This window comes from Glycine max, chromosome 13, assembly GCF_000004515.6.
Source record: "Glycine max cultivar Williams 82 chromosome 13, Glycine_max_v4.0, whole genome shotgun sequence".
NCBI classification, from domain to species: Eukaryota; Viridiplantae; Streptophyta; class Magnoliopsida; order Fabales; family Fabaceae; genus Glycine; species Glycine max.
The window spans coordinates 25,089,964-25,162,052 of record NC_038249.2 but is presented as its reverse complement, the minus strand read 5'-3'; the positions used below and the strand labels follow the sequence as shown (position 1 = coordinate 25,162,052).

The 72,089-nt window shown below is 32.5% G+C and overlaps 5 protein-coding genes and 1 pseudogene across 17 annotated transcripts; 4 read left to right on the top strand and 2 right to left on the bottom strand.

Annotated features, from left to right (window-relative positions):
• Positions 1–859: 859 nt before the first annotated feature.
• Positions 860–6,424, top strand: LOC100780138 (uncharacterized). 11 transcript variants are annotated; one of them, XR_005887842.1, is made up of 6 exons: positions 925–1,258; positions 1,363–1,419; positions 1,488–1,591; positions 1,812–1,940; positions 2,794–2,913; positions 6,142–6,424. XR_005887842.1 is itself a non-coding variant. In XM_014765538.3 (4 exons), exons 1-3 carry the CDS (start codon positions 927–929, stop codon positions 1,498–1,500), a joined length of 402 nt encoding a protein of 133 aa, XP_014621024.1. In that variant the 5' UTR covers positions 860–926; the 3' UTR covers positions 1,501–1,591; positions 2,794–2,925. The 11 variants fall into 11 exon arrangements, 2 of the variants coding, with proteins under 2 accessions (XP_014621024.1, XP_006594171.1); XR_005887840.1 differs by having other exon boundaries at positions 940–1,258; positions 1,812–1,960; positions 5,488–6,424; XR_417585.3 differs by lacking the exon at positions 925–1,258 and adding an exon at positions 5,488–5,637 and having other exon boundaries at positions 1,278–1,419; positions 1,812–1,960.
• A 2,454-nt stretch (positions 6,425–8,878) lies between these two features.
• On the top strand, positions 8,879–17,300 carry LOC100817725 (myosin-11). Of its 2 annotated transcripts, XM_006594107.4 has the most exons (9): positions 8,887–9,525; positions 10,329–10,526; positions 10,651–10,773; positions 11,617–11,654; positions 11,733–11,901; positions 12,436–15,510; positions 15,588–15,707; positions 15,887–16,023; positions 16,734–17,300. In XM_006594107.4, the coding sequence occupies exons 1-9, from the start codon at positions 9,445–9,447 to the stop codon at positions 16,966–16,968; spliced, it is 4,176 nt and encodes a 1,391-aa protein (XP_006594170.1). In that variant the 5' UTR covers positions 8,887–9,444; the 3' UTR covers positions 16,969–17,300. The 2 variants fall into 2 exon arrangements, with proteins under 2 accessions (XP_014621023.1, XP_006594170.1); XM_014765537.3 differs by lacking the exon at positions 16,734–17,300 and having other exon boundaries at positions 8,879–9,525; positions 15,884–16,022.
• A 13,335-nt stretch (positions 17,301–30,635) lies between these two features.
• LOC100816654 (uncharacterized) lies at positions 30,636–41,790 on the top strand. 2 transcript variants are annotated; one of them, XM_041008121.1, is made up of 19 exons: positions 30,636–31,289; positions 32,198–32,275; positions 32,402–32,606; positions 32,760–32,868; positions 36,167–36,271; positions 36,694–36,786; positions 36,902–36,983; positions 37,060–37,119; positions 37,224–37,276; positions 37,405–37,571; positions 38,209–38,419; positions 38,623–38,680; positions 38,901–38,957; positions 39,064–39,309; positions 40,190–40,254; positions 40,348–40,404; positions 40,492–40,585; positions 41,200–41,340; positions 41,528–41,790. In XM_041008121.1, exons 1-19 carry the CDS (start codon positions 30,909–30,911, stop codon positions 41,630–41,632), a joined length of 2,367 nt encoding a protein of 788 aa, XP_040864055.1. In that variant the 5' UTR covers positions 30,636–30,908; the 3' UTR covers positions 41,633–41,790. The 2 variants fall into 2 exon arrangements, 1 of the variants encoding a protein (XP_040864055.1); XR_005887837.1 differs by lacking the exons at positions 40,348–40,404; positions 41,528–41,790 and having other exon boundaries at positions 30,686–31,289; positions 40,458–40,585; positions 41,200–41,255.
• Positions 41,791–44,801: 3,011 nt separating this feature from the next.
• Positions 44,802–45,328, top strand: LOC100779597 (histone H4). The gene has a single exon (XM_003542532.5). The coding sequence runs from the start codon at positions 44,863–44,865 to the stop codon at positions 45,172–45,174; it is 312 nt and encodes a 103-aa protein (XP_003542580.3). The 5' UTR covers positions 44,802–44,862; the 3' UTR covers positions 45,175–45,328.
• A 61-nt stretch (positions 45,329–45,389) lies between these two features.
• LOC102663090 (UDP-glycosyltransferase 73C3-like) lies at positions 45,390–52,931 on the bottom strand (annotated as a pseudogene).
• Positions 52,932–56,776: 3,845 nt separating this feature from the next.
• LOC100800121 (pantothenate kinase 2) lies at positions 56,777–70,479 on the bottom strand. Its single transcript, XM_003542486.5, has 22 exons — positions 69,614–70,479; positions 68,771–68,983; positions 68,543–68,595; positions 68,166–68,282; positions 67,532–67,651; positions 67,067–67,161; positions 66,890–66,983; positions 66,610–66,741; positions 65,619–65,731; positions 65,332–65,524; positions 63,979–64,190; positions 62,794–62,838; positions 62,656–62,704; positions 61,965–62,047; positions 60,589–60,705; positions 60,085–60,148; positions 59,661–59,807; positions 59,421–59,561; positions 58,953–59,036; positions 57,684–57,878; positions 57,520–57,591; positions 56,777–57,026 (listed from the first exon to the last, which is right to left on the bottom strand). The coding sequence occupies exons 1-22, from the start codon at positions 69,915–69,917 to the stop codon at positions 56,937–56,939; spliced, it is 2,733 nt and encodes a 910-aa protein (XP_003542534.3). The 5' UTR covers positions 69,918–70,479; the 3' UTR covers positions 56,777–56,936.
• Between the last annotated feature and the right edge of the window lie 1,610 nt (positions 70,480–72,089).

The following is a 72,089-nucleotide window of genomic DNA, read 5'->3' as shown; positions in this document are numbered from 1 at the left end:
TTTATAAGACTCTTTTCTAATTTTTAGATGTATTAATTGTTTTTTTCCTACATATCCTTACTTAATATTCTCTCTCCAAATATTAATGAAAAATGAGAAACAATTAAGTGAATAGAGAGATACGAAAAAATAATTTTGAAAGGATAATATAATTAATTGACATATTTAAGGTGATAAATTAAATTAACTATTTTTTTTAAGGGACGTGAATTAATTGAAAAAAATCTTATAATTAAAAACATAAGGAGTATGTATGTAGCGAAACATTGGTAGTTTTGGAAAGGATGATAATAGCCAATTTTTAACTTATATTAATTATGTAAGTTTTATTAATACATAAAATTGTTTGAATACTTTTTCTCAAAGTTAAAAATTGATTACATTTAAAAAGAATTTAATTATAATGTATTAATAATATAAATATTCTTTACAGTATCATCTAATTATAAATTATTATGTATAATAAGAATCTTATTTTTTGTAGTAATTACTCTAAAAGATATATTTAAGAAGATTTTAAATTAATTAATAGTACGAAAATATTTACACCGGAAAATCATGAAACTTAAACTCCTAAAAAACCTATCAAAATAATGAATAAATAATACATATTCTTATAGGGTAAATTTTTTTACAGACATCAAATCACAAATCATCATATTTGATAAAATTTTTAAATTTTTATAATAACTAACTTAAATGTATAATTGGCTGGTGATGCAACTTTTTTTACTAATAATCACTACTAAAAAGAGGTCTTTTTACAACACGTTTTCGACGACGGTCACGAGAAAGTCATCTTAGTATATAAGGCGGTAGCATTTTCGTAAATATAAAAAACATTTCAATTACATAACCGCAAAATGATGACAGTTTTCACAAAAAACCGTCGTCAAAATCGAATATTCAAAGACGATTTTTTTTAGATGGAGGACCAATGTTCATTTTTGTTTACACTGTTCGCGCCTCTTTGGCTGCGCTCACTCATTTTTACTTCGAAGGTTCTAGATCGAAGAGTACAAAGGAAAAGCCATACAAAGGTTGAACTTCTTTCTCCGATCCTAAAGCCACCCGCGGAGGAGGAGAAAAAACCCCAAAAGGAAGAAAAGCCCAAATCAGAGGAGAAGAAACTACTCAACAAGGTTTTCACAAAGCTACTTGACAAGGTCCTCCTGGAGCTCCTCGACCGTGTCGTCAAGTCCCTCAACGTCTGTAATCCCGACACCCTTAGCCTCGACGCCGTCAAGAACCCTTGGAGGTGCTCTTGTTCCTACCGAGTCTAAATCACTCTCAACCTCAAAGGTACCTTTTTTTTTCTTTTTTCTCTCATCTCACTTTCACTCACCTTTGCATTGCATCCAGGGCTCAAATAAAAGTACAAGCCCGTCAATCTGTTGAAGGGAGAACAATCTCGCCCTGGTTTGTTTTTTAACCCTAACTTTCCCAATTTGCAAATTATTCATTCATTAACTTTCCAACCATTATAGGCGAGTTGCGTAGAACAACAAGAACACCTGAGGCTGTATTTTCTGAGTGTCTGTTGTCAAGGCTATACCGTTTAAAGCAAACCCATAACAAATATCAGCATATGGTATGAGTTCTTGTCCACAACTATTATTTATTTTTCCCTTACTTTTAGTCCTCTTTCACATCTTAACTTCAATAGTTATTCTTAAACTTAACTATAACTTGTGACACAAAAAAGGAAAATAACCAACTTTAGAATAATATTAATTAAGAAATTGCATTAGGCAAAACTAGATTAGGATTTCTGCTTTGTTTCCATTATTTAATGGCCTTTATGCTTGTAGGACACATTCTTGGGGGAAATTCTAGGCGCAGTTGTCTTGGCTGATGGCCTTTTGGAACTTGTCTTTTTTGGGTGGATTTTACTTGCAATGCAGAGGGTTCAAAATCCACCAAAAGCAACTTGTGACTAGGTTGGCAATGCCCAAATAGTGTGAGGATAACTTGTGATCTTACCAAAAGTTGTAAAAAAAACTATTAAATTAGGGGTTTAATAATTTTGGTTTGAAGAATTGTTTTTCTTCTTATTTCAAAGCCATTTATAATTATACCATGCATATATATTGTGTGCTTTTGGTGCAACTTATAAGCATTTAGTGAATCTATTTTTCCTTGATTACTAACTTGAGCCATTCACAATCATCCTAATTTCTTTGTTTTAGTCATGATATAGTACTAATTTTAAATTTTGCAATAGCTTAAGGGTAGTATTTGTACTTCTGATGCATGATGTATGTAATTTGCCTATTGGTATGATTTCATGTTGTAATTTATTGACAAATTGCACAGCTTTGGCCTCTTGATCTAGCTTAAAAGTAGTTAAAAAATTAGCCCATTTTTTAACATCTGGAGTTTTTTGCATTAATAGAGAGATCCCAAAACTAGTGAACTTGAAGCCCTATCTTTTGATTTTAATCTATGTCAAGTTGTGGCTACATGGGAACATGTAAGCAACTTAGTATGTGTTTTTGTGATTGTGACTAGTTAGAAGTCTATCATTTTTGTCTTGTTATACACATCCAGATGCTCCTGATATCCTATTTGATAGATATTGTTATTAGACAAGATGCTTCTCAATATGAAAGGATAAGTTTTGATATGTAAGGAATAACTAATGAATATTCATTGCTCTTGCTGCTTCTTTGCTTTTTCCATCTCCCCTATGTTCTTATTAAATTTTTTTATAGTTTTGTTTTTGTAATATTCTAATTTACTTACTAATTAACAATATCTTAGTGTGTTGTAATTACTGATTTACTTTTTCAGAGTTGGGATTGATATTCCAACAATTGAAGTTCGATATAAGCACCTAAATGTTGAGGCAGAGGCTTAGTGGGAAGTAGAGCTTTGCCAACTTTTGTAAACTTCCTTACTAATAAAGTGGAGGTATGTTTGGTATATTCTAGCTAAGAATTTTGTGTTTCTTTTGTTCTGGAGTTAATTTCACACTCTTAGAATGTTATTCTATTTGGTCTTCTAGAGTCTCTTTACTTCTCTCCATATTCTCAAAGGAAAAAAAGAAACATGTGACTATCCTTAAAGATGTTAGTGGAATCATCAAACCTCACAAGATGACATTACTTTTGGGTCCTCCAAGTTTAGGAAAAACCATATTCCTTTTGGCCCTATCAAGAAGACTTAATCCAAATCTATAGGTAAAAAGAATATTTCTTTTATTTTGATAAAAAAAAAAGAAGAAGCTATATCATCAATTTTGGTTTAGAAATTGCCCTAAAAAACAAATAAATAATGCTCTGGTTTGTGTTTCTTTTACTGTTTAGCAATTGATCAATTTTATTCCAAAGAAAAATCAAGGAAAAATTGAAGACCAAGATTCCAAAATAGAATTTATGGGTTTGTTTAATGGAAAAAGGACTTACATGTTTTCACTCATGTCTTCGTTGGCATACATTATTTGGCTTTGCAGGAGCTAAAGGATGAGTGAACGGTAAAAATCTTCATATATGTTCTTCCTAAAATTTCATTTTATTTAATAACTTATAAGGAGGATGAGCATAAATGAACACTTAAAGGCTATATCACCCTGCCAATGGGCAAGTAGCCTAGACATTGACTATTTCAGTTTATTTTCATATGCTTTAAAATCTATCCACTTGAATATGTTTATATATGTTATGCCAGCTAGGTTATCTAAGACGTGGCTGCAAATTTTTTCTCACCTATCATCAATTTTTTTGTGCATTTTAGGTAATTAGCATTAGTTTTATTTTCAAACAATGTTTTCCTTCTGGAGGACTACCTAAAAGTTGGGATAATTAATGTAGAAGCAAAGCTTCCAAGATTATTTTGATGATGCCAAAGATTTTTAAAAAAAGATACATTCAAACAAGATTAAAGAAATCAAGAAGATTCAAGTGAAGATTCAAGAAAAGACTCAAGATATACAAGAACCTCAAGAAAAACATCAAGATAAGTATAAAAGAATTTTTCAAAGAAAAGATTGAATAGCACAATTTGTCCAAAAGAATTTTTCAAAGAAAAATCTTTTACCAGAGTTTTTACTCTCTGATAATCGATTACCATAAGACAGTAATCGATTACCAGAAACTCAAAACAATTTTATAATTGTTTTACAAAGAAGTAATCGATTATCATGGGCATGTAATCGATTACCAATATTTTTGAATGTTGAATTTCAAATCTCAAGAGTCACAACTTGTGACAAAATATTTTCAAAATAGTGTAATCGATTACACAATATCTATAATTGATTACCAATGGTTTTGAGCGTTGGATTTCAAACTTCAACATGAAGAGTCACAACCTTTGATAAAATAAACTGTGTAATCGATTACTAATGACTGGTTTTGAAAAATTGCCAAGAGTCATAACTTTTAAAATGACTGATTTTGAAAAATTTCCAAGAGTCACAACTTTTAAAGTGACTGGTTTTAGAAGAAATTGTCAAGAGTCATAACTTTTTTAAAGTGACTGGTTTTGAAAAAATTGCCAAAAGTCACAACTTTTAACATGATTTCTTCAAGAGCCATCAAATGACTATAAATATGTGACCATGACAGGAATTTCAGAATATTGATTAATGCTAATTTCTCAACATCTTTCTAAAAGTTTTTGTTCAACACTTGCTTTGTCAAGAAAAGTTCATTGGATAAAAACTTGTGCTATTCTATTTTCTTCCTCTCCTCCATTCTTACAAAAAGCTTTTCAAGAGACCTACTCTTGGTGACTGTTTTCAAGAAAAGGTCTACTTGGTTGAAACACTGAACACAAGGGACCAATGTTCCTTGGGTTCATTGCAAGAAACATGATTTACTTCTTGGTTGATCATTGGACACAAAAGACCAACGTCTTTTGGGTTCATTGCAAGAAGTAGGTATAACTTCTTAGTTGTTATCACTGGACACAAGGGACCAACGTTCCTTGGGGTTCATTGCAAGAAATGGGAATAACTTCTTGGTTGTAATCACTGAACACAAAGGAGGGAAGTCCTTTGTGGTTCATTGCTTGTAAAGGATTTTACAAGGATAGTGAAAATCTCAAGCGGGTTGCTTGGGGACTGGACATAGGCACGGGTTGTGGCCGAACCAGTATAAATCCGGTTTTGCATTCTCTCTTTCCTTAATCTCTTTTACTTTCTATTGTGTTTATATTTCTTTAAGTTTAGTTCTCCTTATTTGTTATTCAAGTAACTTACAATTAAAGAAATAATTGAATCTAGGGAATATCTAAGAAAGGGAAGCTTTCAATTAGGAATAGTTAACGAAATCTTAATTCAACCTCCCTTCTTAAAATTTCTGAGGCCACTTGTCCAACAATTAGTGTTCAATAATATCTTTTAAGATATTTTTCTTTTACATAATCCAAGGATTCGTTTGAATGTCTTTAGAGTTTTAATGACATAATTCTAGTGCTTATAAAAAAATAAATCAGTTTATTGCTTTTTTATTTATTTTTTTAATATGAAACCATAACTTGTAGTGTCCAACAACCATAGTTCCATTCTTTGGAGATCAGTTCTTTTGGAGAGATAGAATATATGACAAAGAATTGGGACCAGCCCCAATCCCAATATCTCAACTCAATGTTGAGAATTTATCAAATGCCATAAGATTCATGCTCTGACCAGAGGTGATATTAAATTTTATTCATCCATTTTTTGTTTCCTCCTACATACTCTATAAACATAATGTGTAATAGTTAGTGCAATTGTTCTATGCAAACAGAGGCTTGTTCTGTTGTTGTAAAAGAATAATGTTAAAATAATTAAAAATACAAAATATAGTTATTTTGTTGTAAAAGAATGATAGTGGCTTCTTTACTATTTTTGAGATTTGTCAAATAAAAAAGAATCTAGAATTGTGTATGAGAATGACCCATTAGTCAAACTTGTGATATTAAAGGTAAAAGATAAATTATCTTATTATATTGATGGGGAATGACCATATGAAATTAAACATGCAATTTCTTATTTAGTTAAATATTTTATTTTTTGAGCTGATTAATTTTTTTCTTAAATAAACTACTTTTTTTTATTGAATATTGAAGTACCTATTTATGCCTATATGATTGTTTGATTAGTTTCCATTATCATATTAAAGTAGTAAATATCCTCTCTTTTTTGGTGTTAACTAGGGTAATGGAAAAGCTTTTTGTGTCGGTGGTCATGTGGTATCAATGGTTACGTCTTTAGTTGGAGGTACAACTTGTCCAAACCAGCAAAAATCCCTACACTTGAACAATTGAATTAAATAGGGTCCCAAATACTTGTTAGATTTTCTTTTATATAGTTATCTTTTCTGCATATAGTTGTAGGTATATGTAAAGTTAGTTGTTTTTTATAATGATTATATATATTCATGTAATCAAAATTATTTATTTAATTTTTTACCTAGTTGCAGGTATTCCTGAAGCAACATATTATGCATGTTCTGTTGATAATTGGTACTTTTATTTTTCTTTATAATTACAAATATTATCTTATTTTTTAAAATAAAGAAAATATTTTTTTATTTTTTTAGAAAAATGACATTCTAAGACGATTTTTAGGTTAAAATTGTCTAAGAATCTTTAATTTTTTAAAATAATATTTTTTCAAAAAAAAAAACACATTCTAAGACAGTTATATGAAAAAACATCTTAAAAAATCTATCATTCTAAGACGGTTTTTAACTAAAAATTATCTTAAAAAGATATCTTTTTTTTCTAAGACAGCTTTTATGAAACCGTCGTAAAAAAGTGAAGACTTTCTATGACGTTGCCTACGACAACAATTAATAATGACAGTAGAATAACCTTTTTAACCAAAATAGAATAGCCTTTTTGGGGAGTTGTGAACATGTATGTTAAATTTTACAACCATTTTTTTGAGTTTAAATAAATTATAATCCACTGGAGGAGTCAATTTCTTGTACTCTTAAGTAATACGTACTTTTTTTTAGTTAACTTTCTTCTTTTTTATTTTGATAATTTTTTCTTATTTTAATTCAAACAAACTTTTAAATAAGAAAAAAAAACAGGTAAAGATAGTGCTGCTTAGCTTCCATTTTTTTGGTTATATATATATCACAAATATCTTTCCAACGAGATAATCTTATTTGGGTTGTAAATATTTTTTCTCTAAATATTTAACATAATTTTATATCTAGACTCAAATTTAAAACACTAAGTTGAAACAATTTTATACGAGTTCATCCACAAATTTAATATTACAATTAATTCTCAATGTTAAAAGAAAATGTTATGTTATAATTCATAATCAATATGTCTAACCACATTAAACTAATTTTTCGTTGAATGAATCTCATAAGTAGGCAATCAAACTTTCTAAATGCGCATCATTATTTAACGACAAATTAGTTTCCGAGACATTTTCAAAATTAAAAATTGGCTTGAATGAATGACTTGACTATTTGTTAGATCTAAACTAATACTATTTTCTTTTGTTGCCATCAGATCATATTTTTTTCTTCACTCATCACCTCACCAATTCTAAATGCACCCGTCATCCATAATTGTCTTGCGTTTCACTTCATTTTGGCATGTCATGTTCATTTACTGAGTTCGTAGGCCCCCTCTTTCTTCTCCCATGAGTGAAGTAGTGAACATATAATAGTACACTGAATTCAACAAACGTATTTGAAATTTGAAACTGTATTTTAATAATAATTAAAAGTTAGGAGAATAAAAAAGTTCTTCATTATTGACTTGGGAGAAGAGTTGGTGTCTTGGTGATCAGTGACTAGTAAGTGTACCATGGCCAAACTAACAATAGGACCCAATGCAAACCTACCACATAAAATAATCTGGCCAAAACTTACCACAATTAAGACCCTGGTCTTCTATAACGTGTATTGATGGAGAGAGAATGGAAAAATTCTTTTCTTACTGGCAACAACTTTTACACATCCCTTGGGGCCGATTAGTGACGATGATTAGCCTTTTCAAATCGATGCGACCCCCAAGCAAATCTGAAAAGACAAAAACTTACATATACGAAGAGGTAGAATTTTTTTATTTTTTTTCCAATGAAACCAATAATACCTTAATTACTTGTTAAATTAAATTATACTACGGTAGGAGGTGCAAATTGAATTGAATACATCGCCCCAAACCTAACATGAATATTTCATATACTTTGGAGAAAGGTGCAAGGCTGTACGTTTAGGACCTAGGGTTAGGGTATATCCTAAGTTGTATCGAAATATTTTCATAAAACCAACCTCAGTCCAATACTATTGAATAAGGTGTCATTGACATAACATGACGTGACTACCAACAAAAAATCACTCAAAAGATTACTCTACAAGTTTAAACCACAATCAGTTTAAGTTAATTATAGTTATTCAATTAACTCGTGATTAAATAGTCATAGTTACTTAATTTTACTCCTCAATAACTACTCATTCTTAAAAATTAAAAAGCAAAAAGAATTGCACCTGCATTGTATCCATAAAGATGACAAGAGATAATTCTGAAATGCATAATACCACCAAAAATGTCCCAATCCCCATGTATATCACACGCACGAAATCACGATGTGAACGAGGCAAAGTCTCTTTCGGACAATAGTATTCATTCTTCTAGGTTTACTATTTTTGGAAATGATTTTTCAACCATAAACATGATGTGCTATTTTTATTTTTTTTTCTATTGCACTTCCAAGATATACTATTTATGAAGGAAAAAAACTATATACTATGTTAACTTTTATATTCAACCAATAGACCAGAACAATATTTGATATACATGTAATCTTCTGGATTGAGTAAGGAATCTTGAAATCAAATTATTCTATTCCCATCCTTGGGAAACAGGCTGTTCATTTTTGTTTGTTATTGCTTTGCCTCGGGTGGTTGCAGCAGTAGTAATATAATAAGTTGCAACCTCTCCCATTGTGAAAGCAATTGCTTCTGGTTCTTGGCCAACCACCGTGCGGCACGTCAGCAAACTGAACTTTTCGCTGACTTTCCCTTCCCATTAAAGAGGAAAAAAAAGAAAAGAAAAAACGGGGATTGTGTCATAACCGTTTCTTTCTGTTTCGCTACACAACACTGCATATGCACAGTTGCACACACACACACGCATAAATTAAAATACCAATAGCGCTTTTTTTAAAAATTATTTTTTCTTTCGTTGTTGGTTTCGTGGTTGCCTTGCGCCTTTTTCCATTTCTCTCTATGAGCGATGGTTTGTTACTTTGTTTGAAGGAACAATAAAATAACACCCTTCGCAACAATGACCACTGAGCTAACGCTCTCTCTCTCTCTCTCTTCGTCTCTGTCGCAGGTTGGTGATGGTGGTTGCGGAGAAGCTCATGAAAAATCATGAATAACGTGATTTTTAGTAATTGCTGAGAAATGAGTGATTGAGAAAGAGAAAGAACGCGCCACAACATAACACACTCGCACACAGTGAGAAGAGAGAGAGAGAGAGAGAATGTTTAGGTTGCATAAGCACAGGATTGCGAAGTCAGGGGACAAAATTGAGTTCAGAATTTCTCATCTCAAGGCGCTTCAGGTTCATTTCTTCTTCACTCTTTATCATCTTCCGTTTCTCGTGTTGTTCACTTACGTTGATCAATGTGACTAGTGTAGTTGTATCTGTATGTGTTTCCGTGTTTGCTTAATCTGCTTCGTCTTCGGAATTGGTGATCCGCAATGATAATTCGTTTGTGCAATGCAGCTGAAAATGTTAGATCCTAATTTGGAAATGAATTAACAAACATTGATATAGTGAGGTTGTTTTATTTTAAATTAGAAATTTATTATACCAAGTGCTTCGTATTTTGGAAAGAGAAACGTTGAGCGGACTCAGAGAACATGTTTGTGATGCTTTGTTACGAGAGGAGTGATAGCTAAATACTCCTAGCATATTCTCTACATTGGTTAAAATTTGTTACATACTAAAAAATTATGAGTAAAACTCATTAAATAAAAAATGAGATTCATATCATTTTGTGATTTTCAATTAATTTTAGCTAATGACAAAGAGTATAGTAGAGATTCTCTTACTAGCATTTGTCTTGTTATGAATAGCTTAGCTGCAATAGCTCTGTGGCTTCTGTTCTCGTGGAATGCAGAACAACTATACGTGTATGTTTTAATAAAGAGCCAAATCATAAAATTATTTGCGTTTAAGAGTTAAAGACCATAGGGTACTGTTATAACTTATAACATTCCAATAATTCGTGAATCGTGGAAAAAATTTCTTTTCAGAATTCCATATGAAAATGCTTTGAATTTTCTAATGTTGTTTCAGTATAAGGCCATAAAAGAAACTCAGGTTCTGTCAAAAATGAATGCTGATTCAAATGTTTGTAGGTACCCAAGGGGTGGGACAAGCTGTTTGTTTCTGTTGTCTCGGTAGAAACTGGTAAAACAATTGCAAAGTCGAGCAAAGTGTCAGTGCGTAATGGAGGTTGTCAATGGTCAGATACATTTTCAGAATCTATATTGGTTTCGAGAGATAATTCTTCAAAGGAGATTGATGATTATGTCCTCAAGCTTATTGTTGCCATGGTATTATCACTGATTCACTGTTGCTGCTATGCACATCATTTTGTTATTCTTCTGTTCCTTTATCTTTATCAGCTTGAAATTTCTCTGTTTGGATTAATAAATAATAATCAGCATCACTTAACAGGGGTCATCAAGATCTGGCATCCTGGGAGAGGCCACTGTTAGTTTGACTAGCTATAGGAGTTCAGGTGCTGCTATTCCACTTTCAATCCCACTGAATAAGTGCAACCATGGGACAGTTTTACATGTGAGTCATACAACTGAAGAAGCTGAGAAGGGATTGCTATTTTGATTTCATGGATGTCATGTGTCATTTTGGATTATATTCAAAGTTCTTTTTTCTCAAATTGAGGGAAAATATAGATAGCACTGTATATCTGGAATATTTTGCTGACTGGAATTGAATTAACAAATATATGTTTTGATGCTTTAAAATATATATAATTGTCTTTCTCACAGATTTGCTTTTCTTATGATGATTGATGTTACCATTTCACTTAATAATAATCTTGGACAAACAGTAATTCAGCCAGAAAGTTGTAATTTAGCATTCGCATATTTTTATCCATCAATATATATCACAACGAAATAACTTCTTTCCTTCTTGCAAATGCATTATTCCTTTGTGACAGATCTCTTTTTCGTTAACTTCACACACGATGATGGTACTGTCTTTTGAGTCTTTTTTCAACTTAATTGTTATTCAACTTTTCTTTATCGGCTGATTGTTGCATGAGACTTGAATCTTATTCATGGAGATTATGACCCCATAAGCATACTACTATTACATGATATGATATGGTTTTTCGCTTCTTTCACTTACAAGACAATCGCCAGGTTCTTCACTTTGAAGGCACGTGGTTTACTCTTCCATTGCAATAATCAGTATGAAAAATTGTTTGTTACCCATTACCCTACCTTGTTGAGAAGCCCTTTTTCTTTGGTTCATCTTTGCTCATTGAAGCAGTACTCACTGTGATTCTCCTCTCCGAATATAGAGACAAACTATGGGCTATTATTACAATAATGCTATTGCAGAAAAATATAATTGAATTTAGAGTTGGGAATTCAGTGGTTATGCATTTTGCAGGTAACTGTGCAGTGCCTTACACCAAGAACGAAACTCAGGTTTGTATTGGAGGGTAGTCTTTTTGTATTATAATGTCAATTATTCTAGTAAGTATTTATCTCCTACACTTTTTCCAGGGATCAAGAATCAAGTGAGACAAAGTTCCATTTGAAGGCCATCAATGAAAGTGATTATGATCTGGCTGTCAAGTCCAATGAATCAGATTGTTCAAATGTACAGAGTATTGAATCTTCCTCTGTTGAAGATTTCGACTCTATCTTATCTCCCGGAGAAATTGAGACAATGGTAAAATTACAACATTTTCCCGACTATAATCATATTCATATCTATTCTGTTGCATAAATGGTTACAGAATTCTTCCCACGTATGCATATTGGTAAATAATAATTCTCTGTGTGCGCCTAATAATCAATTATCAGGATGAGCTTTCTAAACTCAAATAATTCTCTAGCTTAACTGTTTGTTTAGATTTAGGGTCTTCTGGTGCATCAGGAACATACTCATAAGGTTTATATATGGCATTTGCACAGAAGATATTGCATCATCTCCACCAATTCCAATTTTAACTGGCCTTTTCTGTCCCTTAAGTTTGCAAAAAATAGTACTACTATTTTAGAGAAATTTTTGCAAGATAGTAACTGCTTTCCATCCTAGTCATTCATGGTACAGAGTTGTCTTCTATCACTGTCCAGGAAGCAAAAGAATTTCTTTACGCAGTAGAGCCATTAGCTTGCTTATGTTCGAGTTGTGTCGTAATTTACTGTTGGCCTGCCTTTATCATGAAACTAATGACACGCTGCACTTGCACCTTGGCTGCAGGCAACAAGCTTCTCCGGATCTGTATCAAACTGCAGCCATAACTCAACTGAGGGTTCCACAGGAAGGGGAAATATCTCCCCATCTATCAGTGACGGGCAGAGCCCGACTGCAAGACAAGATTCAACCAGTTCCCAGAAAAGTGTATCCCATCACGATTACCCTGTGAATGATTCTTCTCAGTCAAATAATTCATCATTTAATTCCCAGAATATGCAAGACATTAGTACATTATCTTCTAAGAAGACCAATGCTTCTAATAACCATCTGGAAGCTGCAGAGGACACAAGTGAAGAGCTGCGGGCAGAAGCAAAGATGTGGGAGATGAACGCCCGGAAGCTAATGGGTGATTTAGACATGTTGAGGACAGAATTCTCAGATCAATCCAAAAAAATGGCTGGTATGGAAATGGACCTTTCAGCAGCACAGGTAGAGCGTGATAGTTTGAAAAAAGAAGCGGAACAGTTAAAATTGTCGTTTGAGGATCCAATAGTGAGACAGAAAGCATTGGAAGATTCAATGTCTCAAGTTGAAGGTATTCCAGAAATTGAAAATGCACTAAAAGAGGAATTGAAGTTTGAAAAAGAATTCAATGCCAACTTATCTTTGCAACTGAAGAGGAGCCAAGAAGCAAATATAGAGCTTGTTTCTGTTCTCCAGGAGCTGGAAGACACCATAGAACAACAGAAAGTTGAGATAGAAAATCTTTCATCATTACCCTCAAAATTCAGTGATCTTGAGAAATCTTTCCAACAAAGTATAGAAGGAAACAAGCACTTAATGCAACAACTAGAACAATTAGAGGAATCGAAGAAAAATCTGCTGATCAAGGTGCAAGAGCTGGAAGGGACCTTGGAGGACAAAATGCGAGGCGCTGAACATGCAAAGATTCAAAACAACAAAACACTTTCAGATATTGAAATGGAGTCTGAAAGCAAAATATATTCTAAAGATAAAGAAATTTTAAGTTTGAAAGCAAAGCTACTTGAATCTATCCCAGAAAGTTATAATAATGCGGAGACTGTGTCCAGAAACTTAGACGATGCAGATCTTTTGAGAGAAATCAAAGTACTGAAACAGAAAGTTCAGGAACTTGAGATGGACTGCAATGAGCTGACAGAGGAAAACCTTGAGCTCGTATTCAAGCTAAAAGAAGCAAAGAAAAATTCGAAAGATGGTGGTGCATCTGAAGACCTTTTGTCAGACAAGCTTAAAGATCAAACTTCTACTAGCTTTGGGTCTGAGGTAAGAAACAATTTATTTCGAATATTCCATTCAGAAGACATGCTCCAGGGGAAAAAGGACATCAAGATTTGTAATGATGATCATTTTTCAATTCAAGAGCTTGAGACTTCAAAGTTAGCTCTAGAAGTTCGAATCACAGATTTGAATAAGGAACTGACTAATAAAACATCTGTGATAGGAAATCTTGAGGCTAATTTATCAGGTAAAGAAAAGGAGATTGGGGTTCTGCAGAAGCTGCTGAGTGAGTTGGAAGCCAATGTTTATCATCTTGAACAGGAAAAAAGTCAACTAGAGAAACACATGGAGGCCTTGATAAAAGAAAATAAGCATGAACTGGAGCTTCACATATTAGACATAGAACAGGAAAAACAACAATTGTCAATTCGTGTTTCTGTTTTAGAAGCTCAGTTAAGAGATTTGACAAATGAACAAGAGTTCCGTTTATCAGAACTAGAGAGCTCTAGATCTCAAGCTGCAAGACTTCAAGAGAAGATTACGGAGCTGCAGTCTGAGACAGATTCTTCAACAGAAGACTTGAAACAAAAATTAAGGGTGGCACAAATTCACTGGTCAGAAGCACAAGAAGAATGTGAATATCTAAGAGGAGCAAATCAGAAGTTACAAATTACCGTTGAGAATCTTGCAGAAGAATGCAGTTATTTCGAGAAGCTAAATGGAGATTTGAAGCAGCAAAACTTGAAGCTAGAGGAATATTGCTCCCATATGGAAGCCAGGTTGAGGGAATCAGATGAAAGATTTGCCAAGTGCTCTGAAGGAGTGGAACTCTTGGAAAAGAAATTTGATTTAAAGCTAGAAGATATTGCATCAAAAGAAAAGCATCTAACTTCAGATTTTGATGGTATTTTTTATGAAAATAGGAAACATATGGAGCAGGCTCATTTCTTATTGAATCAGATGCAAATGGAGATGATGGTAGAAACTCAGAACCTTGAATTAGAAGTTGAGAAACTTTCAGCAGCGTATGATGAGAAAGAAAGAATAGCTTCCAATGCCATGCTTGAAGTATCCACATTACGTGCTGATAAAGCCAAACTGGAATCTGCTTTTGAAGAAGCTCAATCTAAAGTGATTTTGGCTAAGAACGAGGTTGATATGATGCAGTCTCAATATGAACAAAAGCTGAAAGACCTAACAACGCAGCTTTCCAAATACAAAATTAAAATAGAAATGCTGATGACTGAACATGAAAAGTTGTTGAAGCTGGTGGAGGACTACAAATCAAGAGAGCTAAAATTCAAAAGTACTATAAATGCCCTTGAATTAAAGCTAACAGTCACTGAATATGAAAGACAGCAAGTCATGGATGAATCTGGAAATTTAAAGGTTCAGTTGCAGCAGACCCAGCAATTTGAAAATGAGATTATAGCTCTAAAGAATGAGCTCAATGCTTCTAATTCTAAGAAAGAGAGACTGGAAGCCTCATTGCGCCTAACATCTGAACTATGTGAAGATCTGAAGGAAGAGAAGACATCATCTGAACTAAAGATATTAGCCTTGGAGACGGCTGAGTCTGAATTGGAGGACTGCAAGAGAACTAGAACTTCCCTGGAAGAAAAACTTCTTCTGTTGGAGAATGACTTGAAGGCAAGAGAATCAAGATGTGTCCAGGATACTGAGCTCAGTCACAGCAAGAGAATAAACAGGCAGCATCAACAGACCATACAACTGCTTGAACAAGAAAAAGCTGAGTTCCAGACAAAAGCCCAAGTCCTTGAAGAAGAATTGAAGCTGATTAAGGAACAAAGGAGAAATCAAGTTTCGAAGTTAAACAGGAAAAGTTTAACTGTTCACGATGATATGAAGGCCTCAAAAGTTAGTGCTCCTTTTCATTAATGGCATGGTAACATTGTGATGACAGTACTAGTAATTTTCTTTCTATGATTTAGCAGAACCCTGTGGTGAAAAATACCAATCAACATCGCAGTAATAGGAAAAAGTCGTTAAAGAATGACAGAGAAATCATGAAAGATCAACAAGACCCTGGTTACAGCATCAAACATCAGAGTGAGGTAATATGTTTTGAATATGGAGTATATTGTAATTTACCTTCATGTCAAATGTTACAAAGTATATTTAATAATTACAATTTGTGTGGTGCAAAGTGATAATATCAAATAAATGTAGTCTCACTGGAAATGACAACTTACTTTACAATGTTTCTGTTTCATGTCTCCTTTTTCTTAAGTAGGTAGAAACTGAACTTGGACTTCTTGATGAAAATGTTCATGCTGTTGAAGTAGATCCACTACCAAAGACTCAATTGCTTGAGAATGAACTAGCAAAAGAAAAAGAAGTCAAGAACATTTATGAAGTTCAACTTGACAGGTTAGAGGAACATACTGTACCTTCAAAGCTAAAAGGAAAAGGCTTTTAATCTGTTTATATGACCCCCTTATGCTGATCCTTTTATTAATTTGAAGCTTTTTCTTCTATTTTGAACAATCCAATAACATCAAAAGTTGTTTCCCACTCTGTGGGTTATTTTAAATCATTCAAACAGGATAATTCCAATGTCTTAAAAGACACTGTTTCAAAATTGAATATATTCATCACATTGATTGTTGTACTGATTAGGATCAATTTATGAGTATGAAATTGTTTGAAAACTTTGGCTGGTGACAAAATTAGAATTTCTTATCTGACTGTTCATCTATTTAGGATTAAGCGATTGAAGGTGTATTTGGCACACTAAAGTTATTATCAGGTGAAAACACTACATAAAGTTTTCGAGAAATAAAAGAAAATTTAAGTTACAGAAGATGATGCCAACTTTCTTTTGGTTTCAATGGATTGCCTATTGAGGCTCCATATTGTATACCTTTTGGTTAAAACCAAGTTTAAAACAGTTAATGTCAACATGCAGTAATCCATTTAGGGATGCCAGAAGACTGACTTATTGTTTCAAAGATGTCGTAGACTCGTAGTTACTCTGCTGCTAATTTTGGAACCTTCTGTTTTTGTTTTTTGAGCGCTTGACTAATTGCTCATATGAAGTATTTACTGTTATATAATTCCTTGTATCTTTATCCTGCAAGGTCACCATCTCAAGACCGAAACAACCAAGCAAATGGCCCAGTAAAATCAATGGCTGAAGAACTAGTGACTAAAGAAAAATTTGAACGTACAAAATCAATGCTAGAGGCAGAGTTAAGAGATATTCAGGAGCGCTACTTCCACATGAGCCTTAAATATGCTGAGGTTGAAGCTATGCGTGAAGAACTTGTGATGAAGCTCAAGGCGACCAGGAAACAAAAAGGATGGCTTTCATAGAATTATGATCAGTTTGATGGCCCTTTATTGGATTTGAGGCTGCTAATCTCGGGTAACTTTTCTCATGAATTGTAAGTGTCACAGTTTTCAATCTACTATAGGATGTATCTTTTGGAAATGACTCATTCATTGAATAGGAGAATAGTAATAAAACTATAATGGTCGTTTGTACTTGTAAATATAGAAACTTTGAAGGTAGAATTACACTTAGCAAGTGATATTGTGATTGTCTTGGGCTGTCAATACTTGCTCTCCTTGTATCCCAAGGGTTTACATAGTTTCAAAAGCAGCATTCATTATTTTGGCTGTTATATGTGCTGCTATTGAGAAAATAAACTATGCCATTACATATAAAACAATTTTATCCTATTATCTAATTATACTCGGTCTCTAATTATAAGATATAATTGACTAATTTATGCTTATTAAGAAAGTTAATTTATTATCATTAAATTTGTCTATAATTATAATATTTTTTTAAAATTTATCCTTAACTTTATTGAAAATCTATTCATCTTCTCCAATCTCCATAGAAGAGAGAAAGAGACAATTCATGGTGAAAATTTTTCATATCTATACTATTTCTCTCCAAATAATTCCCAATGTATACTAGTTCTCAATTTAATTCCTGAACTACACTATCCTTTGAGAAGTTTTGTTTTCAGGACCCGACTTCCCACCTTCATTTTTTTTAATGTTATTTTATTAAATTTAAAAATGTTATAATTAATTATCTTAAAATAAATTAAAAAAAAAGACAAAGTGATTAAAAAATATATTGATTAAAACAGTGAATATATAGTTATCATATCTTAGTTATATTATATGAAGAAATTAAAACACTCAAATAACGAAAAATACTAACAATTAGAGAGACAAACATAATAAACTAAACATACTAACAATAACACGAAAATGACAAAACTAATCATAGTTTGAAAGATGTTGTACAACGGACATGTCTTATTCCTTTTGAATCATTCTAGCGAGTTGTTCATCATGCGCAACATTTGCATCGATTATTGCAACATGTTGATCGATTATTGGGGCTAGTTGGGTTATTGGTTTGCTAATAATAACTAAAATTTATATTGGACAAAAACACTTCCAATGGTTGAATTTTGCTAACACCTTTAACACGTCTTCATTATTTTTCAACTCTGTTATTTTATATTTGAATTTTTTTTTTAATATTTTATATGGTATGGATATTGAAAGAACAATTGTCTGATCACATATACTTTGTGAATTTCATAAAGGGGAACCCCTAGAGGGATAACTTGCTTGATGACATCCTTCAATATTTTGGTGTTGCATCCCGAAAGAATTTCAAATCTTATTGGGTTTGCTCTAGTGAAGGAGTAACCAAAAAATGTCTTGTCATGGTATCTTCTGCTTGCCATTGTAATACAACATTACATCATGAGTAAGAGTGATGGTGAATCGAAGTAGGTTAAGTATACCATCGGGTATTCTATTGATGATACATAATAATTTTATAGGGACAACAAGTGGATATTGCTCATTGCACATTCACATTATGCAAACATCATCATCATTTTTCAATTGCGGAAAATGAAAAAAAAAATTGTTGACCTGCATCTATGGATGACGGTCGGTAGTAGGTTTTATGCACAAATTGATCATTGGTTAGATGAAGGGTGTTGTGCATTCTACTCTTTAGTGTCTCGAAAGAACACTTATTAGGAACTCGCATGGGTATTGGAGTAGGACATTGATAATAAACATCAATTTGGTTGTGTTTGATTGATCCATTTGGAAAAATGAATGTTAATTTCGAGTTACCAAAGGTTTGAATGCTTGTTTTCCCCAAGAATGCCATAATATTGAGATTGAGTTTCGTTTGTGAAGGTATATTGTGTGGAAATGTGTGGTTGTATTAAGGGTGTTTGGTGTTGTTTATAGTTGTTTGAATATTTGCCCCATTGATGTATATTGAATTCTCATAAGGTTAGAATTGTCTTTTTGATAAAGACTTGTATGGAATTCAATGTTGATTGAGACATGTCATTATTCTAATTTCGCTTTTATTGATATAGTACATAATATTGTCAATTTTGATTGTGATTTTATCCTACTACCTAGTGTACCAGTCCATTACTATTTTCAGACTTTAAATTTAAATTGTGAGTTGTCAATTCAATGTTAGTTTTGTCAGTGAAACATCTATTATTTTTTCAGAGGTTTGGGTAAATTGCAAAATGTTATCAATTTTAAATGTTATTTTACTTTGTTACACGATGCACCAAACGTTCATTATTACTTTCAGATTTTAAATTTAAAATTGTGAGTTATCAATTTTATAAATTGCATAACATGACCACTTAAACATAATATAACATGACATGACCACTTTAACATAATTTTGAAAACTACATTAGAAGGGTACTTAAACATAGTTGATCTCATTATCATTACATTTTATACTTTAATGACCAAGACGATGACCAGTCTTACAGGACGGTGGATGTCGATTAGATCGCGAATTTCTTTTCTCTTATATCACTAGTTCTTCCTCATGATGATGATGTTGTTGTTTTGTCTCGGAATTTTCATTGTGGGTTGCTACAGCTAAAGAACTTTATCTTTGCTCTCCAAACGAATATGGTGCATCGAACTACAAAGAAGCTAAATATGATGCTACAAAATTTGGTGTATTTAAATCAACACCAAATAAATTGATCATCCATTTAGGGTTAGTTGCATTGACTGACTTTCGAATCTAGCCAAAAGGTTGATGAACATGTGATGGAGTACAAAACATTGATTGAAGACGTGGAACTGAAAAATGTGTTTCTTCAATGGTTGTCAATGTAACATTATAGGTAATTGTTGTACGTGAATCATTTAGTTGTTGTGCAACAAACAAGAACAGAATAGTGTTTTACCTTCATTCCATATACTTCGGTGTATGTGCCAATGACCCTTCAGTCCATTATCCAGTTAAAACATCATTGCATTTATTTTTTTAGATATTAATTCATCTCGCATGATATTTCATTCAGTCACTATAATAATTGTCTCGTAATCATCATAATAAAATAACATTTAAAAGAAATCAATATAATAGTCAGATTGATCCAACTTGAATTCTTAACTAAAAAATAAGAAACAAAAATGAAAAGTCGAGTCCTAAAAATATGATTTCTTAAAAATCATGTTAACTATGATTTCAGATTAATCGAGAACATAAAACTTTTTATACTAACAATAAATTCATTATTTTTTTCTCTATGGAAACAATTAACTAAATCTAGAGAAAAGGAACACACAAAATAAAAAATGTTACTTCCATAGTGCCACGTGACCAACTGACCGTCCCACTAGTAACGGAGAGCATGCAATTAGAATTTAGAAATACCTCGTATATGTCTGCATTGCCCCGACCCACTTTAAAAGCACCTGATACGATTGTAAACTATACGCATGAAATAAAAAACACATAATTGTCGCCAAAGATAGATAAATTTTCATTAGCATCTTTGGAAGAGAAACAAATAATACAAAAATAAGAGTTAACCCAAGCAATCATCTGAAACCTAGGCAGTTGCAAAGAGGGAAATACTGATCAAAAGGAGGCATAACCAAGCTGAACCATAAATTACAACTTCCTAACATTGTTGGTGATTACTGAATAACGCTGTCACTGACCAAGTCTTATACACCATTTGAACTTGTTGGTTTCCTCCGTAACGCTTAATGTACCTAATTAATTTATTTGACTAACAAGTCAAAATCAAATAATTGTCAAACTTATTTCAATCAAAACATTACAGAAGAAATATTTTCTGCGGCATTCACTTGTCATTGTTACATTTTTATTCTGCATAGCAAACAACAATAGAAACCTTATATTTTGTCCATGATGTCTCCCACTGACTACATTGGTGGGATGTCTAGGCCCTCATTTCCAAGATATTCTATGCTTTCAAACTACTTTTCCTATCAATCGGATCCCAAAACTAGAAAAAGAAAAATCCAACAGCAATTCAGATAGAAGAATCATTCTGTTTCACTTTGGCATCAAATAATATTCTTCTCTTTTGGTTGTTCAACGCATCCACTGATGCTAACCGGCGCATATGCTTTTTCCCAATTCCTACTATTGTGTTTCTTTTTGAAAAAACTGTTTTTGATTTACGAAAAATTCCATCATTGTTCAAAACATCTTTTTCTTCTACCCTTTCTTTACCTCGATGAATGGAACCAACAAAATGAAGGTAAAAAAGGCAATAGTTGGGAAACAAAAAATGAGACTAGCTTAATGCTCTATGGGTGTTATACTGTTATTCGTTTGTTGCAGATCAGGTACTGATTTATGATTAATAAAAAGTTATTCTAAATTACCATAGATGTCTCTAAAGTGCATAAACAAAGATAAGGATGCGTTACCGAGCGCCATAGTTAAAAAATTATAAATATTTTTTGTTAAGTTAAAATTCTATGTATTAAGAGGTCAGATAATGGTTTGAATTATTTTAAGATTATTATTTTAAAAATTAATAAATTTATTATATATTATAAATTATGATTAAATAATTATGTAAAACTTGTAAGGTGTCAGTATATATATATTAGAAATTCCAATCGATGAGATGCATTGACAATATTTTTTTTCTTAAAAGCTTTTTACTCTTGATTCTTCTGTATTATAAGGACACTTTTAGTATTTTTCATAAAAGTATTAAATATTAATTTGATGTAAAATAATTGTGATCACTAAAATTTATGAATCAATACACCCTTACACTGATAAACTTTCTTCAAAAGATGTTTTTCATCTTCTAAAACTTGCCGTGAGGATATCTATTTTAACCCCCAAATTAATTACATAAAAAGACTGGTCTCAAAATGCTCTTCAAAAGACCAAATTCTCTAGCGAAGGGAAACATTACGCAAGTAAATAAACTATCAAACTTTTGAACTAAAAGAGGGCAACGCAAATAATAATGATGATAATGCTGTTGTCACTAAGAATGTGAAATCTATGACAATAAGAATAGCTAAAAGTCTGACTCGGAACGGCTTAAAGCGAAATATATCTGCCCAAATTAATGGTAAAATATTCAGAGGCACACGGCCCTAGCATATGTCTCTCAGCTTAACTACACCTTACTCATCGCATGCCAAACAAATTTACAATGGTTGGTGTGTGTTTATTTTTACCATAGCATTGGTAAACTATCTCCTAATTTTACATACGTCTAATTTAGTGGTTGATTATTTTTTTAGAATTTTTCTTTTGATTTTGAGATCTTATTTAAGAAATCGAATAAATGAACATTTTGATCAACAACAATTTTTGTGAAACAAATTTTTGTTAACAATCTAATTTAAAGGAAATTATTTAGCAAATTAGCACAATAATCTGTGTTTGATTTTGTTCATATCTAAAATTTCATTAAACCAACAACAGTCACATACAATAGATTAAAAGACACGTGTGATCACCAACGAAAAAAAAAATAAAACTATTAGTAATATTTGAAAAAAGTAAAAGTGTGTCTCATTAATATTAGGAATAAATTTGAAAAAATAAAATAATTTTAAAAAAATTTAATGCTACTAATTAAATTAATTAATTGAGGCTTATGAATACGTTCATATTTCATAACAAAATCATGGTTTAAAAAAGTAACTAAACATAATAAAAAAAATCTCGTGTAAAGGTCCAAAATCCCTATATAAACATATCAATAGTTGTTTTTCTCTTCAGTAAGAAAAGTAGTTGTTTTTTCTATTTTTAGTTAGGGAAAGGGGGAAAGTGCGAAGTTATATATAGGAAGCATATTAAATTATGATAAAAATGAAAAAAAAAATATCAAACATATTAAGATTTTAAAAGGGGGAAATGTGTGACTTTTACAAGCTATTTTGCACATTTGTATTCAGATACATGGTAAAAATAATCAACCTTTCAAAAGTCTCACTGTCCTCCATAAAATTGTCTACCACAAATTAATATTTATTAAACAGCAATTAACAAAATAAATAATAGTAAATGTGAAAGTCACTTTTCTTTTGGGCTTTCACTTCCATTAAGCAAATGAAAAATTAACACAAAACAATAGAAAAAAGAAATAAAATAATGAAATGAAATAAGCCATCTTACTGTGTGTGTATTTCTAGATGAATCAGCCAACCCATCCAGCCCTCCAAGAATGAAGTCATTTCTCTGGAAACTGTATTTGCATTTTGTAGTCAGAAATTGAAGATTTCAAAACCAAATATCCAGTGAGTGGTGATCCAATCAGAAGCATGATATAAAAATAGTGGGTCGATTTTGTTAGCCCATAGTTCTCCTGCTGCTTCAATTCAAAGACCTCCTAATAACAAAAACCACATTTGCTACTTCCCCTTCTGAAATTGAGTGAGCAGTGAGGAGATATCACTCTTTTTCAAGCCACATTTAGATGGAGAATTTTGATCACGGCTATAATAAATCCCAAGGGTAGCAAAAAAGAAGACACGTGAGGGGGAAAATCGAAAGGTGCTTGTCATATGTGGAACAAAGGAGGGTGTGCAAGGGCATATGCTTTGGAAGATGCTATATTAGGAACCTCCATTTCACTCTTTATTACTTTAATTTATAGTCCCTTTAACAAAAAGTCACCCCCCAACACCACACAAGGTACTTAAGTCATCTCACTCCTTTATTGCTATTATGACCAAAGAAGGAGCAAAATCCTATAACACCCAATCCTAGCTACAACTCCAAACCCTCTCTTAACTGCACCACCCCATCATCCCAAATATGTAACACCCCTTTTGAAAGCTTTCTCATTAGCCACCCCCCCCTTGCCCCATGCCACCAAACTTCCTTAACCAATTTGGCATGTGGGGGTGGTGGACATGTTGTGGATGGTGTGTTTTGGTGTGGCTATAATGGTATCCTCCTTATCTTTCCATGCTCCTTTTCTTTCAAGGCTATGCTAAAACGCTCCTTCTTGAGGGCGGTTTCTCTTGGAAAGGGCAACTTCAATCCTTTGGCATTTTTCAACTCCTCCACCTCACTTCACACACTGTGATTTGGGCTCTTGAGGGACCTCTCAGAATGGCAACACCCCTTTTATGTGTACCGTACTCTCTTCTAGTTCTTTTCTTGTACAACAAAATTTAGATGCAGTTTCTTAGATGTTGGTGTTGCTTTCTAATCAAAATTGGAGTTTTACCTTGGTGGCACCCAGATTATCGAGGTAAAACTCTGATTTTGATAGAAAAATGACACCAAAAACACTATAAGAACTGTATGTAAGTTTTGTCGTGTTTTGTAATCCTTGTTTGTGATGTGATGATTTCAGCTGCAAACTATCTCTACGAGTCTGATCATGGTTACTATAGACTACATATGTTATCTAATAAATGTACGTTTGAATAGGCCTTTGGCCATAGTGTATTGTTGTTGTTGTCGGTTATAGGTAAATTTGACTCTAGTCATGTTTTTTTGCTAGAGTCTTCGCATCTTACATCATTATTCATTTACTCCATAGCACGAGATTTGTTGTTTTATTTTTTAGTTCTTTGGTATAAATTAATATCATATGATTTTATTGGACATATGGCACAAACTACTGCCATGTGCTTATCACATGGAGCATATAAAGAAGGCCCCCACTATGTAGTGTTGTAAACGTGTTCTGCAATACATCTTAGCAAACAAGGAGCATATATTATCCCTTCGTACGGAGAGATAGATTAGTGTTTTAGTGCTTCATGTTTTCTAACTTCATTTTCCTTGCTCAGCAGAAGATAACTCGCATATTTGCTTTTCTATTTTTATTTTTAAGGTTGGACCATTTGTTTGTCCTTTTCTTTTCTTTTTCCTATTTTTTTCCTCTTCAATAATATATCTTCAAAAAATTATTATCGTGTAAGGTTTCAGTGTTCGTTAGTAAGCGACATGCTAGCTGATGATATTCAATTCATACGTCAGTGATATCAACGACAACGTTAATTACAAATTTCTACACTAGCTATTGGTTGAAACTGATTCAGAACACGAACCATATTCGTTACTAGTTATTAGTCAATTACAAGGGAAAGCGGGTCCCAAAGTAATTTCAGCTTCTTTTCAGTTACGTTCAAATTTTGATCTTGTACCCTACGGATCCAATCTTATTTCGATCTCTGTACATAACCCCTCCCAACCAAGGCCAATCGTTGTTTTGTTCGGTTAAAGCCCAATCCAACTACCAGACATGCCTAGAAACTATCATCCACACAATTACATTTCGAGATTTTCCGAATATGGTAAAACATTCCAATACATCATTAACAACTCAATGGATGAATGACAGGTTGGCATGGACATAATTACATACTAAAATCTTTGGAATACTTTAGAACATTTTCACATGCCATAAATGTCTTAGCCCGTAGGGGGATATGCACGGTAGATTAGGACAAATAGTCTTCTTTTTTATATAACTGAGATGTGTGTATACTTCACTTGAATATTTTGAATTAGCTCATTTTCATTAGGAGAAAGTATTTTCTGAATCAAATCTAGTCTAAGTTTCTTTAATATAAAGTCGTAATTAATTATATGATATTTTTTCAACAATTTTGCATGCACTTGGCAGAAATCACCTGTGATTTTCAGACTATGTTGTGGGTGTATCTATATACATTAAATTAAGTACAACTGATTTTGATCAAAATAATTTTATCCTAAACTGAGATGCATGTGTGTACAAAATTAGTCTCAATCATAAATTCTACTAACTTTTTTTTCTAAGTGGAGCCAAATAGGCACTAAACTAATTGAGAGTAATTCACCAAAAAGAAAAATCAATTGAGAGGAAAACATGAAATATCAGTTGTTCCGGTCACTTGAGGTAATCCAAGAGTATCTTTAACCCTCACTGCTGAGTTGTTTATTTTTAGATATTGTTGATTAATTTTTTTTAATATGGGAAATGATCTACGTGTCATGTTGGATGACTTAAAACTAAGTTATGATTATTTATATAAGCAACAGTTATTTATGAGTAAAAAAAAATATTTTCTTATCATTTCAAAAATTATTTAAGGAGATAATTTAAGAGTTATTTAAACTATATTATTGAAACAAAATATATATGAGTTGTTTAATTATGATATGACATTATAAGAACCAATTAACATAAGATAAACTGATATATATAATATGTAGAGGATTGTTAACCTCCACACTTCGTATGAAAGTAATTAACAACCTCCACATTAAGTTGTAGATGAAAAAACCTAAATTTTATACTTTAATTTTTCTCTTATTAAAAACTCTACTTTTAAAAAGATTTTGGATAATAAGAGAAGTGATAACTTACGTTTTCATCACTTTTTAATTTTTTTCTTTCTTTCTTATTTTATGTTCAAAAGACGTAAAATTAAAAAAAAAACTACATATTTAATATTAAAAAGAATAAAATTTATATATATATATATATATATATATATATATATATTTTAAAATCTTGACTTTTTAAAAGACTCTATATGACAAGAAAAAGTAATAACTTAAATAAGAGAAATGATAACTCATGTTTTCATTATTTTTTAATTTATCTTTCTTATTTTATGCTTAAAAGACATAATGTTAAAAAAGATAAAAAAATTATATATTTAATATTAAAAAGAATAAAATTTACATATATTTTTTAACATCATGACTTTTTAGAACACTCTAACTAAATGACAAAAGAAAGCAATAACTTACTTTCATTTTGTTACTTCTTCATTTGTCTTCCTCTTTTCGCAATTTCAAACACAACTTTAAAGTGATGTGAAAAAATATTTAATGTGTAACTAATATTAAAAATAAATAAATTTAAGTATACTTATTAAAATCTCCATTTTAAAAAAAATGGATAATCAAATAAATGACGACTCACATTTTTGTCTTTCTTATTTCATGCTTAAAAAATTTAATGTTAAAAAAGATTTAAAAAAACAATATATATTTAATATAAAAAAACCTACTAATATTCTTTAAAATCTTGACTTTTCATTTGTCTTCCTCTTTTCACATATGGGAACAAATATTCAATGTATAGTTGGTATTAAAAAGAATAAATTTAAGTATATTTATTAAGATATCTACTTTTTAAACAATTATAGCTAATAAGAGAAACCATAACTCATGTTTTCATCACTTTTTAACTTGTCTTCTTTATTTTATGTTTAAAAGATGTAACATTAAAAAAGATAAAAAAAAATCAATATATTTAATATTAAAAAAAATTACATATATTTTTTAACATCTTGACTTTTTAGAAGACTCTAGATAACAAGAGAAAACAATAACTTAGTTTCATTTTGTTACTTCTTCATTTGTTTTCTTCTTTTCATGATTTCAAACAAAAACGTCAAAATGATGTGAAAGATATTTAATGCATGTAAAACTAATATTAAGAATAAATAAATTTAAGTATACCTATTAAAATCTTCACTTTTAAAAAAAATCCGGATAATTAGAGAAATGATAACTCACCTTTTTGTCACTTCTTAATTTGTCTTCCTTATTTCATGCTTAAAAATCGTCATGTTAAAAAAAATTAAAAAATGCATATTTAATATAAAAAAATAAAATCTACAAATATTCTTTAAAATCTTCACTTTTCATTTGTCTTCCTCTTTTCATGATGGTAGACTAACATTAAATAGATGTGAAAAAAATATTAATGTATAACTAATATTAAAAAGAATAAATTTAAGTATATTTATTAATATCTCCACTTTTTAAATGATTTTAAATATTAAGAGAAACCATAACTCCTATTTTCACCACTTCTTAATTTATTTTTCTTGTTTCATGTTTAAAAGATGTAACATTAAAAAAGAAAAAAAAATCAACATATATTCAATATAAAAAAAAATAAAATTTAGAAGACTCTAGAGGACAAGAGAAAGCAATAACTTGCTTTTTTTTAATACTTCTTCATTTGTCTTTCTCTTTTCTCAGTTCATGCAATGTTAAAGAGATGTAAAAAAATATTTAATGAATAATTAATATTAAAAAAGAATAAATTTAAGAATATTTATTAAAATTTTGATTTTTTTATGAGACTTTCAATGAATAATAGTAACAATAACTCACGTTTTTGCTTCTTCATTTGTCTTCCTTATTTTATACTTTCAAATTATATCCCCAAATAGATAAAAAAAATCAATATAAAATTAATATTAAAAAGAATAAAATTTAATTTTAAATTTTATAATAAAAATTAACATTGTAAGATGCCCTACTTCCTAAAATAAGATTTTAATTGTACAAAAAAAGCTTAAACATATGGACCTAAAAAACTTTTCTTATTGGTTAAACAAAATGATTATATACAAGAAAAGATTGATCTACATTTAAAAAAAAAGATGGCAAATAATTAGTTAAAGTGGATTGGATAGGTACTAAGAAAGAAGAAAGTCGCAGGAAGCACATTATTTATACTTATAAAAAGGAGAAGAGGGAGATAAAAAGGGACTTTGGATGAAAGTTGCCATGGGAGATATCATGATAGCTAGGTAAATGATATTTTTGAAACTTTACCGAATGATTTGTATAATATATATAGTCAACTCACTTTAAGCCTTTGTTGTGTGTGCAGGTGGGTGAGGGTAACAGATAAAGCATTGTATGATCCATACCAAACTTCTATAGTTTCATTTAAATGATAAACATAAAAATTATCTAGTTACGCTTGACATGTTTAATTCTTTTACTCCTATTAATTATCTATGTTGGGGTGCTTCTTTTTGCGCCTTTTTCTTTCTCATCACACCTTAATATTTTTTTCATAAAATTTTATTTTAAAAATACCCTTCACCCTATTTAAAAAAGAAATAAAAAAAAAGTTTTTTCCTCCCCTTGGAGTTCCCCTCTTAGCATCACTTTTCTTTTTCACTTTGCACCCCTCCTAGTTCTCCATCCCTCTTCTATATGTTCCCCCCCTCCCCCTTTTTAACTTTTAGCACCTTGTGTTCGCCTTTGTTGTTGTTTTGCCCTTCAAACTCTCACTCTCCTCTCTATCCCCGTTAGTGAGTGTCATAATTTTTTTCTTCTAGTTTCACAAATTTACTATAAAACTAATTCCTGAAGTATTGTTAATTAAATGTTCTGAAAACTACTTTTCGTAAAATACATGTTGTGTAAATGGTATATATATGTTCATATATATATGAAAAGTGTGAAAATTCCCAAGCATGGCATGTACTACATTGGTGTTGATCGCCAATTGCCTCTACTTCAACTCAAAGACGTGTTGTGCCGCAAGATCTTCCTATTGTAGTGTTGGAGTTAATATAGGATGAGAAGGCCCCTCCACAAGTTTCTATTTATGTGGGTCCCGTATAACCTATTAAGTCATTTCGAGATCCTCAAGACTCATCTATCCTTAACGGACAATGTTGTCACTCTCTTATGGATAGAAGTAATAAAGTTTCAAATTATTATGATATTTGTTACATTTTACATTTATATTATTTTAAAAACATTCTTATATTTATGTGAGAGTGTCATGATCAGTCAAAGGTAGTGGATGCAACGTGATGGAGTTGGCCTTGGACAATGAACACGATTTTTTTTTAATCGATAAAAGAATTTATTATATATAAGAATAGAAGGGTACCATAAGTACCAAGAATTTACAATAGAGCACCCAGCACCTGGTCAACCCAACACATGTTATATGGTTACTGCACATTACAAGGTAGTAATATGCTCAAGGAATGCAAAAAGTAACCACATGCACTCGCAAACAAGAAAAGGCTAGCCACCCCATCTAAGATATATTGGAGTGAGAAAATTAAGTAAGTGAAGAAAAAATTTAAAATTTGACTCTTAAGATTTTAAATTAAAATTTATTTATATGATTATTTATGGCCTATTATATAAATATTTATCTCTTGAATTTCCCAACAAGACCTATCCAAGTAAACAAAGTATAACAACCCATCAGCTAACAAAAGTATGTATGTTCCCTACATGCTATGGACCAACATAGTTATGGCTAAGAAAATGGTTGATTGGATCAGCATGCATGCTGCGCCACCAGAACACCAAGCCAAGAATATATCCTGTTCCAAACCCCAGCAGCAAACGGACAAAAAAAGAGAGCATGATTAAGGGACAACGAGCAAATATAAAAACCATACTTCAGACATCTAGGTTGGTTCCCCTTCTATGTGAGATATGATGGTTTGAAGGCATGTTGGAAGAAATAAGAGTTTTGATGAAGCCCTTAATGCACTTGTTGTGAAGGGTTGTGTGAAGCTTTTTAGTTTGTGGTTATGTTTGTTGCCCTTAATAAGTTTTGATGAAGCCCTTAATACATCAATCTGTAACTTCTTAACGGTGCTGAACATGGACCAAACAAACAAAACATACCATAAAAGTTGACAAAAAATTAAAAAGAAAATAAAATTATAAAACGAGTAACTTATTTAAAAAAAAACAGAAACATATTTAAAACCAATAAGTAAACATTTTATTTTTTATATAACAAAGTAAAAAAATCATCATACACCTAAATCAACTCATATCCTCTCATATATAATTATGTTAAATTCTTAAAAAAAATATTTTATGGTCCATACTAATTTTGTTAGACTTAGATTGGATAAGAATAGATAAAAAAAAAATAATAATAAAATGAAAAAACTGAAGAAGACCTGGCCGAGGCTATCACCAAAACACATGATCCGCACCTATTTTTGATCTGGTCAGTTACTCACTCACTTACTTAGGAGAGTAGTGAGTCGAGTCAGTGAGTCAAACTCGTGGACCCCACTCGTCTCCAACCTCAACCTCAACCCCATTCCCCTTTCCCCTTCTCCTTCTCAGTCAACATCGTCACTCCAAAACCCTACCTCTCTCTCCGATTCCCATGTCTTCTTCCTCCTAATCTCCCTTCTCTCACCCCTCCTATTTCAATTCGCACCCCCCCATGGAATCCTCCGCCACCACCGTTTCCCCCGATTCCGAAAACGACACCACCAACACGCGAGTGAACGGCTACGTCGTTTACACTCGCCGCAAGCGGACCCTCACCCTCCATTCCAGTAATGACGCCGCCAAGTGGCTCAGAACAGCTGATATCAAAGTCGAAGCTCGCCACGGCGGCGGCGGCGGCGGCGACGACGACGTCGTTTTCAAGCGCCGCCCCAAGCTCGAGTCTGAATTAACGGAGGTGGAATTGAAAACGGCGACGTCGTTGAAGACGACGAAGAAGATCATTGTCGTCCACAAGAAGCCCGTCACCGTCAAGGAGCTATTCCAAACGGGCTTGCTCGATGGGGTTCCGGTCGTTTACGTCGGTTGCAAAAAGGTTCCTTTCGCCATTCCATTTTTATTCTCTTCATGATGCCGTAGATTGTGGCGTGCTACGTGTCCTAACCTTGACCGATCTTAATTTTAGATATGATTTTTTCACGATGATTCTCAACTCATTAGATCAGAAGACTAATCAACTCGTGATGCGTAATTGTTATTTATCTAAGAAAATTTTACACACAGTTTGACACATTCTAAACTTAGCCAAGTACATTTTCTGAAACAAAATCTCCCAATATCTGATCTGGTTCGGCACGCCAAGGACACTTTAGAAAATGCTTGCATTTGGTTGGTTAGTTTTTTTTAATCAGCAAAATACTTGGTTGGTTAGTGAGTAGTGACTCTACTTGTTGACTGAAAAATATCCTGACCCGTTGGGGAGTGCGTTGATAAAGGTTAATATTATCAATGCAATTTAAGTTTGAGAAATTATAGATGTAAATTGTTATTTTTTGTAAGTTAGAGACAAATACGAAAGAGCAATGAAATAAGATGAATGATGTGATGGAATGACAGGGAGAACAGATTAATTAGAAATTGTGTTGCTGTAATAATTTCTTATAAGAAGAATAAATAATCCATGATAATGTAAATTTTTTTATACGGACAAGGTTTGGAAATTAACCTCTTGTAACAATAATACGAATCTTCAAATTTTATCCTTTTCTAAAAGGGTTCTAATCCAATCATAGCTTAGCAATTACGGCTTGATTAATTAATACTACAATGTCAACTTGTTTTTAATATAAAAAGTTTTAGATTGACACATTAGGTCCTCTTATAAATCTTTTAGTTTTTTGGCCGGGTGGGTCACGAGTGGTCTATTTTGAAGTGTGGCTTTCATGATGAAATATAGTGCCACTGAGTTGAATTAAATGTTGGTATGGTGCGTTGGGATTGCAGGATTCAACTACGGAATTGCGAGGTGAAATTAAAGATGGGGGGATCTTGTGCTCATGCCGTCTGTGCAATGGACGCAGGGTGAGTTATCATTGTCGTTTTATCTTTGGGTCATGCTGTCATGGGTACCCACTACACTACCCAGTGGTTCCTTTGGTTCGAGACTACCCTTTCATTTGTTCTTCGTTCTTCCTTATGCCCTTGTAGGTTATTCCACCTTCCCAATTCGAAATTCATGCGTGCAACATATATAAGAGGGCAGCACAATATATTTGCCTTGAAAATGGGAAGAGCCTGCTTGACCTAATGAGAGCATGCAGGGCAGCTCCGCTACATACATTGGAGGCGACCATTCAAAATTTTATTAATTCTCCGCCCGAGGAGAAATATTTTACTTGCAAAAGTTGCAGAGGTGAGAGCTTTGCTTTTGTTATGCTTGTTGTTCAGTTATCACTCTGATCATAGTTTTTGTGTTAAAATCATTAAACTAAACAGGAAACTTAAGATTATCTAGTGTTTATTTTATTTTGTTGGATACTTATTGGTACTATTATTAATTGTATAGGGTGTTTCCCTTCTTCCAATGTGGAAAGAGTGGGGCTTTTATGTCTATCTTGCGTGGAATCAAGGAAATCTGAAAAAAGTTCTATTCATGCCGTGGGTAAAAGAATAAGGTATTCATTTCTTTTGCCTGCTTAGTTTGATAGTTAACTTGCTGCCTTTGCTGAGATTTTGAAAAACCATGCCCTATGATTATTTGTTTACTTGTGTTGTAAAGTTAGTAATAATCTGTGACTCACTAGAACAATGGCTTTTGAAGGATAGAAGTTAGTGTTTATTGAAAGTTGAAATGCCACATAGGATCTTGATTCTTGAATCTTGATCCTTGATATTTGTTTTAAGAGTAGTACACAAAATATTCGGCAAGTTACAAATTCAAGAATCAAGTGATGGCAGCTCAAGGGTGAAAAACACTTGTCTTTAAAGAAGAAATTATTGGAGGAAGGTAATTGAGCATCACAAGGTAGCGTTAACCTCATTTGAGATGAGGTTTCTAAGAAGGATAGAATGGTTGGTAAAGTAGTCTTCAGTGAATCAAGAAGTTTTGGACTGAGATAAGGAATCTTGGTGGTGGAAGGAAAGTATTCAAGAAATGGTAAGAAACAAGAGGGAATGTTTTAAAGCTTACACATGCAATAAAGTTAAAAAATTGGGAAAGGTATTGGAAGTTTAGAAATGAAACAAGTAAAGTTGTGAGTGAAACATGATCCAAAGCTTTTGAGGAGTTTTTACCGAGATCTTGAAACATAGAATGAAAAATGCAATATATATAAGCTTACCAAAAATAGGGAAAGGAAATCAAGAGATTTGAACCAAAATGTTTAAAGATGAAGGAAAAGTTTTGGTTATAGATCAAGATATCAAAGACAGATGGGAGAATTATTTTTATAAGTTTTTTCATAAGTGTAAGAATCAAACTATAATATGGAGGGATTAAAAATCCAAGTGGACAAATAAAATTTTATTTACTACTGTAGAATCTGAGTCAGAGACATTAAAGAAGCCCTTAAGAGTGTGGATAATGGTAAAGTTGTTGGTCTTGGAGATATTCTTATGAAGTTTGGAAATGTGTAGAATGATAGGGTATTATTTGGCTTACTAATTAATTTAAAGAGATTTTGAGACCTAAGAAAATGACTGATGAGTAAAGGAGAAGCATTTTGGTTCCTGTATATAAGAGCAAAGAAGATTCAAAATTGTATAAATTACAGAGGGATAAAACCTATGAGTCACACTATGAAATCATAGGAAAAAGTGATTGAGCATAAATCAAGAGAAACTTGGATTTTAAAGAATTATTATAAATTTATGCCCGAAAGATCTCCTATCTTTTATGGGGGCTGATGGTACTGAAATAAAAAAGAGAGACATACATATGTCCGTCTGTCTTAGTGTCTTATATCTAGGCTAGTTTGAGAATTTCTAGAGATGAGACCAAGGACTTTCCTATAAGGATAGGTTTACATCAAGGCTTAACCTTGAGTCTTTACATGTTTAATCTAGTCTTGAATATGCTTATTAGAAACATACAAAACATTATCCTTAATTGCATGTCATTTGCAAATGATATAGTTTTGATTTTGATTAAGGAATCAAGAGAAGATATTGACTCCAAACTTGAGCTTTAGAGACAAACATTGGAATCAAAGGGTTTTCACTTGAATAGGGATAAGACAAAGTATATTGGATTACTATTTTAACAAGAAACAAGGGAAAGGACATGGAGGTAAAAATTGGAGATGATGTTAACATAGGTTTCTCAATTTAAGTATTTGGGATCAATAAGATGATGGAGAAATTAATGAACATGTTACAAGCAAGATACAAGCTGGGTTGTTAAAATTGAGAAAGAGTCAAGGGTTAGGTATGACTGCAAATTACCTATCAACCTCAAAGGGAAGTTTTATCCTTTCGTTATCTTAGTGAATGTTGGAATTTAAAGGGATGAGAGAAAAAGTGGGAGTACCAAATATGAATTCATTTAGATGAATGTATGGCCACACAAGATTAGAAATAACAAGATATGAAATGATTGTGTATATATTGGGGAGATATTGGTATGTCATCTGTCGAGGAAAAGATGACAAAAAAAATTGGTTAGGTGATTTAGACACGAGAAATAGGTCTCTGGAAGCATTGATGAGGAGAGTAGATTACATGGTTTTTAGTCTTATGAAAAGAAGTAAAGGGAAACCGGGAAGAACATTTGAGGAAATTATTAATAAATGGGATCTCACGGTGAATAATATTTCTGAGAATTTATTGTTCAATTAAGCTCAATGACATTGTTTGGTCCATGTAGCTAATCTCACCTACTAGGATATGACTATTGTTGTAGTTATGAATGTTCATTTTACATTTTGCTTACAAATACAGCTGCTGTCTATCTGATATAGCCATTGTAGGAATTATAAAAGAAAATGCAGCAGGTAACATTTACAACAGAATAATAAAGAAAAGACAATGCTCTTAATTTGGTCCTCCAATGTGAGATGTGTCACCACAGTGCTCTAAAGTTAAGATTACTAAATACTAAATTGTTCCCCTAAGATTTAAATAAATCATCACTAATCCTCCAAAGATTTAATTTGACATTGAGTTGGTTGCTCAAAATTATAAACTATCACTGAATTCGTCTTTATGGAGAGTTAAAGGGGTGATGAAAAGAAAATCTGAGACTAATTTGGTTACAAATTAAATCTTGGAGGGACTAATTTGGTGACAAAATCTTTTGGTGACTAAATTGTTGATTGAAAAGAAATTTGAGGGACTAGTTTGGCAACCAATTTTTTTTAAGGATTAATGTGGTAATACATACTTTCAGATTCAGAAGACTAAGTTGAGTGTTTTCTCAAAGGAAAAATGAACTTCCTTACTAATTAAAAGATGGAAGTTTTTTATTCTAGCTTTTCTTGAATGGATATGGTTTTATGAAATTGCTTATTTTACTGCTTATCAACGTGCTGAATAATAATTGCTTTACTAGAAGGCTTCTCATAAAATAGTTCCTTATCATAAAACAAAAAGTCATTCATTTTCTTGATTTTTGAAAGATATGTTATAATTTTGACATCCTGAAAAAATGGACACAAATTGGGATGGCTCAGAAACTTCAGTCATTTCAAAGTCACTGGTAGTGGTTGACTACCAATTTGTGTGGTTGATCCACAGATCTTATAAAAATTTAATATAAAGCAAACAATATCTTAATCTTAAGGCAATGCAATAACATATATTACATGAACAAAATAAGATCTGATCATCTGACTAGATATATCTTTCTTCTAGTTTAAAATGAAAGCAAAATATGTGCAAAATGTTGAAACCATGTTTATGGTGCTATGAAAAGATTTTGAGCCCCTTTCGCTCTCTGACATTCTTTTCTTTCATCATTGCATTACATTATTTCAGGTCCCCTCGGCCAGTATTATTCTCCCATTCATGTTCATGTTGTACTACTGAATCTGAACTCTGTATCTCTCCTCAAACTAAGAAACAGTGGAAGACAAGAACAAAGTTGGTATTTATATCTATTTCATTTATACTGTATATGATGCAAATTTGAAAAGTTTTTGCATAACAATTTTGCACCAACTAAGAAACTGTATGGTTAAATAGTTTTGAACTTGATGGATTTCATAGAAGATATTTCTTATTATTTGATCATCTGCTTTCTTGTTGCTATCGAACAAATTATATATTTTTTAACTTACATGCTCTTGAACAAATTATATGTTCATCAAAACTGGTTAGAAGCTCAAATTCTTCCAAGATTGTTTCCGAGCCTATTCTCTTTCCCAAGAAAAGCTTGTTCAACATGGAGACAGTTTTTCTAATATCATTCTTGATATTATTAGAGGATAACATAATTGCACATTAAATTGTTTATAACCAAGTATCCTTGCCTCCCTTTTATTGTAATCACTTGTTATTACTAGGTCATCCAAACTGTCGGTAAAATTGAAGACTGTACCAATTACTTCAAAGTGTTTATCTCCACAAAACAAAAGTCAGTGGAGGATCTCTAAAAGGTTAGTTCCTTTCTGCCCCTTGTCTTGTGTGTATATATATCTGCCTGTAATTCTTTTTACAAATCTTCTTTAGTGATGATAGTAATTATTTTTCACCCAACATATTCTTCTTTAGGTATCAACGATTACATAAATTAATTTTTGAAGAGGATGGATTGCCTAATGGAGCTGAAGTAGCTTATTATGCACGTGGACAGGTAGTTCATGTGTGAATTGCACGTACAAATAATTGTGTGTTGGTTACCCTGCTAATTGTTTCATTCTGGTTGGCAGAAATTGCTTGAGGGTATCAAAACACGCTGTGGAATTGTCTGTCGATGCTGCAACACTGAGGTATTTTTTCTTACTTTCATCTCGTATGGTTTTTGGCACACCTCAGAAATTTCTATGTTGTATTAGATAATGTTTTCAAATTTCATTTGTTAAATGTTATGCAGGTCAGCCCCTCACAGTTTGAGGTCCATGCAGGCTGGGCTTCTCGCAGGAAACCGTGAGTTTTCTTCTTGTCAAGTTTCCGGCGGGGGGGTGATGTGGATTATGGTTGTATGGGATGAATATTCAGAAGCTTTTGAATTGCTTGTACCTATGAATTTCATGGCAGTATAATGTTTGTGGCAGTTATGCATACATCTACACGTCAAATGGGGTGTCACTCCATGAGTTAGCAATATTTCTCTCAAAAGATCACAAATGCACTACAAAGCAGAATGACTATGTATGTGTTGTTTGTTGGGATGGTGGAAACCTGTTGCTTTGTGATGGATGTCCAAGGGCATTTCATAAAGGTCAGATTTAAATGACAAAAAAAGACAAATTATCTAGTTTTTATTGTGTGTGGAATCATCCCCCCCCCCCCCCCCCAAATTTCTATTCTCTGGCATTGTGCCAAGTTCTATATCACCTACATTGAAGTCAAGATATCTGAGATGCAGGACTTTCTATACAACTATATTCCCTAGGGTGCTAACATAAGAAAAAATTAAGTTACTTGAAGAAGGAGCAAGAGAAAAATGCTTGTTTATATATTCTTTGCTTTCTATAATACTTTTTTACTTCCTATGCTAAATACCTTATTAATAGTTATGCTCCACTAGATTTGATTTCAAAATGCTTACAACTTAGCATAATCTCATTTGTCTAATATTATTGATGGATGGAATCATTTTATCCCGTAGAATTTGTACTTTGGCCATGGTTTGAGGCATTTTGATTATAAACCTCTATAATTCTAAGACATTGCTTTCTACAGGTATTAAATTAAAGAACTAGATGAAGAATTTATTTCATACTGCCTAATTTTTTGTTTCACTGTTTACTTAATTGGAAGCAGCAGTTATGAAGAATATTATCTTTGATAAATTACAACACAGTCGTCATGTAAGTGGATTTATATGTTGTGTCACTGTGTTTGGAAATGTACAGAATGTGCATCTGTATCAAGTATTCCTCGGGGTGAGTGGTACTGTCAAATTTGTCAACACACATTCCTCAGAGAAAGGCCTGTGTTATACAATGCCGATGCTGTGGCAGCTGGAAGGGTAGAAGGTGTTGATCCTATTGAGCAGATCGCCAAGAGATGCATTCGCATAGTAAAAGACATAGGAGCTGAGATGGGTGGATGTGTTTTATGCAGGTGATAATTCTATTGTATTGTATTGAATTAGAACATAGAAGCCAATGTATGGACTTCATTTGGCTCTCATCTAACATTGTACTTCTTGAAATTAGCAAGGGTCATCATGCTTTTACTTTGGTATTCAAGTTTAATCATAGATTGATGTAATAGATTCGTGATTTTTCACCTTTATATATTTGAAAAAGAAATTGTGCATGTAGGAGTTCTGACTTCAGCAGATCAGGATTTGGTCCTCGTACAATTATAATTTGTGATCAGGTGTGCATTATAGTACATTTTTATTTTTTGGCAACATATAGATAGCCCTGGTAACATGTTAAGTCATGTTCTCTTGTTTGAAGAAGTGTATGATCAACATCGATTTATGCTTGGTTCTTGATGATGCTAGTATCTAACTCAAGGGATTGATTTGATTATACTGAACTAACTTCATGTTGTTTTTCATAAACCCCCTTTCCCCCCTACTTGTTTGTTGTAGTGCGAAAAGGAATATCATGTTGGCTGCTTGAGGGATCATAAGAAGGCATATTTGAAGGTACTCACCATATTGTTGTCTTTATATGCGGATACATTAGTTTGGGCACCGACTTTGCTCTTCACTTTTAGCCCATTGGACATATTATGTGTGGAAACAATGACAGGAGTTGCCGGAAGGGGATTGGTTTTGTTGCAATGATTGCACAATAATACATTCTACTTTGGAGAATCTCTTGATTAGGGTGGCTGAGAGACTCCCTGAAGCTCTTTTGGATGTTATAAAGAAGAAGCAAGTGGAAAGATGTTTAGAACCCCTTAATGAGATTGATGTACGATGGAAACTTCTTAATGGAAAAATTGCATCTCCTGAAACTAGGCCATTGCTTTTGGAGGCAGTGTCCATGTTTCATGTAAGTTCTGTCTGTCCATATGAGTTGCTTCATCATCATCATTACTATCATTCATCATCATCCTATCGTTTTATTGTTTATCATTACTACCATCATCCTTGTTTGTTCCCAATGAATGGTAGAGCTGCTTTGCATTTTTATTAATGGCGTTATTCTTCGTTTATTAGATTGAATATTCTTCATCACATGACTTCAGCGTGTGATTTAATAGTTGTTGAAACAATTATGTATAAATCCATTTTTAGGCAAGTATTGAAAAGTTTTGCCTTCAGCAAAAATGCATGTTCATGGATTTATGATTTTATAGTCATTTTCTTCCTGCTTTATGTCAGTGTAAGACCTACACCATTCAATCACTTCATCTAAAAGGTGATTTTGATCAATTAAACAATTGAATCATAAGTATATATTATCTTAATTGTTTGTGTTAAATATTTTGTAAAAATTGAGCAACAATTAAAATATAATCAAAATCTTCTTATTCCCATATTTAAAAAAGGATATATTGTGTTAAATTTGATCAATAAGGTATCAAATAATATTGGATTAATATAAGATTTTATAGATGAGAAATATATGATTAAACATTTCACTAATACCAAAAAACAAAACAAAAAAATAACTCACTCCAATGGTAGGTTTTAAAACAAATTTATCCAATTATAAGCATAGTTGTCAATAATGGTGCTATTGCAGTGCTTGGGCACAACAGAGGAGTGATAATGGAACATTTCTCCATGTTCACTATCTCACTCTTCATGAGAAAGCCCAAATCAGTGCATATCTATTGGGGAAACCCTTTGAGTTATTCATAAGATTATTAAAAAAATTTAATGCAATTGTTGGACTTTGACCTTTAGACATATCTTGCATGTTTCAGGAATGCTTTGATCCTATAGTTGATCCAGCTGCTGGACGTGACCTTATTCCTGCCATGGTTTATGGGTAAAAATTATATTAGAACATTTGTTTGCTTTTCAATTTTCTCTTCAATTTCTTTCTTCCCTCTGTCTCAACTAACATATCATTCACATGCAGAAGGAATTTGCAGACTCAGGATTTTGGAGGAATGTATTGTGCATTATTGATTGTCAAGTAAGAAGTAGTTTTCTGTATCTAACTTCAATTATTTCATACCTTTCTTTCAGTGCTGTTCACTTTTTGTTCCCTTTGACATTGAAGTTCATCTGTGGTATCCGCGGGCATGGTTCGAATTTTTGGTAGAGATATTGCTGAACTCCCTTTAGTTGCAACAAGATATAAGAACCGTGGAAAGGTGCGAGACTGCGTTACCAAATTGATTAGCATTTCTTGGGATATCATTGTCTCACCTGCCCCCAACCTCATTTTGTTTCAAAATATTCCCTTAGGGATTTAAAGTTCAGGTTGGGGAAGGTGTAAGTGACCTGTATAAACATATCTAATAAGCTACTAGCTCTGCAAATGTTTGATTTGCAAAATCTCCAATTAATGCTTCATAAAGTTAGCTATATCTCACAAGTTTCCTTCTAATGTGTTTATTGACAATAATAGATTTAAGGCCTCTTTGGATTCAAGTCACAAGTGCTTTTGAGATCTTTTCTACTGGAAATATAGAGTTTTTTTCAGTAGAGAAGCTCTTAAAAGAGCTTCTAGCCTTGTATCCAAACAGGCTCTTAGTTATGTGATCCCCACTACTGCTCTTTTATGTATTTAAAATGGTTTCTGTCTTGCTTGCTTCATAATTTCATCTGATTGAAGTTTTCTGTCTGGAATTGATATATTGCTCTGTAATGATGGTTTGAATAGCAGGATATGACTAGATAAAACTTGGGTTTTGTTATGTTATAATCACTTTTTCCTTCGTCTTTATAATGCACTATTTATATTTATATTGATATACCCTTACAGGGCTACTTCCAAACACTTTTCGCATGCATTGAGAGGCTGCTGGCTTTTTTGAATGTGAAAAATCTTGTGCTACCAGCTGCTGAAGAAGCAGAATCAATATGGACAGAAAAATTCGGGTTTAGCAAGATGAAACTTGACCAGGTATATGTTTTGCTCAACTTCTTGCAAGTTAGGATCTAGGTTAACGATTCACCACTTCATTCTTGCATTCTGTTTTACGTTGATATACAATTAGGTTTCTGTGGTTTTGATAATTTAGCTAGCTGCATTATTTGTCACAAAGACTCACCCCAGCTCAAAAAATGATCGGAGTTTAATTGTGTTGCAGCTCACCAACTATAGAATGAACTGCCATCAAATCATGGCATTCAAAGGGACAAACATGCTTCATAAAACGGTGCCTCGATGTCGGGTCACCAATTCTCAAGCATGAGAAATCTGTATACTAGAAAATCAATCGTGAAAGGGGAAAACCCTAGCTTTCTCGTTGCTTACATGTCCATGTGGGGTCCACTTGTGTGCATTGTTGACATGTTGACCTGACGGCTTCAATGAATTAATAAATTACTTGGTCCTTATATTTTGCCAAAATTTTGTGTTTTAGTTCTTATACCCGGAAACTCTAAACTCTGTATTTGTCTTTGTTGTGAATGGTCAAGTAATTGTTAACTTTTAGTGCTTTAACACCCGCACAAAAATTTAAGGTCCCGTTCGGGGTAAATCCAGTTTCTGTTTTCTGTTTTTAATTTCAACTTTGATTTTGAAACTATTGGGTTTGTGGTGTCTCCTTCTCTGGGTTCTCCCTCTCCCAAACTCCCCAAGCTAGAGATACTAATCATAGACAAAGACTATGCTCCCAAACCTCACCGTCTCAGCCTCTCCTTGTCGCCTCTGCCGCATAAGTTCGTTCACCTCATTCCTCTTCGACTCATCACACCAAGTCACTACCTAAACAAACTCAATGCACCAAAACATGAAACTAGAATTAATCAAAAAGAACCCACTTTCATAAATCATAGAAACCAAAAAAAAATTCTCTTTCAGAAATCATAGAAACAAAAAGCTCCCTATCCTCATTCCTCGCCATGCCTATGGCAGTGGATTCAACGTGAAATGGGAAGGGAAGGGAAAGTGAGTGTTACGGTAAAGAGCAAAATCAGAAACAATAAACATATTTTTATTGTTTTTCAAATGGGATTAAAACTGTTTTAAAAAATGGAAAAAACCAACTCAATTCATTTTTTGTCGAACAGATTTCCATTTTAAAATACATTTTAATCTCTAGGAATTTTTTGGTGGTTGTTAAATAGACAGAAATTTGAAAATGAAGATGGTTTCATGATGCACTACTCTTAACCGGATCAATCTTAATTGTCTCAAACAACGAAGCATTATGTTTAGCTTTACAGTAAACACTGACTTCCAACCATCTTGTAGTGATCGTTGTTAGGAAAGCTAGATGAGGAAACTACGTTAAAGTTAGGTTGCCATAGAACTTGGTCTAACAATTAGACTCGTCAGATGCATAAGTGGAAATCCTATATGATTTTGGTGATTAAGTAGAAATTTGGTTTCCCATATTGGGTCATACAAAAAGATAGTCAACCAATCAGAATCCAAAAACTAAACTAATATTATTTAACTATAAAGAAAAAGAAATTGACAAAATTACATCATAAGGTAATGTTTGGTTGCTGGGAAGAAAAGGAAAAGAAAGATAGAGAATAGGTAAAAAAAAGAAACATGCTAGAAAAATAAATTGTTTGGTTGATGATAAATATAATGAAATAGAAGAGAAATATTTGAATTAAAGAGGATTGATAGGTAAAGAAAAAAGAAAAAAAATGTTATACTGAAATCTTCTAGTCCCCTCCTTGAACTTCTTGCTAGTTGATTAATTAGGTTATATTGAAATCTTCTAGTCCCCTCCTTGAACTTCTTGCTAGTTTATTAATTAGGTTATATTGAAATCTTCTAGTCCCCTCCTTGAACTTGAAATGCTTGTTTTAATATTGAAGGGGACGTGAAGATGACGCTAGTTATTATATTTCTATAATTGATGAGGTACAAGTGGTTAATGTTAAAGTTAGTTACAGTTATATTGTTTGAATAATATTCAAGTTCGATACTTGACCATATTAATTCTTAATAAAATTTTATTTATCTTTCGACCGAACTCAGAATTAGTTAGAATTTTATTCTTTTTTCTTGATGAATCGAAGGTTAATACAAAAAAAGTTATTAAATTCTTACTTCTTAGTTAAGTTTCGAAATAATTTACTAAGCATTTTAGATAACATTTTTCAAATAATAGTCTAAATTAATATATGTTTCGTGTCAAATTTCTTATATTTTATATGGCTAATCACGACAGTGACAGTTACATGTTATTGAAATATTTTAAAATCTTCAAAAAAAATTAATTGGACTTAAAAACTTATTTTGCATTCCGGTTAAAAAAAACTCTAGCCCATCTTAAATATTTTTCTTCTTTCTTTTTCTATTGTTCTTACTTGAAATTTCAGGATATTTTCACCTCGTTAATGCATTTAGTTAATCGGTATCGTTAAATAAGATTAAATAACTCATGTTTAACATTTGAGTTGTTCAATCTCCATCTAATAGTTCAAATTTTCTAATTACATGCATGTATACTATTCTTACTAGATTCTAAAGTGCTCTTCAGATTGATTTTCACCAGCAATACAATCTCCTACTTGGTATGCCGAGCTCCTCTGGACAGTGGAGGTGGTAGATGTAAAGATACTTTGACACTCAAATTATTGAGTGAATCATAGATTTATATGGAGTTAGAAAATATCTATACCTACATGTACCCCTTTATTTATAATGGTAGAATTTGTTAGTTAGTAGGACAAAAGATTACCTATTTATGAGTTAGTGGGATAGGTGATTGAGTGGTTATTATTCACTAATATTTCTTATAACTCATATACTTTTTTAACATTACTGTTTTTTTTAATTTACAAAAATGGAAAACTTTTTAAAAAATTGCATAAATAGGAGTCAAATTTGCCAAACATGACTTTGAATGTGGAAATTGTGTTTTGAAACACAATTTTATTTTATTTTACCAAAAATGTGTATATAAACATGCTTTTTATTATATAAAATAACTAAAATTGTATATCAAAACAAGACTTCTTAATAATAAAAAATCATGAACAATTAAAAATCATTTTCGAAATATCAAATGCGAATTACAATAACAAAAAACTTATACACTTCTAGATTGCTCATTCTAGAATTATTTAACAACCGTGATGGAGGAAAAGGGAGCAACTGTGGTGGCAGAGGCTTTGAGATGGAGGTACAATGTAGTAGAGGTTAAAATTATGGAGGTGCAGGTAGTAAAACATAGAGTTTAGGAAGCAACAAAAGTTTTCCTACAATGGAAGGTGGGCTTAACGAAGGAGCACCTTATGCACCAAACACAAGAGCGCCAGTGTGGCGATCCCCGTGACATACACAATGTCCAATCCAACGGTTCACATCCTCAAATACTTCCTTGACGCGGATCGCGAAACAATCCAACGGCAAAGAACCCTCCCCCTCATCCTATATAATCAGAAACCTCAACAGCACGAAGTCCAAAACAAGTGTACAAGAGTACAACCTTTTCAACTCCGAAGGCGAGCCACGATGTCAGGAAGAGGAAAGGGAGGCAAGGGTTTGGGAAAGGGAGGAGCGAAGAGGCACCGTAAGGTTCTGAGGGACAACATCCAGGGGATCACCAAGCCTGCGATTCGGCGCTTGGCGAGGCGTGGCGGCGTCAAGCGTATCAGCGGTCTCATCTACGAAGAGACACGTGGCGTTCTCAAGATCTTCCTCGAAAACGTCATTCGCGACGCTGTTACTTACACCGAGCACGCTCGCCGCAAAACCGTCACTGCCATGGACGTTGTTTATGCCCTCAAAAGACAGGGCAGGACCCTTTACGGTTTCGGTGGTTAGTTAGGACATTATGGTAGGCTCTTACTCTTATTAGTATCGAATCATATGTTGCTAGATGGATCTTCACATTGTAATGGCTGTTGTTGTTTAATTTCTGTTCCCAGCTTATTTTTCTTTTAGCCGCGCTTATTAACTGATCACTTCTTTTGAGTGATAATGTGACTAGAGATTTTTATTTATTTATTTATTTCTGGGTATTGCGAACTTGAGGGTGGAAACATTATTATAAAATGAAAAGGAAGTGCGTCGCCGTTTGCATTGAATCATATAATCTTTTTATAAGCTATAAATCTTTTCCCATCCAAGTGCAATGAGATTCAAAACTTAGGCCCCTACTGATTTTGTGTTACTCATTCAAAGGGATGTTGCATAATAATTGTCTTAATATTTAATTGTAATTTAATTTTAAAAAATCATATAAATAGTATTATTTCAAAGGAACAACAAATAGATAACAGTTTGGAAAGGAACATAGAAGAATGTTATATTTAACATTCCTTTAGGCATATACAACCATAATTAGAAATTAAAAAATTGCTTTTTTTAAAGGTGAATCAAAAGTTGCTAGAAAATATTATCTCAAACATTAACAGACACCAACTTAAAATAAAATTAAAAGACACAAGGATTCCATATTTATTACAAACAAAGCCACAAAAAAGGAATCATTTCATCAGTTTCTAGAAAAGCTTCCAATACCAAATACATTCATTCTCCATTGTGGCTTAGTTTTGATTCAGCAATTGGGCATGTATTATGTCATCAATCAGCATAGACATGTTGCGGTAAGAACCACCTTCTATGGCTTTCGTTGCCATGTCTGCGTACTTTTTAGCTTTGTCTTCTTTTGTACCTTCACGCATCACTTTCTCTATAACCTCTTTAAAACACTGTCCATATTCATCAACACATTCTCCATACTCATCCTCTCCACAATGCATAGCAATTTCAGCTCTCATCGCCACACCAATCTCAGCCACATGAGCAAGAAGCTTTTCATTGTAAAGCATTTCAACAACAGACACAGGTAATGCCACCAAAGGCACAGCAGCACAAATGGCATCCAATGTGGACATCCATCCACCGTGTGTGAAGAACGCTCCAACTTCTTTATGTGAAAATATCGACACTTGTGGCACCCAGTAATCTCGATTCAAAATCCCTCTATCTTTGACCCGCTCTTCAAATCTTCTAACAACCACCTTTCCATTTCATCTCTCCCATATATTCCTTCAAGATTCCAAATGAATGGTCTTTATGTTGCTTCCAATCCTAAACCAATCTCAAATGCTTAGGTTCTACTAGACAAAGGGTACCAACATAAATTTCCGAGCTTTGAGGCCATGAGTTTAGCCACTTCACATATTGGTTGGTTTCTATTTCACTAGCATTTATGTTTTTGCTAACTCTCCAAGCTTTGTCCCAATCATCCTTGTTTGACAGTGATAAAGGGCCAACACACCATACGTTATGCCCTGTAACCCTATAGTACTCTTCAACATATTCTGCTTCCAACTCTTAAAAACTATTCACCACTATCCCATATGCTTCTGCTTCAGATACTCATGTTCTCACGTATAACATTCAAGTTTCGGCTTGGGCCAAACTTGAATATTGTGGGCAACTTAGATTTCCTAATTTCAATTCTGTGGGGGTAATCCATGGATAATAAACTGTTCTGAATCAGTTTCATGGACCTTATAAGCATGCAAGTTGTAATTGCACAAGAGATTGAAACAATTTATCCAATCAAATATTATTCTCGGGGCTTTTAACTTGGTTGCAATATCAACAACACAAAGAATGTACTTATCATATATAATGCAACATGGAAAAGGGTTTAACTTTTCAAGAAGCTCTTCTAGCTGCGGTTGCAAGATATTTGAAGTTGTGAAAAAGTTCTCCCTGTAATCTATTGAAGGCAGTTCTATGATTTCAAACCTCTCTGGTAGTTTTCATTATGTAATGTAACTAGTTGAGTTTGGATTGGTGACTTAGATTGGATATCTCTATCGATGATGGCTCTGAATTGGGTTTCGCCGCGGGGTGTGGTGACTATGGTCACTTTCACATTACGACGTGCTATCAACTTGGTCATGTCTACCATTGGAGGAATGTGACATGGAACCATCAAGGGGATGAACACAAAGTGAAGGCTGCATCCTGGTGTTTTCTCCATTGGAAGTTCTTGTGTCGTGTCACAGGAAGACTGAAATTTGAAGGGAAATAAGTTGAGTTTCGTGAAACTTGTTACGTATTTGGATTTAAATGGAGGCTGCTAGACAAAATATTAAAAATATCTTAATCTTATGAAACTTGTCTTACATATCATGTGCTTAAGGTTGCGGCTACAGGCAAAGAATAGTACATGTAAGAGTTTCAATTTTGTCATTAGAGTAAAATTGATATATTCTCCAACAATATATTTTTTATGTACTAATCTTCCTAATATTATATGAAAAGTATTAAATGCAAAAATAAATACACCTTTTTGAGGAAAAAATTATTTCACTTCATATATCCTAGAAATATTACAATATTTGATTCTTTCTTCATCTAATAAAGTAGAAAGATTAATAAAAAAAGATTCTATAAATCATATACACTTAATTTCCTTTAAGCAATATACACTTAAGTAAACACTAATTCACGCCAGATAGTGAACTGCAAATCTAGTCATAAATGGCATGCCTTTTTTATTTATTTTATCGCCAGTAAAAAGTGGCAAATGCCTTATAACTCTTTCTAAAAATAGAAAATATTTATTATGTAAAAAATATAAAAATAATTGACTTAAATATGTTTTTTTTTCCTGAATATAATCTTATTTTGCTTTTAATCCCTAAAATAATTTTATTTGACTTTTGGTTCTTGTGATTTTTTTTGGTTTTAGTCTTGCCATTTTATTTTAATCTTTATAGTATTTTTTATTTATTTTATTCCTTATAAAATTTATATCATCATTTGGTTTTAGTTCCCATCAAATATTTTTTAAAGGGACTGATTCAAAATTAACAAAATACTATAGGGACTAATAAAAAAGTAGATATATTAAAAAAGGACTAAAATAAAATAAGTTGAAATATATTTTTGGTGCCTGCGAGTTATTGTCTTTTTATATTTGGTCCCTATAAGTTTATTTTATAATTTTAGTTCTTGTAGTTGACGTTTTTTCAATTATGATCTTTATAAGTTTTTTTTTTTTTAGTCCTTGGAAGTTTATTTTTCAATTTTAATTGCTTTAAGATTTTAATTTTTTTTATTTATAATCCTGATAAGGTTATACTTACAAGGAACAAAATTGAAAGAACCTAACCTTACATGAACAATATATTTAAGCTAATAAAATAAAAAGTACAACAAATGTTACATGGACTGAAAATCAAGTTTTTTTTTTTAATCTTGAAGACAAAGCAAAATACAACTATACTTGACGTATCAAAAACATATATATGTCAAAAGCATTTAATAATCATATTTTAAAGTAAGAATTTAATGACTATGCATTAGTATAAATTTTTTAACACATTCAACAATAAGCAATCATTATTCATATGATTTTTAAGGTAATTTTTATAAAAAAAATTAAATTTATAATATATGATAGTTTGTGATTAGAAAATAGGATAAATTATATTGCTTTACATTGTCAATTTTTGTATAGGAAAAATGAAATATATTAAACGAAATGAATTTGATGAGCTCACAAGTAATGCCTCGGCCAGACCATTAAAGTATTAAAAAGGGTTGGGAAAAAGAAACAGGTTGTGAAAATGCCACAAACAAAAAGCATGGTTCCCGCCAAGATCCATAACTCCTACTATATCCTACTTTGCTAACCACACATCTTGCACAAACTAAAATGACGTGTTGGTGGACAATCCTCAAACATGACCCATTTTCAGGAATTGATCAGTGCAACATCAGAAGAAACCCCATCATAGACCAACAATACACTTCCAGCACACCACTATGTTCCCCATTAAAGGGCTTTGGAGAAAAATTTCATCATGTTTTTGGTATTGTAATAAGCATTCTTTATCCCTGGTGGCCATTCAGATTCGTCAAACACAGGCCCGGAGAATTACACCATTCGAAGAATGAGTAATTGAATCCTCTTTTACCTTATAATGCATCCAATTCCACGTGTAAAACATGATATCACCCATCATATATTCATACGACAGGCTGCCTTTATTGAAAGTCATTTCTTGTTTTCCAAATGCACCACATAATAGCGACCCATACGAATCTCCAAGCCTTCGATCCTATCTTCCCTTCAATGCACCACATAATTTTGTGATTGTTCAGCTATCCATAGCACCACTTCCAAATTCTGTCTGCAACATAACATATCACCAAAATATGTAGGGTTGTTTCCTCTACCTTACCACAAAAAGGGCAAAGGTAATTATTATCATTGAACACAATGCCTTGTCGTCTCAGATTCTCTCTTGTTGGCAACCTATTATGAGCCACCCTTAAAAAAAATGCAGTGCGGATAGAGGTCCTTTTATCTGCCATAAATTCTTGTAGAAAATACTGTCATCAGATTGTGTCTCTTGCTGTATGGACCTATAAGCTGATGAAACCGAGTATTGACCTAATGCTTGTGACCTCCAAGTCTACGAATCCTTTGTGTTTTTCTTCAAATTTACCCTGTTAACAGTATCCCAAAACTCACCCAACATGTCCTTCTCCCACTCAAACCACCTCCAATTCTCCCCGTGAAATCCCAAAACCAATCATCCCCCTCCCACGAGCCTAAACTTCCCACCAACTCCTTTGTTGCAATAAATTTAGTAGCAAACTTTTCCTCTCCTCACCAACAATCCGACCAAAAGTTAAAGATATTGCCATCACCAACATTCCATGCAGTGGTGGAGCTTGAACTAAAAATTTTGGGGAGAAACTGATGATGACAAAATTAATTTTAAATAAAATTAAATTTACATAATTAATTATTATAGAATTATTTTTGGTCAAAGTAAAAAACTCTACCATAATTTTTTATCATAATTGATTCTACTGTAATTTTAGAAACAACAATTCAAACATACTTTGATTAAAATCAAGATTCATCGTGGCCTACCATATAATCCTATCTAAACACACACTAAAAACGATGACTCCAATGAGATAAGGCCACGGATTCAAATAGAGTAAGTTAAACACACTCTAGAACTAGAAGTGGAAGACTACTTTGTAGAGAAAAGTCTTCACGTGCATAAATGTGTTTAAAGACATAAAGTCTCCTCCTTATATATATAAACCATTTTTGGCTTGGGTAGCATCATCTACATTTATCTATTTTATGAAATTAAAATATGTTATTAATATACTTTAACACCTAGTACTTTTTACTATTGTTTTTTCTAGTGATGTAAAAAGTATTTTTTTTAGTAGTACAATGTACAATGTGTATATAACTTATTCTCAAACACGAGGTTTACAAAATGATCAATAGAAAGATGATAGATTTATCCTTTCTTCATCTTATATTTTCATATTTAAGACCGAAGAAAGAAATTTTTCAAGAATGTTCGGTGCGGAAGCATTTGCGATGGAAGCCATGTCAATGTCCTCCAGACAAACGTTCGGTTGGACAAACAGATCGTCTCAAGCGTGGTCCCTTGAAGGCTTGAAGCAGTGGCCCAGAGACTCACAAATTTAATTAATGAGCATCATTCTTAATTTAATAAATTTCATTTTCCATGTAAAATGTGTTTTGTTCTACACCATAGAAGTGATTTTTTAATATTTATAATTAGAAAGTTATAATATATAGTCATAGTTTGTAGGTCATAAACATAATTTCTCTGCAGATTTCCTACCTAAATTTCACCTAAAATACACAAAATGTTAAAAATGATGCGTCTAAAAAATGTGTTAGCATATACTCCTCCAATGTACTTTGGCATGCAGAGATTTATTTTCTCGCCGTAAATTAAAGTCTGACTGCAGTAACATAGCGTTCAGACTTCCAGTTCCGTGTTAACGACTCCATGCACAATTAATTTCATCATGAAAGAAAGACTATAGTTTCAGTTCGGATGGAGTCAAGTTGAAGATTTCAAAGTTTAAACTAGATTGCGACAAGGTTGAGTTCCTGCTAAAATAAGTTTTTTTTTTTGGAATATATGGGATCAAAGACTCCCTTTGACGGGTTACAGTTAGTATGAGAAACGTTGTCTTGAAAGCTTCGAGTTAGCAATAAAATGTGTATTTAAATAAATACGCTTCGATTTGATTAATTATCATTAAGTGGAGATGAAAAAATAATAATAAAGGAGGTAGAGGGATCTACTAGGAAGACATTGGAGCAACTGTCTCCAATAACTTTTAAAAAATTATTAATATAATATGCATGTGTAATTATGAATTGTGTCCATAATATTTTTTTATTTATATGAATCAAAATCAAGTATAAACTTATGCACATTCTTTAATCGATCGACTTAGTTAGGTTTTTTAATATTATGTCTATATATAGTATGAAATGCAATATAAAATATCAATCTAGCCATAATATAAGTATTTGCTTCCTCAAATTTATGCACATGAACATTGTCCCCGCACAATATACATTTTTCTGGTAAAGGCAATGATTTTAAAAGAACATATAGGATAAAGAAAAATGAGTATATTATTTGATGATAAAGTATAATTAGATGAATTACTTTTTAAAGTGCAACATAGATGTACTTATAAACCTAGCTCACAGTCAAAAATATTTTAAAACCATTAAAATTTTTTATTTCTTCCACAATTGGCTTCGCTGTATAATGGATGTACTCCTTTATTTTAGTTGTTGTACTACTTAATTTCTTATTTTATTTGGAGTCAAAACAAATATTTAAACAATTATTAATAATTAATAAAGAAATTTTAATGGATTTAATAATTTTGTAGGATTAACTTTGTATTTCTTATGCAAGTAATATTTTTTGTATGGTCAATTAGTCTAAAGTCATAAACTATTTTGAATAAATGAAAGATTAAAAACATATTTCATCCAGAAGAAATTATTTGTTATTGTCTCATTAGACTCATTGATGATGTGACAAGTTTTTGGACAACAAACATCTTTCATAAACAAAAAAATTTGTAGAATGTTTCATAAATTATTATAATAAAATATAATTTATTTTAAACTTATTTTTTGAATTATTAAAAACATTTGACAAAATATATTTAATTCTCTTTGATTATAAAAAACATAGTACTTGTTTGATGACCTAGTAAGGATAGGAAACTATGTTATCATATTGTAATATATTATTGTTTGTGCATCAATATATGATTTGTTTATCTTATTGTCTATTTTATCATATGTGTGTAGCGATTTTTTTTATCTTGAGGGGAGAGTTGGGTTTAGAAAACAATAAGATAAGATAAATACTCTCTCTCCCTCCCTTTTACCACCCCAGCCCTTCCACAAATTGTAATTTTATTGTAATTGTTGTGACCATCATCATTATTATCATCATCAATTATCACAACTATTGTCATTGTTGTCATCATCATCATTGCTTTCACCATCACCACAACTGTCACCGCATTAACATCGTCATTACAACTGCTATTGCCGTCACCACTACCAATAATTCCTTGCAACCATCATTGTTCTTACTACTATCGTCATTGTCATCAACACAAACACCATCACCATCGTTGTTAACACTAGTACCATCATTATTGTCAGCCACCACTATCACTAAAGTTGGGTATATGAATAAGGCCTTTGGGCCAACCATTTAACCCACAGCCTGCCATCAGCCTAAAAAAATTGTCATATTTATGATTGTGGGAAAATAAAGTTGAGTCCAAGTACAAAAAGTAGAAAAAGATACAAAGGTTTATCCATAAAAATTAAAAACCAAAGTTTTGTATCACACAAATATTTTTTTAAGGGATAAATTTCAAAATGGGACTTTTAAAATAAGTCAATATCTACAAACTACAATTTAATTATTTATTTATTGCATTTTTTTGTTTAGTTTTGGGGGTCGGGGGTTGACCAATTACCATGCAAGTTACACGGTGCAAAAGCGGACTAGTTAAATGCTAACTTGTTGATTTCGTGATCTTATACGAATGGGGTGCACTATGCAACTGTTGTGCTTCAAACATAATAGAAAAGTGAGCCTGGTCTAATCAGTGAATTTTTACACTAATTCGCTGTAGTGAGTTGTCAATTTTTGTGGCAAATGTGTTCAATTTCACTTTTTAAAAAATAAATATTTCACTGTAGTGAGGTGTCAATTTGCTATGATAAAATTAAACTACTTTTAGTTTTAAACAAAATTTTTGGAGAAAAAATGAAATCAAACAGAGAAAAATATTGTTAACATAAAATTCATATAATTCTTCATATGAAATTCATTACTAATCAATCTCCTAATTTAATGAAATCAAGATTCAAACTATAATAACTAATCCTAATTACTTGGAAATTAATCCTTAGTTCCAAGCCAAATCCCTAATCCCTTAGGTGATTTAGACCTAGAAACTCATAGCTTATTCAATGAATCTCTACAAATGCAAGCGTTTGATCCATTCCTATCATCAAATCCTTGTATAATTTCAATTCAGATATAGGATTTGAACTTGTTTCCACACAATCCAAATCCCTAAAAGTTATGTTGATCACTCCTAACATGCATCTAAGCATAGGATTGAAAAAGGATCACATTAATTACGAGAATTTATTAGAAAACAAAGATTACAAACTTGAATTCTATTTCAATCACTTAGCAACCATGAATTTTAGCTCATTTGGATCATGAAAGATTCAAATAGAACCTCATGAGAGTAACAATGGAGGAAGAGAGAGAAGTCATAAATTGTTATTTGACTGTTCTTAAGCCTTGGTTTTTGTCCCAATTTATCTTGTTTTTATCTTATTTTATTAGCAGAAGTCATAGGTATTTGTTAAGTGTGAACAGTTGGGCAGAAAAGCTGAAAAGTTAAGAAAAAGGGCCAAAAGATAAAGAAAAGAATAAATTATGGAAGTCTTCAAAGGGCACAACCTATGTTCATTGTAGCACGGCCCAGGCAGAACCCGAGGCCGTGCTGTTTCAAAATGGTCATGGTGAAATTCTGCGAAAAACTCCTTTCAACATCACATATCCTAGAACGGTCATGCTACTGATAGCACGACCTGTCCTGCTCCATGTCCAAAGTTCAAAATCAATGTCAATTCCTCTCAAGAATGGTCATGCTGCCTTCGACTTCACGTTGTTATTTTAATTGCCTTTAGTATAAATAGAAAATGGGAGGTGTTTTAGATTATCTTTTACTCATTTTCGAACAAGAAGAGATCTTGAGCTTAGGAGTGCACAAGGAACAATTGGGGTCATAATATGTAAGGGTTTTCGATCTCTTTCGTTCTTTATGCTATTTCATACATTGTTTGGTCGTATTATAATCATGTTTGGCTTAACCCTTAAGAGTTCAAATTATGATGTAGTGATACTCATGTACTCTTATTCTAGATTTTAATTGAGCTCTTTGATGTTATTCATTTTACCATCTTAACTTTTATGGTGGAATTGATCACTCTAAGTTATAATTGTTTATGTGCTAGTGATCATCTACTCATGATTAACTGATCTATAAAATGATAGGATTCTTAAAACTTGCATGTTCAAACTGATGGCATGAGTTCTTTTTTTACGCACTGCAAAATTTGATTATTTAGAGTACTTTTTTTCAATTAGATAGCGAGTTTTAAGCACTATAGGTGTAGGCGGTATATATTTATACATAGCGCTGACAAAAAGTGTTGTATATATGAAACTGATATACAATGCTTATCTAAACAAACGTTATACATATGGGGATAACAATGGGTAAGGTCTAGGCAAGGTCCTATAGTACTTGTCCTCATTCCCACGTTTAAAAATGACTGTAATAATCATTCAACATAACAATTTAGAATTTTGCACTCTTTGATAGTGATAATGTTAGAGATTAGAGACTTAGAGTATTAGTCATAAAAATTATAATTATTTTTTACAGAAAATTGTGTGTGCATGTGTGTGCGTGTGTGCATGTGTGTGGGATAGTTATTATAGTACCCATACTGCACCAATATTCATGTAAATTTGAGGATATATATCCGTCCCATACTCAACCCCCAATATTACAAATAATTATCCGTTCCCCTTATGAATATTTTTGTAGGTACCCATAAATTTTGGATACATTTTGTCATCCCTAGACACAAATATGGGTATATGCTCTCAATGGCAGGGAGTTCTTTGGTACTCAGTCTACCGTTGTGCTAAGGAGATTATCATATATCAATGCAAAAGGAATGCATTCACATTGTGTATTTTAAATAAAGTCTCGGATCATATATCTTAAAATGCTTTAGCAAATGTTTGGAACCACTTTTTTCTAATGAAATAATTGCTATTTTATTTTTAGTTAAAGTTCTCTTAAGAAGTTGACTAATAACACTTATTTCAATAAAAATAAGTTGAACGAAGAGGTTTTAATTATATTTGATAGTGATTTTTTTCCCAAGAAAAAAAGACTTCATATATCATTGTTAGATGAAAATATTGATCAAGAAGTGTCAATCTGTAATACTTAATTAGTTTTGATTTCCTCAATGATGGTCTCTTATAATTTTTCACTGGACTTATTTCATCCAAACCTTAAAGGACTATTAGTGTCATTTATTTAAAGGGAATTATAAAATGAGTTGAATAATTAAAAGAGGAGAAAAGGTTGCGGCATCGATCCTCTCTCTTCTAATAAAACTAACATTTCTAACATTTAACATTTTTCTTTTTAAAAAAAACATTTCTTTAAATTAAGAAGAGACCCATTTAGCTACAAATGAGGTCTAGCATTTGCATTAGTTTGCTTCAATCTTCTTATATTAGATTGTGATGAATTGTTGAATTATTCTCTTGCATTCTTAGGTTATGATACCATGATCACTTTTCTGTCTTTTCGGGAGGGTCTAACCTAACATAGCCGACTTCAATCTCCCTGGGATGACAAAATGCATGCGTAATTTGAAGTCTTGCAAGAATCTTGTGGAGTATACACGTATTGGTGAGTGGTATGCAATGATGGAGAAAGCTATTGGAGTCTTCCCAGATTAAAGCCTAAATTGGGATCTAGAGTCCAGACTATTGACAATTTTTTGGATTTTTATCACACTATACTTTGGACTTTTACCTACACTGATTATGCTCTTTGAACAACTAGATTTAGAGAGAGTGTGGCATATGCATTTGATCAACTAAATTCTATTTAGTAAAATATATTATATATTATTTAAAGATGTGGGATTTTTGCGAGATTTGAAATTTTGTCAACATTATTAGAGAAATTAACGAAAATGTTAGTAAAAATATTAAAATTAATGAGATAAAAGTTTTTCATTATAATAATTAAAATATAATTTTATAAATGTGATTTATTTTGTTCAATGCAAAAACTAATTAATTTTAAACCCGTAAATTTTAAAAATCGAACTAAAGATATGAATACTTATCTAAAATTACATTAGCTGATATTTTTAAATCTAACATAAATCCAAATAAACTAATGCACAAAACTAATATTAAAAATCATGGAGTTAAAAAGCTACATTTTAACTCTTATTCTCCAAGCTCGGATGTTCCCTGTGCACAGAACCAAAAAGTACAGGTAAAATTTTATACACAATTATCCTAGAGGATTCTTTCATGCACCCCCAAGTATGCCATGTATTAGACAATCAGCGAGCATAGAAGCTTTCAACTTGCAGGCTCGTATTTGCAAATACAATCATATATGTTCCCTTTAACCAATTTTTCTGCCAATCTCTGGTTTTTCACCATTGCAAGCTGCCAAAAATAATTTTAAATAAATAAATAAAGACGGTAGAAGGGAGAAAGATATGTATCAAATAGACCATCCTCATCAACAGAACACCATTAACATAATATATTAATATTGGCTTGCATGTAAGTCTAATTATCAACATAAAAAGATGTGATCAAGTATAGTACAGACACATTAACAAAGGTACACAATGACATGAGATCCTGAAATTGATTATTAGAAATCATAAGAATTAAGGATAAAAAACGCATGTATAATTCCAGATGTGGCTGACTGGTGAGAAAAAGAATGCATATGAAGAATCGTAATCCGTTAATGATCATGAATTATGTAACAACCCCAAGTAATTAGACAATTGTCATAGACAAGACGACAATATAGTTTAGAGAAGAATTAGCTCCGTAAACTCTAAACCAAAACCCCATGATGAAAAATGCCAGATTAAATTCATCTAACAACAATAATAGCTATTAGCCATAAACCAGATGATATTACCTTTAAAGCATCCTGCTTAAACAGAGCATTTAGGTTAGTATGAAGTGCTCTCCCCATCCCTTCCAAAATTATCTGCAAATAAAGAAGCTTGATTAGAATAACTTTCTTCTTGAACTTCTTAGATACACAGTAATTTTATCAAATAAACAGATTGAGTCTCCCACCAGATCAGCATCTTTTGCAGCAGCAGCTAGCTCAGAGCTGACCTGTCTTAGGTCTATACATGGACTGCCACACCCGTTCTCAACAACCATCAAGGGGACTGAAGATGAATTTTTCTTAGAGCTGTCTGAAGTATTAATCATTGCATCCACAAGCAAGCCTCCAGCTTCAGCAGCTCGCCTTAGAATGTCACAATGCTGTAAACTAGAAGAATTAGTTCAACTGAAGGATGATTTAATCATGATAAAATCAATAATAGAGATTAAACATGATGTTGATTACAGATGAGTGAAGGGCACAACTAAACTCCAAAAGCAAACTCAAGGCAAAAGAATTGCCCGAGCCTTATATAAGGAGTATTTTGGTCATATTCCTAAATAATGTAAGACATATTAAGACACCCTTCACACTCGAGGCTGCACATCTAGAATGTGAAGTCTGCAGGATTGAACATTTTCGGGATGTCCAACATCAGGGTTGGATAGGCTCCGAAACCATATTAAAAATGGGTTAAAGTCTAACTCAACCCCTAAAAGCCAACTCAAGAGGGGAGGATTGCCCAAACCTAGTAAGTAGTAGTTTGGCCATAGTCCATGCTAATGTAGGGCATCTTAACAAACAAGGTCAACGGTATTGGAAACTTCTACTGACTCTTCAATAGATATTAAACATTACACAAATGATGTCTATTCATTCTTTTTGTAATCACATTGAATGCTATACCACTTTATTTCAATTGTAAGGAAGATTTACATAACAAGAAAATAAAATATAAACATTATTCCAATTCCAATTCATACATTAATGCATCATTTTATTTGTAAGAATAGACAAAATAAAAGGGTTAGCCTATCTAATAAAAACCTTGCTTTCCTGGCATGGCACTCTGCATTTAATGGAAATTTCAGCACCTTTTGTATCTTTAGTCATTGTGTTCAAATAATTTATTCATTCTTAATTACTTGTGTGGACCAAGGAAGCTCAAGGGGGGAGGACTGCCAAAGTCTTATTAGATGTATTGGTACCATATTCCTAACCAATGTAGCAAATCTTAACAATTTCTTCAACATAAACACAAATGGAATTTAATTGCAAGAATGATCTCACTAATCACTAGGACTTTAGTGGGCAAAGCATGTTCCCTCAAAGGGGATAAAAACAAAGAGGTATATGAATGATGGTGAGGACATCCAGACGAAATTTATAAGGGACTCAAACATAAAATATAACAGACAAAATTAGAGTTCACAAAAAAAAAAAAATACACAAACCTTGGCAGCCTCAGCTACAATATCTGGAAGCTCCATTGCAGTGACATCATTTAAGGCAGGAAGTGAGTTTGCAACCAGAACTACCTGGAAGAACACATACATTTTTATTATAGTAACGGCATACACTTAAAGGGATCAGCCAAAGTAACTGTATAGGAGCCAAAGTAACAAAGATCAATCAAAAGTTAGCTTGAAATATGAAACCATGAAATTCATAAAGAAGAAACCATTTTGAGTAAGTAGGCATATTTCACATTTGAGACTGAGCTACCAATAGATCTTAATATTATCTATGAACAGGAAATTCAACTATCAGCAGAACATTTTTAGTAAGCCAAAACATTTATTATTAGTAGTAATAGTTGAAATTCAAATCAAATTGTTATAATTATTATTGAAAGGGGAACACTTAAAGAACAAAAACTGTGTGGTCCAATGCATAATCCAAAATAAAGGAAGTCAACTTACTTCAGTTCCACGACGGAGGAGCTCCCTAGCCAGTGGAAGCATCCCTAGAACAATGTCAGCACCTGAGTTATCTACAAAAAGTAAAGCCCTCTTATGACAGGGCATTTTCATTCTCTCTTTAAACTCATCAAAATCATCCACCTACATTCGAAATAGTTAGCTTAGTATTCAACCATCAACTGTGGTGAATAAATTCAGAAATCAAGTACCCTAACCAACAATATGTTTAACTTCACCTACCCGCCAAGGTCTACGCATTTTATTGCGACTCATTCTATAAATTTCGATAATAGTTCCTTTATGATAGAGATCCACACATGCACGAGATCCCCAATCAAAAATATTTGCTGCAAGAACACCTTCAATTAGCGTAAGCAACCTTGATTCCTGAAACAAAGGATGGTTTTAGATTACAGGCAACATAATTTTATGAGTACAAAAAATACTACATATTTTACATGAATGAACCAGTGTGCTATCAGCATAAAGCTAACTCGTGCAGTTATACTGTCACCCAAAATAATGGATTTGTCAAACACATTTTCTTCAAAAGGGACTATTGCACTAATTAGATATACCAGTCATAATACAATACATGAAAGAATAATATTGACTCCTCCCAATCCCAACACACTAAATACAGAGGATTATTAGTCAGGCATACCTCATCCATACTATCAAGTTCCACCAGCAAGTCAGGTAAAACAGCAAGCGATGCCTCATTTTCCCTATTTTACACACAATCCACACAAATAAAGTTGTTATAAAAATGTAAGAAATTGTCTGCAGAATTTGGGTATGAAAATGACAACAAATGAAGTTTACATTGCCAGAATGAATTCCTTTATTAAAGAATATTTATATATTACAAAAAAAAAATGTGAGCCTTAGCACAACAGAGAAGTTGATGTCTTATGATTAGGTCATAGGATATAGTCATTGTAACAGATCCTCTGCTTATGCAGGTAAGCATTGGGCCATGTAGATATGATCCACATCCAACCCAGATCCCATGGCGAGAACAAATGCAGCTAATTTCTTCTGAGCTAAGTAAATTGCTTTTGGACAATTTGCACTCATAACAAGGGACTCATAAGGCAATCAGCTACATCAAGAACCCAAGTAAATACCTCAGTTTTACAGCTTCATAAGGAAAAAACGTGATTACCTCTGCTTTATACTTCTATAGGCATCAGCAAACTGAAATTCCCTCAAGCACTCTTCCCTCATTTCCAAGAGATTGGCGAGGCCTAACTTCCCATATGCTGAAGGCTCCTCCATCAGCCTATTCAGTTGGTGTGGATGTTTGATCAGTAAAAAAAGCTTATGCCAAGTAAAGTCTGACTTTTTTTGAAAGAAAAAAAAGCTTATGCTAAGTCAAGTCAATGAATTTTAAAATTATATTAAACATAACAAATACAACAATAAAAATAATGCTACAAAACTGATCTGAAAGGACACTCAGGAGCTTTATGTTTCAGTGTATATGCAACAACCTGCATTTCACAAGAGATTTAAGAAGCTAGTTCTTAGTCGACCCATTTTGTGCTTCATCTGAATACTTATTTAATGGAAGTTTACACAAATTTCGTAGCTCTATTTGAGCAATTGTTTTCTATTATCCTGTGGTATTCATGAATTAGTAAGAGACACTGCAGAGGAGACATCCTTAAATCTTTTTGGTTCTAGAAATTCAGTTTAGGGATTGAATTGAGGGAAAGTTTCTTCATTATGTTCTTGTGAGGAAAAACACAATTGGTGCAGTGATTCAAGCTCGTGGGAGTTTGTTGTGTACTTGAAACAACATTAGGAGATAAAGTTCTCAAGCTTGGCTAAGAGAGCAGATTTAAGTCATAAGCTGCCACCTAAACACAATGAATTTGGTTTGCACTCTCATCTATACCTATTCTCTTTAACTTGAAATACTTGATTATTTAATTAGCAATGTCTTATGTTGGTGATTTGAATTTAATATTACATGAAAATTTGACCTCATATTTCCTCAACTCAGTTGAAATTTTCATAAAATAGATTACTTTCAAAGAATGTTGTGTTAAGAACCAATATCCCTCACCTCTTGGTTCCCATTTTTCAATCCAATGCAATTTCTCTAACTTATATCATCAAGCATACATGGGCCTTTCTCTTCCCGTGCTTTCAAAGGAGAAAGAGTTATGTACTACAAAATTAAAAGTGCAGGTGTGGGACAGGGTAGGAGATCAAAGTACCCAAAGTTGTTATAGCAAATTTGACATGATCTGTGGAGTATATATCCCAGGTAAAAGCAAGTCAGCTGCATCCAAAATTAAGTTGCTTATCATAATTTCATTTTGTTATTATGAGTCTCAAAAACAATGAAATATGCTGCAAGAGCACTTAACCCATAATAAATCTTTAAGACTAATCCAACTGATTAAAGAGAAACAACACAAAAAAACTCTCAAAGGATTCTTAAACAAGTTCACATCAAGATAAGCTGAGCTACCCATGCATCATCAATAATGATTGTAAGCCATCAAAACAGGAATGTTGTATCAATATTACCTTGCCAAGTGAGCTGAAAATGCACGAGCAAAAGCATCACCCCTTCTTTTGGCATCATCAGTTCCACCTTCACTTGCTACAGCCTATCATATTTTAATTGGGAATCTCAAAGTCATATACTACTTTCTAACAATTTAGATTTCACAGTTTGCTTCCAACAAGATGGTCCATGCATTAGGAGTTGGAACTAAACAAAAGACTAAGTAAGCCAAGGTATGAATCCAGCCCTTCAATAAACTCAATGCATAACTAAGAGCCAGTCTAGTTTGAGAAAATATTTTGCTTTCATTTGTAGTTTCACTATTTTCTTTATATATATATATATATATATATATCTATCTTGCATTCACTTTGTTTCCTATTTTTAAATATTCAAAAACATTTTTTTATTTTCATTATTTCCTATACAAATCTTCAAAGACATGAAACAAAGTAAAAACAATGTAGCATTTTTGTAATTATTAGTAAAACAAGAAATGAAAATAAAATATTTTATCAAACCAGACAGAAATTACAAAACATAAGAAGTATACAAAAGCAATTACATTGCGTGATCCAACTGATTTCCAGAAAAATTATGAAAGCCAAAGTATAAACAATATTTTTCAGCAATAAATGTCAAACATTTGAGGAATATAAGGAGACAAAAGCATGAACACTAGGGGTTTCAACTTTCAAAACAATTGATTACCTTGTCCACAAGATCTGGCAAGTGCTCTGATAAAATGGTGAGCCAATATCTACATCAGATACAAATTGTGTTAACTTCAGAAGAAACACTACAAATTACGAAGCCCTAGTGAGCGTTAAATAACAGTAATTTGCTTACTCTAATTCACTATGATCTGAGAGATCAATCGTATTGGGATCATACCTATAAAGAGGCAATTTAAAAAACAACATAAGATTAATAACTGATATCATATCATATAATCATATAAAACTGAATAATTGATGAGTGAGCAAACAAATCATAGTCAATAACTACAAAGAAAACATAAGTGACATGAGTGGTTTGTTATAGAGGATCTTGACCTTCAAATCTTACATGAATGATCAAGATAGAAAATTACTTAAAGTAAATTGATAATAAAGATTTACTTGTACAATAATCCAGTATATATCATAGTTATCAATCTTGGATACCAGTGCACAACAGCTAGCTCTGAAAATACTACGGCAGGAAGCGAGATGGCAGCTATTTTAAATATTATAATACAAACTAGATAATTTATACTACATATATAAATACTAAAACAAGAAAAACAAAACTAAAGAAATTCATGATAAATAAAGTCACAGTTTACACACCCAACTGCCATGGTAATGAAGTAAAAAAAGAAAGACGATGGTGAAATTAGTGGAAAAAGAACCTAACAGATTAGATAAAAATTACCAGAACGTGAACTGGGAAGTTAAGAGGAAGAAAATAACAGAATGTGAACTAAGAATTTTAAAAGAAGAAAAAAGAAATGAAGACAGTAAAAAAGAATCCTATAATGGGTGAAAGAACAGAGGTCAAAACAAAGGTAACTTTTGTGGAATGGTCAAGGAAGAAGGGTTTTAAATACTATTTTGTTTCTAAAGCAAAAAATGCATTAGAAAAAGGGAAAGAAATCAGAATTTCACCCAAAAAACCCTAAACAACATTGTTTCAGGCTAAAAATGGATTTTTGAAGTTATATTATGGTAGCACTGCTATAGGATGCAAAAAGCTGCTATTTTGGCCGCTATTTAGGTTGCAATGGCCACCAATGAAAACCAATCCACTGTTTGAATCAGATAGCAGCCCAGGGCCACTCCACTCTGTAATTATGCTATAGCACCACTATACCTTGCTGTTGACTACTACAGTATATATATGTATGTATGGATATGTATATATGCATATAGTCATACACACATGTAGCTTTATTGCCATCTTTGGTGATATAAACTACCAAAACAAATAAAACATGGGCAACCCAATAGATGGAAAATGGTTAATCTCAGAGCATTCAGCAACCATGCTTACAATTTTGGGTCTGCTAGTAATGGAAACACCTCCAATGTTGGTACTAGATGGAGAACACCGACATTTAGAGCACTTGCATCAGATCGCAGAGTATTTCCTTTGGACAAAGGAACTTCAAAACCCCCAAGCCCGGTAGTTCCAGCAAGTGGAGTCATTGGCACAGGTGCAGTAATCTCAGTTCCCTTCTGCAAAAACTTCTCCATCCACGAAATCTGCATTGAAAACTCTAAATCACATAAAATTTTCTAATAGATTGAGCCCCTTAAGAAAATGATCCTCGATGACATCAGATTCATAATGATCTAGAAGAATTCACAAGAAATGGCAAGATAAATCTATCAAGAATTCAAACCAAAACCTAATCAGGGTGAGAGAAATGGAGAAAGCGAGAGAAAAATGTGTGTTAAAAAGAGAGGGAGAGAGAAAAAAGAAAGAGAAAGGAAACTGACTCAGAATTCTAGACTTGAACTGAATATGAAAAAGAACTTCATGATTATAGTGATAAAGTTTTGGATTTTATTATGATGATCGGTGATCGGTTACTTGCAGTGACGTGCAACTGATTCAGAAGGTAACCTGTAACTAATTCTGGAAGTTAGTGACAGCTGTATAACTGAATGAATAGACTGATAATAGTCTGGTGTAAGTGTAATGGAGTGAACAGTAATTAATGCTAAGACCCATGGAGATGTTACTATAATACCACATAACCATACTCTTAATAGATACAATGTAACGATTCCCTTTCCTTCTATACATTCTAATTATAAGCACATCTATAATTAGAATTTAATTGTTCTTTTATTTCAAAGTTCAAACAATCATAGCACAGGAAACATGCACTTCTGATTATAAATAACTTTTAGTTCTTTCCTTTTCAATTTATGATTTCACACTAGATATTTAGAGGTACTTTCATCATTCACTTCTATGTTCCATAATTTTGTCCTTAGGACCTATCCAAATTGGTAGGCAATTGTTCCAACTCCATAAAATATGATTCCAGGGGAAATCATTAAAAATTATTCCAGAGAATCTCATCAGTGGAGTTACTTTAGCGATTTTATTATTGCCACTTCACGAAAAACATCTAACACAAAAAAGTGGGACCTTGTTGATGGTAATGGAATTGATGCTCCCTTAAAAAAAACACATTAAATTGACTTAAAAATCATGGATGTTAGGATTAACTTTTGTTGAAAAGCTGTCTTTGTGGAAAGCTAAGCAAAACCAAACATACTAAAACCATAATTGAGAAGTTAAGCAAAAAACATCTAAAGATTATCCATATATCTAAGGCAGAGTCAGCAGACAACGAACATAAATTAGATATTTGCCATCCCTATCACTTGCCTTCTCATTTAAATCTCCAAGTGGTGGGCCATGAATCTTGCCTCCTGTATATGGAGCTCCCATTGGAAACCTTTCCACCAACTGATGCACCATGAGGTCATCTAAACCATGCTTCTCGTAACTCATAAATGCACCTAAAGCTCCCAGAAATCCTTCATGTCGCAAGAACATTGCTTGTGCTTCCCCATTAGACCTAAATGAACAGTAATAAAAATACAAGTCAATGCAGTATTTTTAAGTAAAAAATAAAAATATAGCTATGTCAAGTTTTTAGAAATTTTATGTACCAGAAATGTACAGCAAAAGAAATAGTGTCCATGGTATAGGCATGACCCCTTATAAAAAATCCTCCAAAAAAGATTCGCTTCAACCGAAATCGCAATGCATTCAAATAAGCTATCTACGCAGAGATGAAAAGAACACTGGTCAGGTAAATAATGAAGTAGAACATGAAAATTACTGAAGCTGGATGCCTGATAATGCTTCCATGTATCACCCAAAACTAGTCTTAAAGAGATCATCTTCACAGATTGAAATTGCCACAATGTTTTCTTTAGGTTGCATTTACATCAAACAAAACTATTTCTGGAACATCTTACAAGGAAAATAATAAATTTAAAAATCAATGTATTCTCTCTTAAATCTTGGGAGAAAAGGGTTGGCAAATTTTCAAAGAACTAGTATAAAATTTTGTAAATATAAATTGATTAATTAAAAGAAAAAATTAACTTTTTTGCATTTGTAGAAAAGATTCTAGAAAGAGTATATTCTTTCATCAATCATTTCTATAAATGTTGCTAAGAGATAGAAAGCCATTCATGAGCCTCAGCCAACTTAAGCTTGGGAGAGATGGCCTTTTGAAATGATATCAGAGGCTCTATGTAGTCAAGAATTTAAATCATCCTGCCCCCATTAAGGTAGAATGAGATTATCCATAATTCAAGCTCTAAGAGTTCTTGCATGAGGGGTATGTTAAGTAAAATAGATAATAGAACCATTAATTAGCCTCCAACTAAAGCTCAAGCTCTTAAGCAAGCTGGTCTTCAACACATTTATTTTAAGTGAAATTTGACAATATTCAATTAACTAAATATGAAGAACCTCATTTTTACATGTCTAATTTATAAAACTGTTCCTTGATATTTTAAATAATGAATTGAATAATAGGATAATCTGATTGAAACAGTGTATATTTTAACCAATAATTTTTACAATGTGCATATTTTTGGCAGTTATATTTATGTATGAAAATGGATAAAATTACAATAGTCACCTCACCTGGCCAATATTGTATGAAATCATCCGTAGAAGAGAGAGTGATATGTCTTCAGGTCTGTACTCTTCAAGTTCTTTTTTTTCTGATATTGTTTTGCCGAAACTTGAAGCAATAGTGGAAGCTGATAGGCCAATCTAGTATTGTTTATACCAGGAAAACTCAGTTGGTTGATAGAAAGTATGAAATGATTCATATTTTTCTACTCTATACAGTTAATTTGGAACAACTTCTCTTTATATGATGAATATTTATAGGGGAATTAGAACAAATGCAAAAATTTACCTTAGAATAGTCCAAACCCCCATAAATGTCCCCAACTAGCATGTCCATAGTTCTATTATCTCCTTTCTGACTCAGCTCAAGCAACTCATCAAAACTGGAATTCATTTCAACACCTTGTCAATATTCAATAGTTCAAATATAGAAGTAAACCAAAATAATAAGTCAAATGAAAATGACCTCTTGCACTTTGTTAACAGTCTTCCCAAACCCCAATAAGTACCACCACCAACATTTGTCCCACTAACCCTCTCAAATTTTCCATCCCCATCAACCTATATCAACAGAAATTGAAAATACAGATCAGAACCTGTTAGTCTTTGGGCTCATTTTTGGAATTTGGATAAACTTCTCAATAAGTACTTACAAGAGAAGAAAATTGGAAGATAAAATGGATCAAACTTCTCCCACCAGTTAAAATCACCATATGTACCTCAACTTTTTTAAAAGAACCCTCATTTAACTTCTCCAAAAGCTAAAATGCATAAGTTAATTTTAACCTTTAGGAGAAATTTGATTCAGTTTACCTCATATTTTCTTCTCCTACAAGTGTTGGTTGAGAAGTTTATCCAAATTTACTTTTTATTAAATAATATCCAAAGAGCTCAAAAGTTTAATTAAATTAGGAAACAAGACAAAATGTACCTTGATCATACTAACACCAGATCCAATATTAACCAGAAGATAAGGGAATAAATCATTAGGATCAATTTGAACAAACTCTTTGTGGCCCTCCATGTGTGTGAAAGCTTCATGACGAATTGCCTACTAAGTGGTAGAACTTCTAATCAGAAATTATTGACAGTGAAAAAGAAAAAATACAGATCAGTCAACAAGAAAAATTAATACCATAAAACATACTGTTCAAATATTTCAAACTAAAAGGTGGAATTACCACAAGTCAACAACAGAAAGGTTTAACATAGTTCTCAATCAGATCTTGGTTGGTAGCAAGAACCATAAAATGTCAAGAAGGAAAACTCGGTAAGGAGTAATAGTCAACTATAGCTATATAGAAATTCACACACAACACAAGGACTGTCCAGTCTTGCCAATCAATTGGCTCTTTACCTTTAAAACAAGGGGAAAGAACAATAACTTGACTTGAAAAAGAAGCAAAGTTAAAGACAAACTACAGTTTTTCTTTAATCTTTATTTCTTATTGACTATTTGAATTAGTAGAAGTAAGAGTAGTGATTCAAAATACACAATCTATCATCCTATCTAGCTGACCAAAATAAAATACAACTGAAACAAACAATTTGAAACAGGGTTCCACCTTAAGCAAGAAATTTGCTCCTGCCACGAGACAATTCATTTCATCTTCTTTGTCAAGACTAACCCCAAGTCTTTCTTTCAAAAGGTCAGCATACTTGTATGCTCCACCTCCAGTAGCCTTTGACACAAAATGAATGCATCAATATAGTATTTCAACAGCATCAGTGTAAAAGACAAGCAGAAAAGTAGTTGTTATCCTTTTTGCAACAACTACATCTACATATGATAAGTAGCAAAAAGATACAGTTTCATTCATGCAATCTCAAATAAATTAAAATTAATGATTTGAAGAAATGATATACTCAGAAAAATGATAATGGAATCTAGCTTCTGAGTCTTCTGAATTAACCTAAAAAGCAGTCAAAGACGCATAGTTACCTTAATTATGCCATTCTGGTCAGTCACACCATCAGAGTAATGTGACTCCAACCCTATAAGCAAGAAATTAAGTTCAAAATTACCAATTCATTCAGTCGTGTACTAAAAAAATTTAGTTGAATTAACATAGGACCAAGAAGATTATAAATGATATTGAATAGTACTATTTTAACAAACAAATGTGGAAAAGAGACTTATAAAAGTAGTAAACTAAGCAAGACTATATACCACCACAGTGAAGCTGCTTAGAATAAATGAAATCCAAGCACTCATTAATCTTTCTCGTTTCAAACTTCACAAAGTGAAGCCTTCCACCAAGAATAGGGAAGCTTCTCCTGTTACCATTAGAAAGCCCCAATCGCTCCTTCACACTTCTCTTCCTTTTATCATCCGCTGATTGGTCTTCATGTCTTGAAAAGTAAACCAACTTTATCAGAGATCCTGCCCATATAATCAGATAAGATTAGTTTCAGAGTTCAGACATGTTTCACATGCTACCAGCCATTTATTTTCTTTAAAATTAATTAAATTAATAGAGAATTTAGTCAATTTACCTATTATACTTCATTAAGTATAAAACAAAACTATGAAGAACCCAAAAAGAAAAAGAAAAAAACTGTTCTAGACACTGTCATAGAATTAATTTATTTATTCTTTTTTGTCCCCAAGATAGACCTCAAAGAACAGCGTAAAAATACCAGAAATAAGGGACACAACCAGGTCTAAAACCCCAAAGAATGATACAAAACGAGAAGAAAAGATAACAAAGAAAGAACCCTTTAAGGTTAAATAAGGGAAGGTCTCAAAAGATGATAGAAATTGCCAATTCTAACACTTAAACTCCCACCAAAACAGAAACCCAACAAAAACCACTTGGCATCAACAGGAACCGAACCAAATATAATCATATAACATAGATGGTAAGCAATAAGGGCAAACAATTTTCAAACAAGAAAACAAAACATTAAAAGAAAAACACCAAAAAACTGTACTTCACCTCACATTACCTCACATACCAAAAGCCATGAAACGTGAATTCTAATTCTAATAAATAAGCACTATATAATATACCTCCAATGTCAAGAGCAAGATGAGACAAATCATCAGATTGATTAGGCAACAAAATGGTGGGATACTTCTCCTCCACATTCCCTTGAATCTCAGCTTTGCTCACATCAAGTTGAGGCCTCGAACCCGACCGGTGGATCGAATTGCCTGCCGTGGGAGCCATGTCACTCCCCAATTGTGTCCGCGTGTTGTTGTTGTTATTGTTGTTCCCCTCAGTCTCTTCTTTCTGTTTCTGCAATTTCTCTTCTTCGATAATTCCAAGAAGAAGTTGTTGTTGTTGTTGTTGGTTTTGAACAGAACCAGCCATTTTTATATATGAAAATGGATCAGAACCACCCAAATAAACCAAAACCCCACCAACCTGCCTCCTTTACTCTCCCTATATTTGGCGGCACTGGTCCTGTGCCTGTCCTAGATTCAAACAAACAATCAAAGCTAATATTTTATCCACTCTTCCATCGTGCTATAAATAAATAAAATATAATAATTAATATATAAATATAATGTCAATTACTATTTACTACTACAGTTACTACTAGTATATAATAACATGGGATAACCGAGAAGCCATTTTCACGTTGATGAAATTATTATTAAATAAAAGAACGTGTTTGCAATTTGTGAATGGGATTTGGATGAATGAATGAATGAAAGGTGGGGAGTGAATAGTGCAATAACGCGCCGATGAAACGGGTTTTGAATTTATTGAAAGCTAGGAGCTTGAGCCATGGGAGATTAATGAATAGTGTGAAAAGGACTTGAGTCAGAAAGTGTTCCCGGGATAGGATCAGTGAGATAAAGTGAACCTTCGATTTCAAAGGAGGAGAGAGACAGAGAGAGAGAATGTGGTAATGCAACTGCAAAGTGCAAACGGTGCTATGCTATATATGCCTAATTGCCTATATATTATAATTGGTGTTGGAGACGGCGCGCGGATACTGATAAACTTAGGCAAACAATAATGTCACATGTATGATAACATCCCATTTTTAATATTTTTTATATTTTTTTAATCTTATAATGTGACATATATCTCAAAATTTTGCTTTTATTTTAATCATATATCTTAATATTTGAGATCTTGAGTTATTTTTTGTCTTACAATGGATCTTATTTAAATATATTTTATTAATTATTTTTAAATTAAATTTAAGTAATCAATTATAAATATTTTAATTATTAAATAATTAATATTAAAAAATAAATATTTTGATAATTAAAATTTTTATTTATGACTTAAAGTTAAATTGACAAAAAATAAATAACATGCATAAGCAACAAAATATAAAATATTGACCATAAACAAGAAAAAATTATATCTTATTGATGTAACTAAAACGTGTCTAAACATGTTTCACAAGTCTGTTTGAAGTTATTGACGAACTTATGTTGTATGCATATAACGTCTTGTTTGTAGGTATGTAGCAAATCTTTAAAATCTCCTCATCTATATGATCATAATCAACATCAACATTATCATTATATGTATTTTGTTCGTCTTCAACAATCATGTTATGCAATATAATGCATGTCAATATAATATTATTCATCGTATCGATGTGTCAGCTACGTGATGGACCACATATAATTGCAAATCGATATTTTAGCACACCAAATGCTTTCTCCACATTCTTTCTTGTCGATTCTTGACATTTTGCAAACAACTTTCTTTTTTTCTCCTTGTAGCATGGGGATGGTTTTCACAAAAGTGGCTTAATCAAGATAAATGTCATCTGTAAGATGGTATCCCATATTATATAGGGTTTCATTGATTGTAAATTGCATTAGAGGAGCTTGACTTTCCAAAATGTGATTAAACATGGGCAATTGGTTTAACACATTAATGTTATTGTTTGAACCTACAACTCCATAATATACATGTCAGATCCACAAGTCTTGTGAAGCGACGATTTCAAGTATTACTATGGGTTTACGATAATCACCTCTACGATATTGGTCTTGTCATGCAACTGGACAATTTTTTCATTCCCAGAGCATGCAATCAATAGAATTCAACATACCTAGAAACCCGTGTGCCTTTCCAATTTGTAACAGGCGATTGATGTCGTTATCATTTGGGCTTCTCAAGTACTCATCCCCAAATATCTGGTTCACGCCCTTTACAAAAGCTTATAAGCATTCAATTGTAGTGCATTCGACAATTCTAACATACTCATCAACATGTGATCTATATATCAGTATACGAATTGTTGCAGTGCACTTTTGCAATGGTGAAAGACCTTTTCTACCAGTTGCATCATATCTCATTTGAAAATACAAATCATGATTAATGAGAATGTCTACAATTCAAAGGAATAAGTCTTCTACATTCAAAACCTTCATCGAAAAAGCCTCTCTATGTATACAGAATTTTTAGAGTAGTCATTCAACAAGCCACTATGTCCACCTTCACGATCGCGATTTATATGGCATATTCTATGTCTCGGTCGACTGCTATTCTCTACTTGTTGTTGCACCT

Coding starts and splice junctions, on each gene's coding strand:
- LOC100780138 (XM_014765538.3), top strand. CDS start 927: ATGGAGGACCAATGTTCATTTTTGTTTACACTGTTCGCGCCTCTTTGG. Junction 1,259..1,362: donor GCCGTCAAGAACCCTTGGAG/GTGCTCTTGTTC, acceptor CATTGCATCCAG/GGCTCAAATAAAAGTACAAG.
- LOC100800121 (XM_003542486.5), bottom strand. CDS start 69,917: ATGGCTGGTTCTGTTCAAAACCAACAACAACAACAACAACTTCTTCTT. Junction 60,149..60,588: donor TATAGAAGTATAAAGCAGAG/GTAATCACGTTT, acceptor TGTGTAAAATAG/GGAAAATGAGGCATCGCTTG. Junction 59,808..60,084: donor AACTTGATAGTATGGATGAG/GTATGCCTGACT, acceptor CCTTTGTTTCAG/GAATCAAGGTTGCTTACGCT.
- LOC100816654 (XM_041008121.1), top strand. CDS start 30,909: ATGGAATCCTCCGCCACCACCGTTTCCCCCGATTCCGAAAACGACACC. Junction 36,984..37,059: donor CTTATTATGCACGTGGACAG/GTAGTTCATGTG, acceptor TCTGGTTGGCAG/AAATTGCTTGAGGGTATCAA. Junction 37,277..37,404: donor TGGGCTTCTCGCAGGAAACC/GTGAGTTTTCTT, acceptor TGTTTGTGGCAG/TTATGCATACATCTACACGT.
- LOC100817725 (XM_006594107.4), top strand. CDS start 9,445: ATGTTTAGGTTGCATAAGCACAGGATTGCGAAGTCAGGGGACAAAATT. Junction 10,527..10,650: donor TCAAGCTTATTGTTGCCATG/GTATTATCACTG, acceptor ATCACTTAACAG/GGGTCATCAAGATCTGGCAT. Junction 16,024..16,733: donor TATGAAGTTCAACTTGACAG/GTTAGAGGAACA, acceptor TTATCCTGCAAG/GTCACCATCTCAAGACCGAA.
- LOC100779597 (XM_003542532.5), top strand. CDS start 44,863: ATGTCAGGAAGAGGAAAGGGAGGCAAGGGTTTGGGAAAGGGAGGAGCG.